At 37.6% G+C, this 71,395-nt stretch overlaps 5 protein-coding genes and 1 pseudogene across 9 annotated transcripts in view; 2 read left to right on the forward strand and 4 right to left on the reverse strand.

The window, feature by feature from the left end:
• The window catches only part of LOC113274985 (synaptotagmin-5-like), a 6,622-nt gene extending 3,685 nt beyond the window's left edge, over positions 1–2,937 (forward strand). Inside the window, exons 8-12 of the mRNA XM_026524407.1 lie at positions 115–195; positions 308–390; positions 620–845; positions 1,674–1,838; positions 2,361–2,937. Of these exons, the coding sequence (XP_026380192.1) occupies positions 115–195; positions 308–390; positions 620–845; positions 1,674–1,838; positions 2,361–2,747 (942 nt within the window). The 3' untranslated portion in view covers positions 2,748–2,937. The remainder of the gene's footprint in view (positions 1–114; positions 196–307; positions 391–619; positions 846–1,673; positions 1,839–2,360) is intronic.
• Positions 2,938–4,651: 1,714 nt separating this feature from the next.
• On the reverse strand, positions 4,652–6,672 carry LOC113273633. The gene is made up of 4 exons (XM_026523285.1): positions 6,542–6,672; positions 6,118–6,242; positions 5,730–5,845; positions 4,652–5,459 (listed from the first exon to the last, which is right to left on the reverse strand). Exons 2-4 carry the CDS (start codon positions 6,223–6,225, stop codon positions 4,958–4,960), a joined length of 726 nt encoding a protein of 241 aa, XP_026379070.1. The 5' UTR covers positions 6,226–6,242; positions 6,542–6,672; the 3' UTR covers positions 4,652–4,957.
• Positions 6,673–9,238: 2,566 nt separating this feature from the next.
• LOC113274986 (meiosis-specific protein ASY1-like) lies at positions 9,239–14,532 on the reverse strand. Of its 3 annotated transcripts, none has more exons than XM_026524409.1 (21): positions 14,431–14,532; positions 14,266–14,322; positions 13,775–13,871; positions 13,572–13,640; positions 13,372–13,464; positions 13,083–13,209; positions 12,884–12,953; positions 12,749–12,790; positions 12,162–12,290; positions 11,945–12,061; positions 11,783–11,831; positions 11,649–11,693; positions 11,419–11,543; positions 11,084–11,096; positions 10,911–10,987; positions 10,708–10,800; positions 10,407–10,557; positions 10,211–10,287; positions 9,957–10,121; positions 9,713–9,856; positions 9,239–9,520 (listed from the first exon to the last, which is right to left on the reverse strand). In XM_026524409.1, the coding sequence occupies exons 1-21, from the start codon at positions 14,431–14,433 to the stop codon at positions 9,455–9,457; spliced, it is 1,809 nt and encodes a 602-aa protein (XP_026380194.1). In that variant the 5' UTR covers positions 14,434–14,532; the 3' UTR covers positions 9,239–9,454. The 3 variants fall into 3 exon arrangements, with proteins under 3 accessions (XP_026380194.1, XP_026380193.1, XP_026380195.1); XM_026524408.1 differs by having other exon boundaries at positions 10,708–10,812; XM_026524410.1 differs by lacking the exon at positions 13,775–13,871 and having other exon boundaries at positions 10,708–10,812; positions 14,431–14,509.
• Positions 14,533–24,388: 9,856 nt separating this feature from the next.
• On the reverse strand, positions 24,389–29,916 carry LOC113272208 (annotated as a pseudogene).
• A 25,975-nt stretch (positions 29,917–55,891) lies between these two features.
• Positions 55,892–59,855, forward strand: LOC113274988 (probable leucine-rich repeat receptor-like protein kinase At1g35710). The gene is made up of 2 exons (XM_026524411.1): positions 55,892–59,078; positions 59,274–59,855. The coding sequence occupies exons 1-2, from the start codon at positions 55,919–55,921 to the stop codon at positions 59,624–59,626; spliced, it is 3,513 nt and encodes a 1,170-aa protein (XP_026380196.1). The 5' UTR covers positions 55,892–55,918; the 3' UTR covers positions 59,627–59,855.
• A 1,676-nt stretch (positions 59,856–61,531) lies between these two features.
• On the reverse strand, positions 61,532–67,226 carry LOC113274989 (protein EMBRYO SAC DEVELOPMENT ARREST 30-like). 3 transcript variants are annotated; one of them, XM_026524415.1, is made up of 11 exons: positions 67,092–67,226; positions 66,081–66,378; positions 65,881–65,965; positions 65,040–65,110; positions 64,867–64,955; positions 64,505–64,748; positions 64,170–64,282; positions 63,923–64,013; positions 63,544–63,672; positions 62,800–63,353; positions 61,532–62,520 (listed from the first exon to the last, which is right to left on the reverse strand). In XM_026524415.1, exons 2-11 carry the CDS (start codon positions 66,249–66,251, stop codon positions 62,070–62,072), a joined length of 1,998 nt encoding a protein of 665 aa, XP_026380200.1. In that variant the 5' UTR covers positions 66,252–66,378; positions 67,092–67,226; the 3' UTR covers positions 61,532–62,069. The 3 variants fall into 3 exon arrangements, with proteins under 3 accessions (XP_026380200.1, XP_026380199.1, XP_026380201.1); XM_026524414.1 differs by having other exon boundaries at positions 66,081–66,399; XM_026524416.1 differs by lacking the exon at positions 67,092–67,226 and adding an exon at positions 66,909–67,042.
• Between the last annotated feature and the right edge of the window lie 4,169 nt (positions 67,227–71,395).

A 71,395-nucleotide genomic window follows, 5' to 3' on the forward strand; every position in this document is an offset into this window, starting at 1 on the left:
AATTATATCTGTATTTTAAGGTGCTTTTGGCAGAATGAGAATTGACAATCATATTAAAAAAATACATTGCTCTTAATGTAAGGTAACTGATAGTGGTTCTAAATGTTTGATCAGCCAAAACCTAGGATTGATTATACATTGAAGGCTGTTGGAGGAAGCTTAACAGCACTTCCTGGACTTTCAGACATGATCGATGTAAGTGTTATTTCTGATTTTAGGTTTTACCATCTGTGGTTTCTGAGTATTTATTTAATGTTTATGCTTTTCATTTGACAAATATGAAGCCATTTGTATTCTCATCTTGTAGGATACTGTTAATACGATTGTCACAGACATGCTCCAGTGGCCCCATAGGATTGTCGTTCCAATTGGTGGTCCTATGGATACAAGGTAAGACTGATCTTATAAGCTTCTTTTACAAGCTGTTGCGGCTTTAGTTAAGTATTACTACATCTTATTTCTGTTGTATCTCATTTGGTCGATGTGCATGTCTTTAGATCCTTATTTCGTTAACATGCAGAGAATTGCATTTTTCAAAATAAAGGGTGTATTTATTGTTCTTTGTACAGTGATCTGTGTTTCACACAAGAATAATATGTACTTACTATTCAATATGCAGTGATTTGGAGCTTAAACCACACGGAAAGGTCTTGCTAACTGTAGTTAAAGCAAATAACCTGAAGAATATGGAAATGATTGGTAAATCTGATCCTTATGCTGTTGTTCACATTCGGCCTCTATTCAAGGTTAAGACAAAGACCATCGACAACAATCTCAATCCTGTGTGGGATCAGAGCTTTGAGCTGATTGCTGAAGATAAGGAGACACAATCAATTATCATTGAGGTTTTTGCTCTCTTCCTTTATTTTTAATCCTACTCTTTTAATTTTTCTAGTGGCCATCATGATTGCGTCCCAGATTTAGTTTAATCAAACGGTTAATGCAGAATATATGTTATCATCATATGCGACCTTCAGCTTTGCACTCCATCCCCTTGGCAAGCGGCTTACCACCCCTTTAGGGCCTCTCGTCTTGCCGATAACCATCCAACCGAGGCGCCCACCGATCACTATGCTTGCACATACTATTATTTCACCACTGTCATTGCAACTTAGCGTGCCTCAACGCTACCCAGATCACTACCACTTCACACTCCAAAACCACCATGCCTAGCACCAAGACTGACAGATATAATCACCTCATCACTGCTATGAGGCATGAGCCAAGTATCAGCACCATGGGTCCATGATCAACTAGGTGTTACTCATTCAATTTTGTCTGTCTGTAAATTAGCCTTAGCCTAGGTTGCAGTTTATCCTGCTGGACGGAACTTGCATACGTAGTAAATTTTACTATTTATATGCAGAACCCTTCTCCTTGTGCATTTATGGTTGGGCTTACGGCACCATGGATGGCTAGCCCAACCCCAGTCCAGAGTGAGGATGGCTGTCTTTCTGGTTAAAGTAGTCATGATATAATTTCGGCCTTCACAAGTTACCTGTCTATTATTACCTTGCAATTTTGGTTCTCAGGCTGTCTCCCTTAGAGAATCTCTCGGCTGGTTGAATTTGTAGCGCAAGAAATGACTATTTTTCCTGATTTCCTCTGTTAACTTTAACAGTTCTTCAATTGGATTATTAACAAGAGGATATTGTTGTTAACCTGGGTAACAGGTTTTTGATAAGGATGTTGGACAAGACACACGATTGGGCATAGCAAAACTACCGTTGATTGATTTGGAATCTGGGAGTTCAAAAGAGATTGAACTGAGACTGCTACCAGCACTTGATATGATGAGAATTAAAGACAAGAAGGATAGAGGAACAATAACACTCAAGGTACACTTATGTTGGATCAAAATTGTTGTTAGTTCACTACATATGTTTTCAGAAGTCATTTTCTGTATGTCAAATTTGCTCTACTACTTGGATAGCAACATTCGAAGTCTATTACTATGTGTTATATACTTTTCAAACTAACAGGCCAAGTCATGTACTGCTTTGTTGTTGTTATCAGAGTCATTTTCTGTTTGTGTCATTTCATAGACTTTTTTCTCATTGATCGAATTGCCATGGAGATTCATGTCAAAAGATGGTTTCATCTGCATTTTGGGTTTCCAAGATATAGACTGTTTTTGTGCCATTAGCAGTTATTTTATCGAAGCCACATGAAAATATCCTAATTGTTAAGGAATAAGGATGGCAATGCTTTCCCGTTATAGGAGTTGCATCATTTACCCTCTTTCATGATAATAGAAGGATGCTTTCTGTAGAAAATAAGGAAAACAAGAATAGAAAATAAATTTATATTCTATTTTGATGCACCTTCAAGAAGTTTGAGAGAAGGAATATGATTTGCAGGTCGAGTACCAGGAATTCACCCCGGAAGAGCAGATAGCAGCCATGGAGGAAGAAAAGAGGATCCTAGAAGAGAGGAAAAAACTGAAAGAAGCCGGTGTCATCGGAAGCACCATGGATGCAGTTGGTTCAGGAGTTGGGCTGGTAGGTAGCGGTATTGGAGCTGGAGTTGGTCTTGTTGGCACAGGGATTGGAGCTGGAGTTGGTCTTGTTGGCTCAGGGATTGGTGCTGGAGCGGGAGTTGTAGGGAGTGGATTTGGTGCTGTTGGGAGCAGCCTCAGCAAAGCCGGGAAGTTCATGGGCAGGACCATTACAGGGAATTCGAGTGCTTCTAAGAGGAGCGGATCTAGCACACCTACAGCTGAAAATGGAAATGCAAAACAAGCGTGATAACCGTGTATATAACTAGACCTTTTAGTGCGACTTATTTAGTTTTTTACTTTGAATGGTTACACAGAGGTGTGTGTTACAGATTTCTATTTTCGGTACATATAATTAAAACCTTGGTTTAGTCTGGAAAGCCAGAGATATTTCTGAAGGTCTGCTTCAATGTCTATTGTAAAGGTTTTCTTCGGCTCCACCTTTACCTACGAAAATTCGGAGATAGATTCTCAGTGTTTAGTGTGACCTTCTCTGCTTCAAGATGCAAGATAGAAATTTTCTTCTGCTTGTAATCTTGAAAGAGAGATCTGGACGCATCATTGCCCATCTGGAATTTCGACAGTGTCACTGTTTAAATTGGCACTATCTCTAACAAATCTAAGCAATTTTTTTTTGTTTTTTTGAACAATATGCCTGTATCTAAGTAAGACATATCCTGAAGACAAGGTATAAAAGTATTTTTGTTACTAAGAACATAATAATGAATGTCTTGAAACAGAAGGGGAAAAAACATAAAATATTCAACTAAGAACACAAGAAAGTAAACTATCATCTGACCTTAAATCAGCGAACTGCATCATCATACAGTATCTCAGATAGTTGCTCATTCCCAAAGATGTCCGCAGACATCATATTTTCTTCTGAACTGAGGTTAGCAAGGAATTCAGCAGCCTTGTTAAATATGCTTAGCTCAGATTTCACATTGAATGCGGTAATACCCCTATGGCGAACCATGTCGAGATCAATGATTATAGTTTTGGTGAGTGAACAGATCTTTTCGAGATCACACACGGCTTCCGGACGCAGAAGTCCTCTCACTAGGCGCTTTCCTATCTGATTAGACCACCTCGCTTTTCCATTCGGATGCCAAATGTGTCTCATAAAATTGCATAGATTAAAAGAAGGGACATGAATGGAAAATTGCGACAACTGATAAGCCAGAGCAATTCTTACCCCAAGTGCAACTCCATTCAACCTAGAATAGAATGTAGAGTCTGCATCAGAGAGGCATTTGGACCTAGCCACTATTGGGAGGAAGTGGGAATCACGTAAGATTGCCCCATAGCCTTTACCTGAGATACCACATATGTGAATAGATAATGCCCCCTTTTCAGATCCTATACGTGACCTAATAACATCATCAGGAAGATTCCAAACCTTTGACCTCTCGATTCAATCTATTTCTGAAATCATAGTAGGGTCATCAAAAACTCTCAGAGGATGATAACTTTCCATGTCAGGTACACGGTGCTGCTGATCATACGAAATCTCCTCTATTTTCAGCATATCAACATCGTAAGGAATTACAAAGCCGAGATCCTCCATGGTCAGGAACACTGTTACTGGTGGAAACCTGAATCTATCTAGTGTTGCTCTTATTATAGGCCTGCCTAAACCCTCTTTCAAGAAGTGGTGTTGTTTATTCTCAATTATTGTTGTAGACTCTTGCTGTTCTTGGGGATCTTTATTCTCGCTTATTGTTTTAGACTCTTGTTGATCTGGATGATCTTTACTCATGGTGCGTTGCCGATTCTTCTTCTTCTGGCTTCGTTTACCAGGGTTCCTCTGCTGTTGCACGACAGATTGCTTTTGAGGCTAGCTCTTGTTGTTCTGGATCAACTTGGCCCTGATCTCTACTTACGGTAACTAGCAGACCCTTTTCTTTCTGCTCACGTTTACCAAGTATGGACACAAGATCTACATAAAATACACCCATATAAATAAGATCTCACTCTGGGCTGCTGATTCCAACCGCCTTCCTCCACGCCGCCGTAAAGTAAAATGAAAATGGATCCTAAACTCAAATTTTTTTGGAAAGCTGAAATCTGATACATTCCATTTCATTTCAAAAAACAGTGCAGCAACTTTTCAATATTCTCACTCACATCTATGTTAACAAAAAGAACACCACATTTGAAGTTCAAATTTTCATGACATGGTCAGCTAAAACAGAGTAACATAATCAATTCACTTGAAACTTTCTGATGATAAAGTTAGTTTCCTATGGACACTTGAATTCAAACTTACATCGAGGTAACAATAGTTAAAGCACCTAAGGTTAAGTTAACGCATATCTTCATGTAAGTACTTTTATGGCGATATCATTTCAGCAAAATGGATTTTTGAGTCATCCAAAACTGCACAAAAAAACAAAAGCGATATCTTCTGTCCAAACACCTTTGTCGTCACTGGTTGACAAGTCGAACTTCCACAGTGAGTCAACCGAAACCAGGGGGGAACTCAGGATCATCATCGCTAATATAGCTTGGCTCCTTGCTATCTACTGACGACCCAAATCCAGGTGGAACACTTGGACCATTGTTAAATTGCGATGCATCATTTTCATGGTTGGGTTCTTCTTTCACTTTTACACCGTCTACAGCAAGTTGAGATACAACTGGCTGTGCCTCCTTGTTTTCAGCCTCACCGTTGTTTGATTGCGGATTGCACATATTGAACCCTGGAGGTCCTTCTGGTTCAATTTCAGACAAAATGTTTTCTCTTTCACTGGCAGAGATTGGAAGAGAATTCTGCTTCACAACTTCATTGCCACGACTTCTTGGGCCAACGGGAGAAGATGACTCATCCACTTCCTTCCCTTTAGGATTCATTAACCGGCTGTATACAGATTTAACAGTCTCCCTAATTTCATCTTCCAGTCCACCACGCGATCTAATAACACCCCAAAGAGCATCAGAAATCTGGGTCATCACAGTACTCCTGTCAATCAAAAGTAGACCAATTAGAACACAAAATCTCCCGGACTTTAGTTTGTTCGTTTGACAAAGAGGTGCCTCCAAGATCCAATATAACATTGAAATGTATACTCATTAAGTCATTCCGAGCACAAAAGCGCTGAAAACTAAAGAGATATCAGAGCATCACAAGCTTAGCCAATCTCATCAAAAACATTGAAATGTATACTCATTAAGTCATTCCGAGCACAAAAGCGCTGAAAACTAAAGAGATATCAGAGCATCACAAGCTTACCCAATCTCATCAAAAACAGCATCTGATAGTTGTCTAGGTTTTAACTTCTCAGCTCCTGGACGATTGAGTGTTGCTGATTGCTTCACAGCTGAAATAATGTTGTTACGTAACTCTTCCTGCAGCAATGAAGTCATAAATATGTATTCAACTATTTACAAACTAGACATAACCTGCTAGTTTTGAAGTGAAAACAACAAATTTAATTTAGCGAACCAAAAAACACAATAGACCCAACACAACAAAGACCTAGTAATTTGAGCTTGGGCGACACCAAAATCTACATCAATATAACCAAAGAGTTTTCCGGTTTCTTTCTTTTCGCCTACCAGACAAGATAATCAATATACAGTTCTAACAAAGATACATCATAACAAGAAACTTGACTCACATTTTCCTTGACCGTTCGGATGATCTTGACACGAATCTTATCAAAATCACCATCATCTTTGAGCTGTGAGATAACCTCGTCTGCACCAATCTTACGCTTGTTCGCCATTCACACTATTAGCCTACCTGTAAAATCAACAAACACCTCTCAGTCATCACTCCACCATCACAAAGAATTAAACACCCAAATTCGTAAAACTTCTCCAACACCTCAGCCAACCTCAATAACTATAATTTGTTAAAACCCTGGTTTTCTCAAATCATATACACTTAAACTATACCACATTCATCAGATTTCAAGAAACCTAACTAAAAACCAATACCATGCCAATTTAACCCTAATTTCAGGAAATCCAACTCTGAACAATGTATTGAAGAATCAATATATTAAACCTTAAAAGAGGTTTTGAAGAATGAAAGCTTACTTGGATGATGATGTTTAGCAACCCTTTCCTTCCATTAAGGTTCAGCCCTAGTTACTGACAGAAAGAGAAAAAGAACAGAAACGAAAAGGCCATAGACACAAAAGGCCTACGCTCTTTTAATTTGAGAGGAAAAATCAACATGGCTTAACATCCTGTTTGTTTGCAGCTGTCGGCATCTGGATCTGAGTCAACTTCTGATTCGGGCCGAGTCAGCAGTCAGACCGTTTGTTTTGCATTGAGTCAGATCTGACTCGATCTATGACTCAAACATAATTCCTGACTCGGACCCATTTGAGTCAGGTAACAAGATACCCCTGACTCACGGGACCAAACCACTGACTCACATTTTTTTGAGTCAGATGAATCAGATCTGACTCAAAACAAACATATCGAGTCAAATCCAGATGAGTCAGGTGATTTCACTCAGATCCAAACGACTCAGATGAGTCAGGAGTAAACAAACATAGTGTTTTTGTATCGATATAGAGACAAATAAATCTATATTATAAAAAGAAGTGTTGTGTGTGTAGCCTGATAAATCCGACCATCGATTTCATCATCCCACGGCGTGGATCGATTCGTTATATGTTATATATAGACGTCCGTCGGATTGTTGGGTTTCCTGATTTGACTATGCTTCCATAATACGATGTCTTGACCATTATATATCGGGAAAAAAATACCACGTTAACTACGTTTCCTAATAAAAATATGGGAGAGGGATATATTCAAATTTCCTTATCTGACTACGTTTTGAGAGATACTTACGTTTCATCTACAAGGGAAAACAAAAAAGGAAACCAATGCGAAAAATTTCGCAAATTTTTTTTTCAAAAAAAATCTAGACAGCCGTAGGACATTAGCACAATATCACAGTATCTATATATGTACTAGGTATCAAGTTAAACTAACTAAGTTATGGTAAGGTAAAGTAAGGAATTGGAGAAAGTTGTTGGGCAGGAGGCTTCACCCGGGTGCAACCTGGTGCTTCATTCTCTTCCTTTCGCAGCAAATTAAGACAAAGCAAAAAGAAAATGTTACCAAATAGACACGAACTCAAAAACACGAATAGCACCCCATGAAATCATCTCTTGCAAATTAAATACCCAATGACATAATTTAATTTGCAATTTAAAGAAAGCACGAGGAACAAGCATAAAACCTTGCCCAAAAACATAAAAAATGAACAGCCTAAAAGTTTGACTCGGTCAATCAGACCTTTGAGGATGCAAATGTACAAATTGCTGAATGGAGACAAAGTTGTACAACAAAATGGACAAACAAACTCGGTGTAGTTTACTAATATTCTATGTACAATTTTAGAATCATGTATAGAGATATTAGATTCACGCATATTATAAATTAGCCTTGAGACATATCCAAACATTGACTTTGGTCATTCTGCCTCTTGGACCGTTAGTTCGCGAATCCGTCTGTTGTATATATGACGGAGATTTTATTATTTTGGACGTTCGGGATTGATGCCACGATATAAGAATATATGACTTTGAAGTAATAATAAGGCTGTTATAAAAAGAAGTGATGTCTGTCTTGGGTAATAGACGGCCCTTGATTTCGGCAATCCGACGGCTGAGAAAGATAGTTGGTGAGATCTCTATCCATCCGTCCGTTTTAGACATATAATTTTGAGAGATATTTACGTCTGTTGGTTCGTGAGATGATCTTCTTTTAATATTTTGTTTTAGACGGCAGGGATTATGCCCCGGCCCGGTGCAAAACGAGACTCAACATTTCCTTATGTGACTCGAATCAACATTTCCTAATGCGTGTCGGTTTCCTTGAAAGTTTTCATGCACTAACTATAAATATCCTTTCTGATTTTACCAACAAAAAAAAAAAAAATTAATTTGAAGACTCTATAGATTTTACCTAATCGCGGCTAATTTTAATGCGGATATCATATTTGCCTTTAAATTTTCTAATCCACGGCCGGGGACGTAGGCCCCGACCCCTTCCGGCTACTATGACCCGCCTAATTGAACACGCTATTGTGACCCGACTAACTAACACAGATTAATATGACACGACCAACTAAATATCAGGACAGTTGTGGTATTGACCGGACTAACTAAATATACTCCCGACTATCATAGATGGACTAAAATATGGGAAGACACTGGCCGACCGACCAAACAATAAACAGAACTCTAAAAGGTTGAGCCCCATCCGTAGGCCGGGGTGATACCTAGTAGTATAAGATGTCCTCTAAGGGTATTTTAGTCATTTAGTTTTCCCCAACGGTTCATTCCCGGCGAATCCGGGATCAAATGGTGTTGCACCTCTTTAAGCGAGATAGGAGTAGGACATCAAAAAAGCTCAAGGTTGAAAGGAAGGTTTTGAAGAGAATATATGGGCGCCTGAAAGAAAAGTCAGTTTTATAGACAACAGACTTCTCTGGGATGATACGTGAAAAACAACAACCACACAGAATCAGAATTATCCGAAAATAACATCAAATTCAGAGTTTCTGACTAGTGAAATAGACAACGCTTCCAGCCAAGCTTCGTTTCGAACTCTAGATCATTAAGATACAATTGAAATGCTACGTATCTAGAGACAACCATTTTAAAAAAATACGCAGCTATTACAAGTTCAGCTACAAATGGGTGCCGCTTGTCTAGCTGATTTTGTAAGCTGAAACCAACCCTGAGGTTTCAAACAGATTTACATCTTCACTTACGAAGCGGCCAAACATTTCATTTACTTAAACAGGCAATTATATAGAGATATGTAATGTATGTATTACATTAACAATAAAGGTTCTGAAACTGTAACTGTAAGAAGTACTAGTAATACCCATCGTCTAATAAGCAGATAAACAACTTAGTTATCAGGTCATTTTTATTCACCAGAACTTTATGTGCTATTCCTCTTTTTGATTTCAATAATCTATTACTCCAATGCGCCACCACCTTGAGATTTCTGACGCTTCATGTTTTGATGGATGGGCTCTTTCACCTGCAACCACCATCACAACTGAATAAGTATGATTATAGATATGAAACAGAAAAAAAGAATCAGGCTTAATATGATTTTAATTAGTTAACACAATTGTCTAGTAAAGACCTTACAAGTTAAAACCAGGGAATTTAAGTTGGAAAGTAATATGCGAAACAACGAGGATTTATTAGATTAGGATAGAATATATACCGTGCTAGTTTTCCTGGAGCGCTTTTCCTGACTGGGACGACTACAGAAGGTATCATCACCCTCAGGACAGTTAGTGAATCCTCTCCCATCCACACCATTTCGCTTATCGCTCCCTGGTATACCACTCTCCCTTGACACTGCAGGCTGCATATCAAAACATAGGACACAAAGTTAGAAAGGGGTTTGTACTAGAAGAGCTATAATATATAATCAAAACAGGTAGCAGGCAGAGAAGGAGTTAAACCTCATTTCTGCGAATGGGTGTGTTGTTTCCAAGTTGCTCCTGAATTCTAGACGATCCATTCTGCTGAGTATCAACTGATCTTTCTCGAGTTCTAGTAAGATCCGAACCAACAGAGTGGAGACCACCGCAGGTTGATATGTTTTGAGGTTCACTTATCTCCATTGCCTGTTTAATTCAAGATAATACGTTATGAAATGTCTAATTCAACCACAGAATCAGGAACAAAGCAAAATCGTAATTTGACTTATTATTACCGATAACTTGATCTCCAAAACATTCTTGACCTCAAGTAGCTTCTTGTCAGTCAATTCAGATCGAATGACACGTTTACCTGGGGGAAAGTATATACGATTATCATAGTGAAACTTGCATTCTCAGTACTCAACTTTACAGTTACATGCTTTATTGAGAAAACTGAGTAATCCTGGTTCAAGAAGTTGATTATGTTACCTAATCTTGGTTTGCTCTTGGCTTCCACATATCCATCACAAGCCATCTTATCGAGCAGTTTACGCACAGTTGCCTGATTTGCCTCTCCTTCCAGCTTACTTTGAAGTTTAGATATTGTAACATAATCCAGTGGAAGGACATGATACAGAGACTACATTTAAAACACAATAAGATTAGACATCACAGTAGGAGGAGTAAGGGGGATGGCTTGGGTTTTAAACTATGCCTTATCTAACTTGATAGATAAACTACTAAGTTACTATGATGAGGTACCTTTGATTTACACAGAAAGCCAACTCACCTTCAAGTACAAGTAGTCTTCATCATTCCCTCGCTGAACTTTCTCATCAACTTGGTTTACTTGTACATCCATCTCTTCCTTCACAACAATTGCCTGATTGGGTTTCTGAGGTAGTTTGGTTAGTGATAACATAAGCTTTAGACAATGATGAAGACCATGACAATAAGACATTGGAAACAATGATGAACTGAAAGAGAATTAACCTTCATCTTGCTGATGGAGTAAGAATCCTTTCCTGTTCTTGACAGTATGTTTTGGTTTACAAGTTTATCCATGATTTCTGAGGAAATAAAAAGAATTAATGTTCTGAAATTGAAAGAAAACTGCTTTCTGCCAATGCTTCAACTGTACATACGGATTCTAGTTCTTTGCTCACCTTCAGTCAGAGCCTGCAAAACGAGAACAAGTTGAAACCCTTAAATTAGTCCTTTACACCAAATTACTGGAGAATCAGACAGAGATTAACATTGCCTAATCACCGGAACAATCCCACTTAGGAAAGTGTTCATTTACGGCTCTGTTATGGTACTAGGAATCAAGATCGTTAAATATGACTGAGATTTGCTACAATTGTCAAAGTTGTGGCTAAAGGTGCCACAACTTTGGCTTGCTCACTGCAAATCTGACTCCATAAAGTCACTTGGATGAACATCACATTTTCTAACTTAACAACCACATACTGCACTTGGATGAGTTGATTGTACTACTTACCACAGATATATCCGGGAAGCTAGAGAGAACATCAGTCAGTTCAACATTGTCAATGTGGCGAGAGCTAATCCAGTCTCTTACACGTGTTAACTGATGTTCATCCTCTTCTGCATCCTGTGTATCATCTGTAATAGATTTAAACCATTAAATCAAGGTGAATTTTGACTAAAGTTATGCCACTGTAACTATATTAGGCCTTGGCTGTTAGTCATTCAAAACATCTAACCTACCTTCATGATCCGTCATGCAATTGTTTTCACGTGATCGAGCTTTATCTGTCATCACAAGTATTAGGTTTTAAAGTGGCGAAAATGAAATGGAAGAGGACAGGGATGAGGAAAAGGCTGAAATGTGAGATAATTACCTAGAGGAGCTACAATGTACCGGTCGTCGTCATTTGCTGAATGGCTCATCTGACAAAACATTTCAGAGTTTTTCAAATTCTATTCTCGAGCTTCAACCATGTTTCCCAACAGAATGAAAATAGAGGCTGTAACATGACAAATAAGTTGCGCTATAAGTGTACCTCGCTATCTGAATCTGAAGGATCAGTTGTTGGCGTTGAATCAACACCCAAGCTGATTTCCTCATCATCTTCCATGTCACTGTTTTCATCTTGACATGGATCTAGGATGCTTTTGACCTGCACAGTTTCAAACTTGGTTACTCATATTGAACTTGAAAGATCAAAAAAAACTAAACCTCAGATTTCACTCATGCACAATTCGGTGTTACCAATTTACCTTGAGAGCTAATACGAAATGTTTGCTGTTAACATTTCCGATTTCCATTTTGAGAGGGTTCTTCAACCATGGATGGTTAGCTTCTTGTTCTGAGCAGCCTCTGAAGAATGGAGGCTCATAGTCAATAGGCTGCAGGTTTTCCAAAATATAACTCGAACATTAGAGCAGTATTTCCATTCAAGATTCAAAGTATTTACAAACTCTTAATTTAGTAAACAAGTATATTAACAGTACAAATACTTTTGTTCATGCATCCAAGACCCCTGGGGACAGACTCGGGATGAGAAGACAATACATATAAGAGTTGGACGAAGATAATCAAGGGGAATTCAGTTTCAGAAGGCATCTGTAAAATTTTAGTTACAGCAGAACATAGATAATCTAGCCCATGTTTAATCTACCACACTTTTGTGCAGTTGTTTGCATATATTAGGCCATAAATCGTGTAATTTTACTTCAGATGGACACTGATCACTGGTAGGGTTCTACAATGGTGCAAATACGGACTAGAAGCATTTAGACAAAACCAGGTAAAAGACAAACAAAAACAATCAATAGCAGATCTAAACAAGGCCAAAGAAACTCACAGTGACATCCTCATAGTAAAGAAGCTTCATCAAAATTGTACGCTGAAACAAATAAAAAAAATGAACTTATAGACATGCAACTTATTTGATCACCTAATAACACTTCCATATGAAGATCTTAATGAACTTGTCTACCTCTTCTGGCATACGGTCGAGTGTTCGCATTAATTGAACCAGAGTTCGGACCATTTTACAAGCAGAACTCCTGCCAAAACCAAGTAAAAAGTGTTTAAACACAGTCAGGCAGTCAAGCAAACTTATCCACTGGATTTCAAACCACAAAGAGCAAAAAACAAAACTAAAATCTAACAACCTCGAATGCTCACTATTATACCTCATTTGGTTTGGTGTAATGTCTGTATTGCCATTAGACTTGAATGTTGCTCCTTTTTTCTTATTTCCAGTATGACTTATGTTCATCATCACCTCTTCACTGTCAGAATTTGAATAGCTAAATGAAACTGCACAACACAATCCATTCATGTATGAGTACAAACTTCAATTATCAATCTCCATCCAGAATTCAAAGCTACTTTAAGAGTACACAAAGTAAAATCCAACTCCAACTTATCGGTGACAAAATCTAGCTTATCAAATGCAAGAAGAGGCGAGATTTAACATACAAGCATATTCTTCTATCATAGGTCCATCAATAGCTTCAGATATGCAGAACAGAAGTGTCTTAAGGTATTTCTTCTGTAATGCATCATAAACACCTGAAAAACCACCACCACAACAACAAAAATCCAATTTTAGGTAATCTTGCTTGCAATTAAGGTATTTGTACAAATCTCTTGTGTGTGCTCTATGTGAGACCTAATACCTTTTTCCATCCAGTCAATAAGTCTTCTGGATTCAGCATCCATAGGCATGAGCTTCTTGATCTTCATCTCTATTACAAATCACAGTAACTAAGTTCATCACATACATGTAAAAGACAAATTCAAATAGAAATAAAATACTAAAAATTATTTGCAAAGAAATTCTGAGAGTTTGAAGTAGATCCGACAAGAAGCTTTAATTTACCTAAAGCAGGAACTGATTTATCATTGAAGTAATTTTCAGGGAAAAGCCCTCTGATGTAGCTGATGTTGAATATCGCAATACGAAGCAGGTTTCTCGTCTATTTAGGTCGATTCAAATCAAAATTAATAAACAACAACAAAAATACACCCTAAAGTATCTAATAAACAAGGAATTTGAGCGGAAAACCTATACAAAATTGTATATCTTAGAATCAACAAAGCAATTCTTCATAGATTTCTATTTGATTTCACGGAAACCTACCTAGATCTGATAATATAAAATTCGAATGATAATATCTTAAACATCGTAGGAAAAAAACACCGATTCAAGATCTTTAATCTTGATCTAAAATAATACTTAGGAAAAACAAAAAGGGAACATATAATCATGTTTTCACAACGATTTCAGCTAGAAAAACTTCCTTCTGATAAATTAGTTCAAAGACCTATGAACTTAGTTCAAAGAAACAAAGATAAATCGCAAAATATTACCAGTAATAGAGAATCCTGTTCTGTAATTTCTGCTTCCTTGAGTTTCTGTGCTACAACCTAAATCAAAAAAGTAGATCGGAGATCGAATTAGCAGACCGATGAAGAAGAAGAAGAACTGAACGAAGATGAAGAAAAAACACAGAAGAAAAGTTTCTAGAGTTTCACCATTTTTGCGTAATGAGGATGAAATTCAAAATTTGAAATCTGAATTGAGTAGAGAGAGAAATGGCGGGATAAAGCTGAGAGAAAGTGTTGCTTCACTGTTATTTATAGACGAAAGCAAGGTGAAAATGAAAATTTCGTGAATCAGTCGGTATTGTAGGTTGAGAATACACGTGGCACTCACTCGAGTGAAGATTGGGAGATCAGGAGTTGGGACCTTGGAGTTTGCCAGCTCAGCTGATCAAGTAAGCTTCCATTCGTAGGTTCAAGAAGCAGGATTTGATGGAAAGGCAACGAGGCATACCGGACCCGCCTCCACAGGCGTCAATGAGTGAAAGTGCAAGTTTAATCGGTTGTTTGGATACCAGAGGTATTTTCCAAAACTAGAAGGCAGAAGCAAAATGTTTTCGCTTCATAAAATATTAACTTTTCTAGGTTTAGAAGTCATTTTGAAATAGTATACCTCGTATTTTTAGGGGTCACTCAAAAGGATTTAGGGGCCAACAATAAAACAAAAAAGGTCACCCAAAGGAAAAATGTAGCCAGTCCTTATCTCGCGTAATTCGTAATGGCGAAATTACCCTTATATATTCGGAGGATATGATAACATTGTTATCCTCCGATTGTAATCGGAAGCCAAAATATTACCCAGACTTCCGATTGTAGTCGGTGCAGTATTAGAATAATTTCTGTTTCATTTTTTCCATTTCTTTTTCATTTTTGAGTTGTTAGAGTTATAGAGAAGAATGTGAAGGAAAAAAGGGAAAACCCATTTTATCACTACAAAAATGGATGGATATGAAGAAGAAGGTGAGAATCATGGCGAAGAACAAAATGTTGAGGGTTCACGACCGTTTAGAGAAGACAATTTGGGGTATATGTTGAATGATCCAAACTTTTGTGGAGAGGAAAACCTAGACGACCCTTTCATGGAAGAAAATGGAGAATCGCCTGATATTTAAGCTAACGATGCATGTAAAACACAAGCATTGTGTTAAGAAACTCAAATGCTCGATTTGCATGCGTTTATGTGCTTTTGTAAACAAGAAAAACCGATTATTGCATGCATTGAATGCCATGAACTACCCAGATTCGGTAGATAATTTCTCGAATAAACTTACGAATATAACACACTGAGTACCAAATATGTATATTCGGTAGTTCCAAGATAGTAGTTTACTGCCGAATATGAGAAAAAAACCCAAACTGGTTTTCCAAAAAAATCTACATTCAGTAGTTAGGTAGAGTTATTTACCTCCGAATGGCCCCAAAAACGAATTCCTCAAAAAATTTCAAAACTCAGTATTCTTATCCTTTACAATCGGTAATAGTTTAACATTATTTGACTGCCGAATATAACAATGGCCTCAAAATAAAATTTCCGAAAACTTTAAAATCAGATGTTTATCGATTAAAGTTATCTCCCGGTTATTTATATTCGGCTGTTGTACTATAAATTTTAGATTCCGATTATATCATTTTTTGCACTCAGTAAACTGTGTACATTCATTTGCATAAATCGGGTGTTTTGGGTAACCGATAGGATTCCGAATATAGTATATTCGGGAGTTTTACTTATTTAATAACCTCCGATTATTGTATAATAATTTGTTGCTTTCATATGCAGGCCGTTGAAGAGTTTGTTGATGATTTCTATTTGAGGCCCGACACTTCCCTATACTATGCAAACGATTTGGTATACTCATTACTACCTTTTTTTTTTCTTCAAAATTTATATGTTAAATGGTTATGCTTATTAGATTTGTTTTGTTTTATGCACGTTTAGACATTTGGAAGTAAGAAGGAGGCAAAGGAATGGCTTATGAACAAGGCAAAAGATAACATGTGCGTGGTAGTTCAAAATAATCATGTTAGTGACACTCGATTTGAAATGATTTGTGAGCGAGGTGGGACGCGAAAGAGTCACGAGGGAAACAATAGTAAGTACATACGGAAGACGAATAGGAAATACCGAAGCAATACCAAGAAGATAGGATGCCCATTTAAGATTGTCTTCTATAAGCCCGATGGTATTAAAGGTAAAGAGTATAAAATGTATAAAGTTGATAACGGTTGTCACAACCATGATGATCCGTTGGATTTAATTGGACATGTAATGGTTTCCAAGTTAAAACCACATCAAATGCAGACGGTGAGGTCTATGCGGATCCAAAAAGCGAGTGCGATCTTAAGTAAAATAAAGGCGGACGACCCCGACAACTTGTCTTCTTTGTATACAATTAAGTCGGCCCTAGCTACGATCAAAAGGACTGAATGGGATGGTAGAACGGTCATGCAACAATCGGAGTGGTTAGCGGAGTTACACGGCTACACCTTGAGAAGGGAAGAAAAGGATGGATATGGTATAGTGGTTCGTATTTTCTTGGCACATCCCGAAATGATCCAATTGGCTCAATGCTTTCATCAAATTTTGTTGATAGATGCTACTTATAAGACAAAAAGTATAACATGCCGTTGTTGAACATTGCTTGCCATACTTCGGACAAAAACACGTTTACGATTGCATGGGGTTTAATGGATCATGAGAACAATGTGAGTTTCATTTGGATGTTGGAGACGTTGAGGTCCATTTATAACGGTGATAATTTTCCAAGGGTTATTGTAACGGATAACGATCAAGCCTTAATGCATGAAATAGCGGTAGTGTTTCCGGAAGCCCAAAACTTGCAATGTACGTGGCACATTCAATGCAATCTCAAAACCAATAGCCATCATCATTTCCAAGCTAAAAGACCAAGGAAGGGTACCAAGAGGTCAAAGGAAGAGGATGAGCGCATTAGTAAATTAACCGTGGAAGAACGTAAGGAAGATGATAGGCTATTTGAAGAAAAGTGGAAGGAGGATGGAATTATTTGGAAAATGTTCATGAAAGCATGGGACAAAATCGTTTGGTCGATGACCGAGGAAATAATCGGTAGAACTCTTAAATATCTGTCTACCGATTTGGCGGGTATTTCGAGGCACGGCTATAATTTTTTTTTGAAACTATGTAATCAGAACAACAGTATTATAACACTTCAATCCGATTAATCATATTCGGGAATTCCATATTTTATCAAACCGCCGATTAATATTAAAAATTTGAATTTACAGCACTCAAACATCACATGTTATTCTTTTTTCCCAGTCCGAGATGCAACAATCAACGCGGCTTCGAAATGTAGAAACGACTCTCCTCTCCACTTGGAATAAGCATCTTGTGCCGCAAACCTGTCGTCTCTGTGCCTAGCAAGAATACGGTTGTACTCGGTGCAGAATTTTATAACATGGTGCACCCTTGAAGAAACATGGGATGGTTCATAATTGTGGCGTGGCTTCTTGTACTTACCAACAAAAGGACCCAATGAAACGTTAATCCAAAATATACGATCGTCATGCTGTTCTTTGGGTAGATCTTTCACAATGTAATAATTTTTTATCCATTCGGTCTCTTCTTCAACTTGTTTCAATCTTTCTCTATGATGGAATTGTTCTTCACCTCGCTTCTTAGCCTTGATTTCCTCTTCCTCCTCCTTCGTTGTCACTAACGATGGTTTAATTTTTTTTGGGTTGTTTGTTCCTTTTTTGTATTTCTTCTTCCATTGCTGCAATTGATGTAGTTGTTCGCTTGCATCTTCGAAGTATGTTGTCGATTGATGATGGACTTTCCATTGAAAAGGTTTTTCATTCTGATTTTTTACTCAATAATAACTGAGAGGGGTACCCTCCTTATATAGATTAGAGTTCCACCGGCTATAATTTTTGAAAATATGGCCGTTGAGGTTTCGTATCAATGATGCACTACAATCGGTTGCTAACGATACACGTATTCCCTCCGAATAAGACATTCGGTAGCGAACTTAAATTTTTATCTACCGATTAGGTTGGTATTTCTAAACACGACTATATTATTCGGAGGATAATTTTTTTTGTAAAGTCCCGAATGTACGATGGCCCAAAAATCAGAATTTGGGAAAAACTGATACTTTTCAAATTTTGAACTTGAAATAATCGGAAGTTAACTAGTTACCAAAACTTCCGAATATGGGTTGTCTAACCTTCTATATTGGCCCTTGGAACCACCTAGAGCCATGGCATGGTTTGTTTTGAACTTGTAATATTCGGAGGATAATTTTTTTGTAAAGTCCCGAATGTACGATGGCCCAAAAATCAGAATTTGGGAAAAACTGATACTTTTCAAATTTTGAACTTGAAATAATCGGAAGTTAACTAGTTACCAAAACTTCCGAATATGGGCTGTCTAACCTTCTATATTGGCCCTTGGAACCACCTAGAGCCATGGCATGGTTTGTTTTGAACTTGTAATATTCGGAGGATAATTTTTTTTGTAAAGTCCCGAATGTACGATGGCCCAAAAATCAGAATTTGGGAAAAACTGATACTTTTCAAATTTTGAACTTGAAATAATCGGAAGTTAACTAGTTACCAAAACTTCCGAATATGGGTGTCTAACCTTCTATATTGGCCCTTGGAACCACCTAGAGCCATGGCATGGTTTGTTTTGAACTTGTAATATTCGGAGGATAATTTTTTTGTAAAGTCCGAATGTACGATGGCCCAAAAATCAGAATTTGGGAAAAACTGATACTTTTCAAATTTTGAACTTGAAATAATCGGAAGTTAACTAGTTACCAAAACTTCCGAATATGGGCTGTCTAACCTTCTATATTGGCCCTTGGAACCACCTAGAGCCATGGCATGGTTTGTTTTGAACTTGTAATATTCGGAGGATAATTTTTTTTGTAAAGTCCCGAATGTACGATGGCCCAAAAATCAGAATTTGGAAAAACTGATACTTTTCAAATTTTGAACTTGAAATAATCGGAAGTTAACTTAGTTACCAAAACTTCCGAATATGGGCTGTCTAACCTTCTATATTGGCCCTTGGAACCACCTAGAGCCATGGCATGGTTTGTTTTGAACTTGTAATATTCGGAGGATAATTTTTTTTGTAAAGTCCCGAATGTACGATGGCCCAAAAATCAGAATTTGGGAAAAACTGATACTTTTCAAATTTTGAACTTGAAATAATCGGAAGTTAACTTAGTTACCAAAACTTCGAATGTACCACACAAATCATTGTCATTTGAACTTGTCTAACTTAGTTACCCAAACTTCCGAATGTACAACACAAATCATTGTCATTTATCTGCTCTCTTTACTTTACGACCGTGACTACCTCCCAGTCCTGCACGACCACGGGTTTGAGCACCTTCAGTTGGAGCAGCTTCAGCGCTCGATGAAGCTCGAGTTCTTTTACCCGTCTTTGATACTGCCACCTTGGGCTGATGCCTCTTCGTGACTTTCTCCCCAAACTGGGCAGCATAATCTTCGTTATCCATATTATCAACTAGATCTCTAGCCTCTTTGATCTTCTCAGCTGGCATGGGATCTCCGCTCTTCAGGCATGCAGTTAACATTTTGGAAACACGCTTGAACCTATTCACCTGTTTTTTATACGTAATGACATAACATCAAACGGTAATTACCTAAGATTTATAGGAATAATATAAAATGAACAAAAATATAAGAACACGCACCATCTATCATAACCAGCTGGTTTGTCTTTGATGATACAATTATAACTTGAACCCGCCGCAGTAGTGTTGGATTTGATTTCACGGATAACCAAAGGATGTGATACCTTGTTATACCAACTCATATAGTCTGGAGAATTTTCATCACCTCGGGTGGTTCGTCTACCAGTGTCGATAATGAAGTCATTCCTCTTATCCCAGTTATCAAGAACAGTAGGTGGGCCTGTGTGAACAATCGTGAGATTATCACCACTAGAAGAGCACAACTCCAACTCCAATTTGTAGTAATCCCCCATTTTCTCCACAGGTTGATGTTGTATATACCCGTGTTGTCGCATCACCCTAGAGGGGTTATACATCACATATCCTGTGGGGTGCCACAATGGTCCAAAATAAAGGGACAAGTCCGACCGAACATTTATATGCCCACTGGCTCGATCTTCCTTGTATGGATCAAAGCATACGTCCGAGGCCTTCAATTGGTCCAAAATCTCCTCATGCGAATCAACTGCTGCTCTTTTGTCCTAGAACGGTTGTCTTCAAATGTATACTTTGTTCCTCTAGGAGTACCTTTGCACCACCCCGGGTTCTCTCCGGCCAACTTCAGGATAGGGAAGTGGTCATAGATCCATGCCTATATACATAAGAAACCAAGTTTAGTAAATAGATTGTGTATATTCGGTAGTAATTTCCAAACATTATTTCCGATTATATATAATCGGAAATAAAACTGAGTACCTATCCACCGAATAACCAACATTCGGAAAAGAGATGGATCATTTCCTACCGAATATGCGTCATTTGGAGTTCAGTAACCTATAGTTTTTCTGGCCTGTATATTCGGTTCTAATATCAAATGAATATTTCCGATTATATATAATCGGAAACAAAAAAAGTACCTAGCCACCGAATAACCAACATTCGGAAAAAGAGATGGATCATTTCCTACCGAATATGCGTCATTTGGAGTTCAGTAACCTATAGTTTTTCTGGCCTGTATATTCGGTTCTAATATCAAATGAATATTTCCGATTATAATAATCGGAAATAAAACTGAGTACCTATCCACCGAATAACCAACATTCGGAAAAGAGATGGATCATTTCCTACCGAATATGCGTCATTTGGAGTTCAGTAACCTATAGTTTTTCTGGCATGTTTATTCGGTGCTAATATCAAAAGAATATTTCCGAATACATATAATCGGAAACAAAAATAAGTACCTAGCCACCGAATAACCAACATTCGGAAAAAGAGATGGATCATTGCCTACCGAATATGCGTCATTTGGAGTTATGAATATGCATCATATGTATTGTCTACCGAATAACTATAGAGTGAGTTATAGAGTTAAAGAAAAAACCTGCAATAGAGCCACGTTCCCGGCAACTTGGCAGGTTCCTAGCCTCGAAGCCTTTGTCAACTCTTCCATCAAGAATGCTAGGCATGCCGTTCCCCAAGAATAGTCACCGACTTCATGGAGAGGATCCAAAAGTTGTACAAGGTTGGCGTCGATCCGGTTTCCAGAAGTATTGGGGAATATGACACATCCCAATACACAAAGGAGATATGCGATGGCAGCGTGGTTCACTTGCTCATCAGTTAACGTTCCATTCTTTTCCTTCTCCAAGGTGCCTCGGAACATAATCATCAAAGCTGTAATGTTGATCTGTCTTGTTCTGTAACTTGCATGCCTCCAGACTCTGCTGTTGTTGTCTCTTCATCCCAACCTAAGCACTTTTTAGTTAGAGCATAAAGTTGTGCCCAACTTAACTGCTTTGTGTAGTTAAACTTCACAGCTGTGCCTTGGTCGGGAAGGTTAAGAATATGCACAACATCATCCGGGGTAATCGCCATCTCCCCAAACGGCATATGGAAAGTATCAGTCTCAGGATACATTCTTTCCATGAACGCCGATATGGCCACACGATCATGTTCCAACAATGAATTCTCCGCGGCATTAGCTAACCCCGAGTTGGCAAAAATTGACTTGAACCTTTCACATTCACCGGATAAAGTCCACGCAAGCATTTTTGTTGGTGCAACGGTAGGTTTGAGTAGACGGTCCGCATCTTGATGATCCTATTAAAGTACATACAAAAATCCTTAATAAAAATATTACGATATAACACATAGACAATACATTAATAAAAAATAATAATTTTATTACATCGGTTTCGTATATTTCTCTGGCCCATGAGTCTTTGTATCCAAATAGCAATTTTCCTCCATCTGCCGGTAGCCCAAGGATTGTGCCTGCTGGAATACCCTTCTTCTTCAAGTGTTGAGGGACAAGATGTGATGTTTTCTTAGCAATATCCTTCTTTACACCATCTTTTCCTTTTTTGGTTTTTTGGGTACCACTTGGTTGTCCTTCTTCTTCTACTCTTGGCACTGGATCAACTGGTTCAATTTCATGGTGGGGTGTAACTTGTGGAGCAGTTGGTTCTGCACTTTGTTGAGCGGCTTGTTCAACACTTGGTTGCACCCCTTGTTCACTGCCTTGTTGTTCTACACTTTGTTCAGCACTTGGTTGCACTCCTTGTTGACTGCTTTGTTCTTGTAAGCTTTATTGAGCACTTGAATTATCTTTGGCACTCCTTTCCCTTCTAGCACTAGCTGTCACTTTCTTCCTCCTTTCTCGACTTTGTCTAAGCAACAAAGAAAGGAACAATATTTACAAACTATACAATCAGAAGACAAAGTATGGAAATATAACCCGAATGTACACATTCGGAAGTAAGAAGACACATACTGTTCCCGAATACAAAACAATCGAAATCTAACTAAACATATTGAAAACCGAATATGCATCAATTGGAGTTCAGAAGCTCTAAATTTTTCATCCTACACAATCGGAAGACAAAGTACACAACTATAACCCGAATAAACAAATTCGGAAGTAAGAAGACACATATTTTTCCCGAATGAAAAACAATTGGAATATAACTAAACATGTTTAGAACCGAATATTCATCAACTGGAGTTCAGAAACTCTAAAATTTTATCATACACAATCGGAGGTATAAAACATTATATTGTACTCCGAATAAATACTGGCCCCAAAATGAGATTTTTCCTATATCAGAAATTTTGAGATTTTTTCAATATATATATTCAGTAGTGAGTGTACTTCCGAATACTGTGTGTCTACTTAAATATATTCGGGAGCAAAAAAATTCATTAAACTACCGATTATTACCAGTTTGTATCCAGGAAGATATGGCCAACAATATTCGGCAGATAACCAACAAATATTTTTCTCGAATACTGTCGATGTTCTTGAGAAATGAAGAACACGACTACATTCGGAAGTAAATAAGCATGAATATCTCCCGAATCTGGATAAATAACCGAAAACCCTAGAGATTTTTTTTCTCGATTCGTCGGATTAAAGCGAAATAAACCCCAAAAATGATAGATTCTTACCTAATTGGGGCCATTTGAAGTTGACGAAGTGTTTGACTATCGGAATCGCCACCACCGACTACATTGCCGGGTACTTCTTCTTCGCGTTCTTCGCGTTCTTCTTTATTTGCAGCAAGAATTTCTTTATTTCTTGCTAAAATCCCAATCTTTGGATCGATACCCCGAGCAACATTTTTGGTTCTAGGTCTGTGGGTTTCATTTCCCTTATCCATTGTTTTATAAACGAATCGACGATGTTTTGATTTTAGATTCGCGGCGATGTGTCGGTTGAACAAGGGAAAGTTTTTTTTTTCTTCCACAATCGGAAGATATGAAACTGGAAGAAGAAGAGTTGAAATGAGTAGAATTTTTTTTGATTTGGTTTTTATACAGTTTTACCAGAAGAGCATTTATGTAACTTCAATATCATATAGGGTACCCCTTAACTAGAGTCTTTGGCTGAGTATAAATTGATGGCCCCTAAATCGTTTTGAGTGGCCCCTAAAAACGCGAGGATAGTATACCCAAACTTGTGACATTCTGTTTCTAGACCAGAAGTCAAAAGGCCTTATGGAGTGACAAGTAATCCCAACTTCTGAAGGTGATGATGTGGCTAGGATAGAGATTTAGTTTTTTCCAACAGTTCATTTCTGGCGAATTCGGGATTAAATGGTGTTGCACATCTTTATGCGAGGTAAGTCGAGAGTTCGATTCCCGTAGGAGCGTTTGTGGAGTTTTTTTTTCCTTTGTTTTCAATAATTCTTTTAATTTTTTTAAGAAGAAAAAAAAGGGTGTATTTTGACAACCAAATATTGAAGCGTAGCTTTCACCACAACAACAGTACACCTGAGATAATACGATTCAATTTAATGGACTCATGATACCGCCCACGGCAAGACAAATAAACACCCAAAAGAAAGGCTTTAACACGATTTTCTTATAAAGTCCAGCAATGCTTCATAGTTTCCGCAAGAGGACCCGTTATAGCTAATACTTTATTGTGCCATTTCTGAGACTTTGGTGGTTGATTCCATTAGCTCCTCCCTCTTTTCACCATCCATCATATCTCTAATGAACTTCTTCACAGTTGATCTGTTACAATTATCTTTCATGTCCATTCCAATTTTCCATACTTCACTCACATACCTGCTATTTGCTGGTTGTTCTGTCGAATGAGACCAACAAATCACGGGTATACTCCAGCAACCATGCTCTCTAAAGTCGAATTCCATCCGATGTGTGTAAGAAATGCACCAACAGCCGAATGGTTCAATACTTCCTCTTGTGGCGCCCACTCCACCATGTAACCTCTCGTTTTTGTAGCTTCACTCAACGCTAGTGGTATCTGACTTTGTGCATTGTCTTTGTCAGTAAGCGAATCCGACCTTCTAACCCACAAGAATTTGTGGCTGTTGTTAGGGCTGCACAAAACCGAACCTAAACCGTGAAACGAAACCGACCATTAAACTGAACCGAACCGAAACCATAACACAATGATTTTATCGTGGTTGTCAGTTCCAGAAAACCGATAGAAGTGGTTTCAGTTCCGGTTGTCTCCCAAAACCGGACCGAAATAACCAAATAACCGTTCAGTAGTAGCCATTCATTCTACAAGTTTAATCCTGGTCGTTTACTCTAGGTTTATTAGCTTTGTTTAGTTTTCTTTCTACCAGAAGATAAGTCTTTCTTTCTTCTCATTGCGGCTGCTCCTTCCTCTTCTACATAGAGATTCACCACCATCTCTCTATCACCACCATCTTCTTATCGTTTTCTTCTTCTTCAAGGTTGATCAAATACAAACATCATTATAAACGGAACCCGTAAGATTGAGTAGAAGATACTGTTGATTATAAAGGTATTGCAAATACCCTTTTATTTTTCTTTCTTTCTTTCTTTCTCCCATGAAGGATTTTATTTTCATGATATTGGATTTGGAAAATTTCTTGTTTGGTCCTAGGCCCATATAGTTATTTATAGAAGGGTCCAACCGGAATTTTTTTTTATCCGGAGGTCCAAAATTAATTAAAACATGGAAATGTCCATAATGCCCATTACTACCAAACATGTGTGTCTACACTTCTTACAAATTTGAGTACATATCTGGTACACTGCTTAAAAATTCGAGTACATATTTGCTACACTGCTTACAAATTTGAGTACATATCTGTCTGAGTACATATCTGTCGTACTGCTTACAAATCAGATTATATCTCTGAATGCTTACAAATTCGAGTACATATTTGCTGCACTGCTTCCAGGTAGAGTACAAGTCTGTAAGAATCAATGATAAATAAATTAGAAAACGTATTACATCACATACATTGTAGGATCATACAATATAGCAACCCAACCTTCTATGTTCCTCCAAATCCATTTGCAGCACACCTTCTTTCAAACACACGTCACAACCAATTTGTAACTTCATCAAGACCACCACCGATTTCACAAGCTTGCAAATGTGAACCAACAACAACTCATGTTCCTATCATTCAAAATATGTCATTTCTTGCAATAAGTTCTGAACTGCAGCTCCAGATCATCTTCATATCCAATTCCAGTACTGAATCAAACGTAACAAAGAGCATCTATTTCAGTATTTCATATACGTACTGAATCAAACATAACAAGGAGCACTTCCTATGAGTATGCGATATATGTACTGAAGATTCATGAACTACAAATCAACAGTATGACAACAACAGGTGACAGATCTATGAAAAATAAGAGAATCGAAAGACATATTACAGTATTTCACATAAGTACTGAAGGGTAAGACTAAAAAAGGAGCAAAAACACAGCAAATAGCACTTCCTATCAGTATACATACATACTCATGGATCGAACCAAAAAAATTGGAAAAACTTCAAATAAAAAAAAATTAGAAGAGTTTTGTATCAGTACGCCATATATGTACTGTCAATTCATACACGAAAAACAACTGTAACAAACCTAAAAAATGTTATAATGTTGAACCAATGATAAATCACAAATAACCGCTACAGTTTTAGTTACCTGTAACCCTGGGAAAACAGCATTGTTAATCGCAGATTCCATATCAACCCAAAGAACATGATCTTTCTTGAAGAAAATCATGCCACCTCTGGGACCTCGTAATGACTGCAAATTGAAACAGAAGACATAGTAAACAACATGACCCTTGAACCTAAACCAATAAAAACAAATGCTGCTTGTGTTGGTGTCAGTAGTTGCAGTCTTGCAGACTTCATGAATGGGACTAGGTGTACCTTGTGAGTGGTGGTTGTTACAACATCACAGTATTCAAATGGGTCGGCAAGTACAGATGCAGCAACGAGACCACTTATGTGAGCCATATCCATCATGAGAAAAGCCCCAACAGAATCTGCAATCTTCAAGAAACATAGCAGGAAAGGGAATTAGGTGTGCGTAATGGGTTAACTAGTCTGATTCTCTGATCACTAAGAATCACAACTGTTGACAATCAACTAGCTCAGTTTCCTATCAGTATTATACATACATACTCATGGATCGAACCAAAAAAATTGGAAAAACTTCAAATAAAACAAAATTAGAAGAGTTTTGTATCAGTACGCCATATATGTATTGTCAATTCATACACGAAAAACAACTGTAAAAAACCTAAAAACCATAAAAGCGTCAATCAAATCGATTTGATTATCATAATACAATAAAAAAACAAATCAAAAGAAGAAAAACCGAACAAAATAATCAAACAAGATGATTAGAAAGCATACCTGGAAATAGAAAACAAATATTCTCCTCGTAAATCATAATGATGCACCATCTTGTTCTTCTTCTTTTTAAAACTAGAATAGGTTTCTGTCAGTACGGGATATACGTACTGCTGGTTCATACACAACAACAAACTGAAATAAATCTAAAACCAACAAAAATGGAACTGGTATAATCAGATCTAATAACGAAATGAACAAACAATCTGATTACTCATCTAGATCTAGTAAAATAATCAACAAATTAGACACGGAGATAAAAGACGAAATCAAATACAACCACGATTAGATCGTGAAAACCCTAATATAAACATTGCAACAAAGAAATTTTCATCTGATTTTGTAGAAGCGAGAGATATTGAAGAAGACCATAAATCGAGAGAGTCTTATTTCAGTATCGAAGATATTTACTTATGAATCAAACAACAACAAGTGATAAAACTAAGAACAAAACAGAATCAAAAGCAATTTGTATCAGTATTCAACATATGTACTGTTGGATAATACCCCTGAAACAACAAACAAGCATGATTTTGATAAAATCAAGAAGCGAAAACAACAAGATTATCAAATCGGAATTTCAAATATGTTAAAAACATCATAATCTAGCCAAACAATTAAATAATTACGATCAAGATTCATAAAAAACAAACCAAAACAAAAATAAATGCAAAAAACAAACAAAAACCGAAAGAAGAAGGTGAAAACGTAATCAAAACGATCTGATCTTCACAGATTCAGTTGAAAAAAAACAACAACAGCAGAAGAGATATTACATAACATACCTGTAAATCTTCAAAGAGATCTTCATAAAAACTCTAGCTCGTAATCCAAAAGCAGGAGCAAAATTTGAGAAGATGAAGAAAGAGAGGAGGATAGCGGAAAAAAATGGTGATTTTTTTAAGAAACATATATGTATTATCAGGGAATGGGTAGTTTGGGTATTTTTAAAAGTGTATTATGACATCCCGCACGTGTACCGGATCAGGGGATAAAAATTTTGGTCCAATTTTCTCTTTTTCTTTTTATTATGGACCTCTGGTTACTAGGCTTTAGTGGGTGGACCTGCTACTAACTAAGACTACCATAATAGTACCTATTGGTAATTCCTGGATTGGATTTTGGGTATCAGAAATACTATTAGATATGTATACAGTTTGGTGTATTCCTTTTTCTCTCTCTTTTTTTTTTTTTTTTTTTTTTTTTTTTTTTTTTTTCTGATTAATTTTGTGTTTGGATCTTGACTTTTTAGAAATTAATTTGAATAATTTTTGATTGCATGTTGTTATACAGTTGTTGTTTGTGTCTTGTTGATTTTGTTTATGTATGATCATCTCTTTGCCTCGATTTTTAGGGATTTTTTCCTTTTTTATTTTGACATTTATTTTTACTGTTTCAATTGGATTTTGATGTGATACAGTGTGGTAATTGGTTTTCCCGTGCTTTATAGTGTTGATTTGTGGTGATTTTTACATGTACGTTAGGTTAATTAGGGTATTAAGATTCATGTGTATTGTTTGATATTTTTCAGTAGGTAAGTATGATTACTGATTTATGCTAAGAAATACCTGATTTTTTTTACATTGATGCATGTTTGATGTTTGCTTCAATTTGACCTCAACCTCTACTACATGGGTTCTTAAAGTGTTTTCAGAACTGAAATTTATTAGGTCTGTTTGAACCCTGTATGACATGGTTTTCAGCAAATATTGAAGCAAATCAAATCATATTCAAGTGAACCAATTTAATTTTGCATATGTGCAGGTAATTTGTTCTCTGCTCACCATAGAAAGGCTGCCAAAGCTTACGTAGACCACGGATTTCTCCGGCTGTTTGTCGAGCCAAATTATACAACTTCTGTCTTCTTGACACAAACTAGCATTTGAAGAAACCAATACCGAAGAAGAAGATTTAGTACTACTACTTCTTAAGGTACTGAAAAAGGTATTCAGAGGTCCAATTGTATATAAATTTGGCCAGTAAGAAGATCTCAAGTGCGAGATAATTGGAGCTTCAATTTCCTCGAATGTGTTAAGAATGTGAGCTGTGGCTGTCTCAGTAATGAGGAAATTTAACTTGGGTTCGTTTACATCTTTAGCTCTACAGAAACTTGGTAGATCTCTACACCGGAGAAAGCCTTCCATCCCCTGGACATTCTTTATCAATTGGTCCATATCTTCATCTGCAACAACAATGTCGTGTAATCAGTTTCATTTAATATAACTAAACATCACCACACAACATCTAATCAAGTAAAACAAGGAGTACACAGTTAAATTTCACATTTGAATGGTATTTCACCATTATCTATAAGCTTCGGCAGACATAAGTAACACAAGGCATCGCAAGCACTGAAGGTGTGAAAAGAAATGGAAAGAATCCGCAACTCAAGTGCAACATCAATGGCAAAACCCAATATACCATCTTCTATGATGTAAGAAACTAGACCTCGTGCGTCAAATTTAAACCGGTGATTTGAAGTAAGCAAGTCCCGGAAACCCGGTTTCATAACTTTTTTTACTTTATCAAGCAAATCAAGGAAGTCTCGGAGACTAGAGAAACCACTGGAGTGAGGTTGATCAGAAAAACCATCTTGGAAATCCGCCGAAACAAGACTAAACATCAGCGAAACTAAGGTACCGTGAGTGGTTTCGCTGAGTGTTTACGAAGGTCACAGTGATTCGGGATAGGCAGAGAACTTCCGCTAATTTGAGTATGGAGTTAACATGTCCTTGTATTGAAAATGGGAAGAGTACATGAGGTGTTGTTTCGGCCATGATTCTTATTTTTTCTTTTTCTTTTTTTTTTTCTTTCAGAAAAAATATCCAGTGTCCTCCAACCCTTATGAAAGGAGATGACTTTAAGACAAAAGTTAGTGGCCACTGCCACTTTAGTCCCCCACCATTTCTTTGTTTTTATCCTATATCTAATATTAAAAAAAAGGATTCATTTCTTGGTTTTACAAAAAAGAATTAGCATTTTGAAAAGAATTATTAGAATGTCCAAATTCATAATGTATTATATGAGAAAAAATATTTATACGAAAAGAAAAGAAATCATAGGAAAGAAATATGTGAAAGATATTCATCAACAAATACAAAAGTGTATGTAAAAGGATATTCATAAACAAAAACAAAAATTGGTATAACGAAACTTGTATATTTCACACGTGAGACACATTTTGACAATTAAATTAGTAGTACAACGAATAGTAAATGTATTATATTTCAATGAAATTTTATATGCAAAAAATCTATTCAGCAAGAGAATAAATCATGCTATAAATTTCGCATGTGGAAACTAACTTTTTAAAAGAATATATAACATTTTTCTTTAACAATTTAAAAGTGATGCAATCCGTATGTTTTGAGGTTTTGCAAATCTCAAATTTGAAAATCGCTTTAGATTTTTTGGAAATGCTAATTAAAACAATTTTAATGTGTAATGAAGAATTAAAATTTGTAATATGGGTAAACACCTATTACCTAAAATTCTTTTTGTTGCGAATCAAAAAAAATATGCTTGATAATAAATAGGTAATTGAACGATATCCGAAACATCGACTCAAGCGAAAATAGTAACATATATTTACAATCTCTTTCAAGAAGGTGTGTTAGAGTGAATGTTCGTTTGAACCCATATACATGGGTATGTCGAGTATGTTGTCAAGTTTGGATGCCAACTATTTTTTGGTTTAGCCTATTAAAGTTAGCTTCATTAATTTTGGAATAGAATAGGCAATAAAGTCTTAGGATTTTCCAAGTTACTAATAAAAAATTGAAGATCACATGAAGACTTCAATTTGAAGAAACTTCATCGAGGTAAGAAACCAAGAATGGTCTTTCCTTTCCGACTCTTTTTTATTATATATATATATATATATATATATAATATAGTTACCGTAAAAAGAGTTGAGGACTTTAGTGAATGATCATATTCAAAGAAAATCATGTTACAGATTAGTTTTTGTTAAGTCTAGTGATGAACCAACTTCCCAAGCTCTTTTTTTGTCGAGAACTCAAAACTAAGCTTTATGTAGTTGCAGGAAATCCTACACTACACCCCTCACAAGATTTCATTAACATTCAACTCATTTTAGATTAACAATCTTAATTTTATTGATGAATCTTTGAACAATCTTACAAGAAAAGATAAAGGAATCAAGAATAACCACTGCTCTAGATTTTCTCTCTCCTATTTACTTGCTTCTCCATCAGAAAAGATCTCTCCCTTCCTTACAGCTGATCGGCTCTTTATATAAAGTTTTACATAGTGGATGACAGCTAATTTAACCTTTATTTTCGGATATGGATTGCGACATTCTCGCAACCTTACAAATGTTAATCTCTCAAACTCTCTAATTTTCGCAGGACCATCACATTTTTCTCATGATTTAGCTGACGTCGTTTATTATTTCATTTCTGAAGTTATTCTGTGATGAGTGCTAAAAAGTGCATATTTCTATATATTATTCTTGGCATTTAACTCATCTTTTGTGCGTTAATTCTACATTTTATCCCATATTCTGTATTTTCATTGTTTTCAAGAATAAATATTTTTATTAATTAATTTTGCATTTTTAGGTAATAAATAAAGTTCGGATGAGTCGCGGAGCGAAAAGAGCAGAAAAGTAGTGAAAAGCCGGGAGAAATTACGCAAGGAAGCCGCGAAGAATGGTGCGCACAACCTCATTTTCTACACACAAAAGCGCCTCCGACCTCAGCCATCAGATCATTTCTCAGAAGCATCCGACGGTCGCTCCTTGCTGAGCATCAAAATCTGATGTCTCTGCCAAGCACCACAGCGCTGAAATTCCAAGCCTTCAGATTAGATGGTAGCTGAATCCAACGGTTGCTCCCTTGCTGTTCATCAAAGTTTGATATCCCCGCCTTACACTACAACACCTAACCCCATCTAGAGCCGTTAACTTCGTTGTATCCCTTCATCCGACGGTCGCTCCTCGCTTGCCTCCGCATCACCGTCCGATCCACCTACCATCGTCACATCCTACGGACCAGATCGCGAAACATCATCCCTCGCTGAAACCGCTCAACACTACAGTACCAAACACCCTACACCTCTACCAAACGCCCCCCTCTTCCCAAATCAGTCGACCACCCTCCCCTTCTCCCAAAATCAGTTGCAGAACCACCATCTCCTGCAACCCTCTGCAACTCCACCAGACCTCGAGCTCCACCACAACCACAAACACCCGACAACACCACCATCTCCATCAACCGACAACAAAACCCATCATCCTATTTCACCCATTTCATTAACCCTACCCACTGTTAGGGTTCTGACATGAGAGAACTAGGTTGATGGGAACTGAATTCGTAGCAGAGGAGCAGAAGAGAGCATGGGTCATCGACAAGAAGGACAAGGAACAACAAACAAGGAAATTTGGTGAGTAATTTTGAAAATTGAAAAAACCCTAATTTCAATTTAGGGTTTCTTAAATTTGGGGATTTTTTGTAAACTATAAAAGGGAAGTGTTAGGGATGTAAAAACTGTTCTTGGACTAGCCAAGTTTCCACCCAATTTGGGTTAGCCTAATTTCAATTGTTCTTGCACTGTTAACCATTTGCATATGTTTTTATTGTGCTGTGTATGATGTTGTTGTGTGTATCTGTTTGATGTTTGTTAGTTTAATGTTCTAAATTCACCACTAGGGTGAAGATGAAACCTTAATGCCACTGTGTAGGAGACTACAATTCTGGCCTCTCATCACATTGCTCTCACATTGTATGTCATGCATATAGTGTAGTTAGGATCCCCCTGTGACTGAAAGTGCAGCAACCCATGTGAATTGCTTATGGTCCAAACCTCAGACTAGTTATGCTTTAATCAGATAACTAGTACCTTGGGAGGACATTTTGGTTGCAATTGGAATATCCAACTTAGTCTAGGTTAAGAGGTGGAATCAATGCCCTAGTTTGCCATCCATCTTCAACTGTTAGTATTGTTTTCTTTCATTTGTTTGGTTTTCCTGCATTTTCTGTTTTGCACTTTCATTGTTTGTTTCCCCTGCTGCTATTTCTCTTCCTGTTAATTGCTCCCTTTTCTTTTCTCTTGGCCTTGTGCTGCTGTTACTTGTTATTCTTGCTGCCTCATCCTTGTGCTGCTGCTGCAGTACTGCTTTTTCTCTTGGCCTTGCAGACTGCTGCTGCTACTTGCACTGCTTGTGCAGCTGCTGTGCAGACCTGCAGTACTGTCTGCTGCTTCTCCTGCTGCTTGTGCTGCTACTTCTTTTCTTGTAGTGCACTTGCCTTGCTGTGCACTTTCATCTGCTGCACTGTTGCTGCCTTATTTGATATTTCTCCTGCCAAGGCTGCTGCCAAAGCTGCAGTTCCTGCATCAAACCACTACTACTGCTGCTGCCTGCCAAGCCAAGTCCACAGTTCAGCCCAAGTCCAAAGTTCAACTGAACCCAAATTCAATCTAGTGAAGCCCAAAGGCCTAGCTAAACCAAGCCAACTGAACCCAAAGGCCCAGATTCTTGACTGAAACAAAAGCCCAAGGTTTAGTTCACTAAGGCCCATTTCACTAAGGCTCAAAGCCCAGTTTAGGTTAAGGTTAAGACCCAATCCAATTCCACTGTGGGCTTAATCAAAAGCTTAAGTTTAAGTCCTAAGCCCATTTGCACTTCAAAGAACATACTGAGCCCAAGCTCAGTTCCTTTTATTGAGAACAAACCCAATAGTACATTAAGCCCAACACTTCCAAAGGGTTTCTAAGCCCAAAGCAAATCTAGGAACCCATTTAGCTAAAACACTTCCGAAACACACCCGATCTCTGTGGATCGACCCGTACTTGCACGAGCTACAACTGACGACCGTGCACTTGCGGTATTACTGTAGGCCCGTTTCCATCGCATCATTTCTATACACATCTCCGGGCCCATCAAGTTTTTGGCGCCGCTGCCGGGGATTGGTGCTGTGTTTTTCTTGTGTTTTTCTTTAGCTATTTTGTATTTCATTTCATAGCATTTGCATCTGCATCTGCTTCACTTCATTTGCTGTTGGACATGCTGTTCTGAACCTGTTTTTCCTCTGCTGGGACGCCACTAAGGAAAAGAACCAAAACCCAACTGGGTTTTTGCAACAATATCAGAGCAGCTGGGCTGTGCTAAAAAGGTAAGCCTAAACCCATTCAATTGAGAGAACCCAACCTGTGGGCTTCCAATTTTTTATTTGTGGGCTTGTAATAATTAACCCAATTTTTTGGGCTTTTTATTTTTCTATTTTGGGTTTGTAATAATTTATGTGGGCTTGTTGTTTAATTTGTGGGCTTGTATTTATTTTGTGTGGGCTTGTTTAAATTTTTCCATTGGACTTGTATTTTGGACTCTGGGTTTAAACCCAGCTGATAACCGATTGTGGGCCGCAGCCTTCCTTCCATTTCATAGAGGCTTGCACAGTGGGCTTGCTCCCATTCAAAAACCAAATTTTATTTTACTTTAAAAAAAAAAAAAAAAAAAAAAAAAAAAAAAAAAAATTCTTTTGCTCCCAATTTTAAAACCAAATTTTTTTTTTTCTAAATTATCCCATTAAAACCAAACTTGCCAAAAAAAAAAATGTCTCCCACCAAAACCAAATTTTTCCCAAAAATCCAAACCCTTTAAAAACCAAATTCTGAGCTTTGTAACATAGTACTTAGCTTTTGAGCCAATCATGTCTGGATATTGGTCTGCTCCTGGGGATGGAAATAAAACTCCTTAGAGAACTTGCTTATGGGCACTCACGTTATGAACCTTCCACGGACCATGATGTCAATAGTCATAGGAATTATTATGGACATTTTCAAAGTCCCGAGCCGCAATACATGAACCCTAATGACTATTCATACATGCATCATTCGCCACAACGTGAAAATGAACATTTTGCTAGTGCCTCACTCACCAATCATCACTTATGGATCAATAGAAGCTCGAATCACAGCTTTAGAAATGCAATCACATGAGGAATCTGTCACATCTAATTTTCTTAGGCAACCTGAAATCTATGCATGTCCGCATGTGGTAGTTTAGACCACCCTGTTGAGCATTGTCATATTTTGCATAATTTTAGGCAATCTAGAGAAAATCCAAGGTATGAAATGCCCATAAATTGTGAGAATGGTAGTCATTGGGACCATAATCAATCCTTTGAGGGTTGCGATCAATATTTTATAAACCCTAATGACCATGCACACATGTACCATCACCACAATTTGAACATGAAGAATTTTGTACTCCCATGAATTTAGACTCCACCACAGAAGCTTTCAGACTTAGTGAGCAAAACTTCGATAGATCTACATCACGAATTCAGGCATATTTAGATCAGATTTTGCTTCACCTACAAAAGGAGGAAATTCATGAGGAAATGTATGTTGTCCCTAATGAAGTGTCTAGTCCCATTCATATAAATAATGTTGAATATGAACCTAATTTAGAGGAACATGAATCGACTAACGACACCACCACTTTTAATGAGGACCAATATGCATGCTACCATGATGATGATTATGATGATTATGATGATGTGTTAGAAGAACATGAAAATATTGTGGAACCTGTTGGTTCAATAACATATGGCTTCTCGCCCTCGACCTTCATGAATGTTGTTTTTTCTAATACTCATTGTAATTCATATGATTTTGATATTGACATGGGATTCGTACAATTATTCTGTGAAGATGACATGACATAGGAATAGTTGAATCTTCTGTAGACACTAATATGCATGAAAATATATTTGATGTGTCTGATTCTCTACCTAGGTCACATTGTGATATTTCTCCTGATTTGCCGATGCATGAGAATGAATCTGTTGATGATGTTGATGATTCTAAGTGTCTTGCCAATGTTGATGATTGTGAGCATGATGTGACATGTGTAGATGTTAGAGATTTTGATTTGATTGATAATGATGCTATTCTTCTCCTAAGTCACAATCTGTTGGCCTTCCACCCAACCTAGATTTGGTTTGTACCAATATTGTAAAACCAATTTTCTGAAAATTCCTAACCTAGGTTTGGAACTGTGTGCTTCCCAAGTCCTCTTGGACTATTTTGCTTCAAATATAATACATTTGAGGAACCACAGTTGGAAATTGCATGTTTGCCCGTCCCTAGCACAGTTCATTTCGAGCTAGACCTTTTGCATGATGAACCCCCGAAACTGCGCGATTTTGTTTTCAAAATTATATCTTCTGTAAAATCCAGGTTTGGGGGTAGCTCATTTTGTTTCACAGTTTCACTTGCGTTTCTTTCCTGTTATTATTGTGTGAAGCTGTTGAAATGTCTACACTTCGTCTTTTGGGTTGATCCTCAACTCTTTAGATTGTTAGTGTATGGTGAATTTTTTGTATATAATCCAGTAGATAAAATTTTAAAAACTTTTGTTCCTTTTGTATATATTTTGCTAATCCAATATGATCTCGGCTGAAATATGTTGGATTTTTGCCTTGAATAACGGAGTTTTAATTCTGCTTTCGCCGAAATCGGGTATTCTCTCTCCTTTTACTCTACTCAGCATGTCCCTTTCCATATGTTGCATTTTAATTCTTTCCATATTTTGAAACATTGAGGACAATGTTTAGTTTAGGTTTGGGGGTATAGAGTAGATACCACGATAATATGCTATAATTGAAAACAAAACTCCTTCTTAAAATTGAAAAATTTCAAAAAAAATTAAAAAATCAAAAAATTAAAAAAAAAAAAAAATTAAAAAAAATGAAAAATCATAAAAATGGAGCTCATTTACCTTGAAATGTTGACTCTTGTGCAAATATGTATTTTATTAGGAGTCTTAGTCTAGATATTTAGGCACCCTGATTCTAGCACAATTCACATAGTGATAAGAAATTTGCACGCGCACGATCTACCAATACATGTATGGCCTCGATCTTCAAGGTGTTGGATAGGAAGTTACGATTGCCAATCACTTTAGAATACTGAACGAAACTTGACTAGCTTGTTCTTTGGTTGGTTGGGATAGAAGGTGGAGGTTACATTAAGAAAGACAACCATCGAATTTAACTGGGTGCATCAAAAAGGGCTACCTCTTGCAAAGTGTCATGTAATTTTTGTTTTTCTTGTTATGTATCAAAAGTGTTTCCTTGTTAAAAAAAAAAAAAAAAAAAAAAAAAAAAAAAAAAAAAAAAAAAAAAAAAAAAACGATGTTATATTCAAAAAAAAAAAAAAAAAAAAAAAAATCAGAAAAATAAAAAAAAAAAAAAAAAAAAAAAAAAAAAAAAAAAAAAATCAAGTATTTATCAATTCCATCATCTCTTGTTCCAAAAATAAAAAGAGAATAGTCAATGTAAATAAGAGTCATGTAAATAGTCTTTTTGTTTTTTTTTGTAATAAGCAAGGAGGGTGTATGCCATTGATGTACAACGCGAGTAATTGTGAAATACCTCCAACTCATTCACAATTCTCGTAAAGTCCGGACAGCTAGCTAGATTTCGACCTCAGTTCTTAGCCTGAGAAACTATCTCTTGGTGATTAGTAGTCATAACTTCAGATCTTTCTTTACACATGTGTAGATACACTTTACACTCTTATCACATGTCCTTATTTGTTATCAGTGCTAGGATTGTGCCTTCGATAGCTAGATTGACATCTCCATTTTGCTGTGAGCTTAAACTGTTTTGCACATGTCACATTTGACGGAATATGAGCTTATATTTTGTCATTAGGTTTTGTAGGCACACCTCTGGTAAACCTTCACGAGACTTCAACTCGTCCACTAGGGACACTTAGTGGTTTAAAAGGCTTAGTGCATACGCTAAATGCATTCGAGAGACCAGCGACAGTGGTATAGGTAGGATTTCCTTAGTTTTGTTTTACTTGAGGACAAGTAAAATTCAGGTTTGGGGGTATTTGATGAGTGCTAAAAAGTGCATATTTCTATATATTATTCTTGGCATTTAACTCATCTTTTGTGCGTTAATTCTACATTTTATCCCATATTCTGTATTTTCATTGTTTTCAAGAATAAATATTTTTATTAATTAATTTTGCATTTTTAGGTAATAAATAAAGTTCGGATGAGTCGCGGAGCGAAAAGAGCAGAAAAGTAGTGAAAAGCCGGGAGAAATTACGCAAGGAAGCCGCGAAGAATGGTGCGCACAACCTCATTTTCTACACACAAAAGCGCCTCCGACCTCAGCCATCAGATCATTTCTCAGAAGCATCCGACGGTCGCTCCTTGCTGAGCATCAAAATCTGATGTCTCTGCCAAGCACCACAGCGCTGAAATTCCAAGCCTTCAGATTAGATGGTAGCTGAATCCAACGGTTGCTCCCTTGCTGTTCATCAAAGTTTGATATCCCCGCCTTACACTACAACACCTAACCCCATCTAGAGCCGTTAACTTCGTTGTATCCCTTCATCCGACGGTCGCTCCTCGCTTGCCTCCGCATCACCGTCCGATCCACCTACCATCGTCACATCCTACGGACCAGATCGCGAAACATCATCCCTCGCTGCAACCGCTCAACACTACAGTACCAAACACCCTACACCTCTACCAAACGCCCCCCTCTTCCCAAATCAGTCGACCACCCTCCCCTTCTCCCAAAATCAGTTGCAGAACCACCATCTCCTGCAACCCTCTGCAACTCCACCCAGACCTCGAGCTCCACCACAACCACAAACACCCGACAACACCACCATCTCCATCAACCGACAACAAAACCCATCATCCTATTTCACCCATTTCATTAACCCTACCCACTGTTAGGGTTCTGACATGAGAGAACTAGGTTGATGGGAACTGAATTCGTAGCAGAGGAGCAGAAGAGAGCATGGGTCATCGACAAGAAGGACAAGGAACAACAAACAAGGAAATTTGGTGAGTAATTTTGAAAATTGAAAAAACCCTAATTTCAATTTAGGGTTTCTTAAATTTGGGGATTTTTTGTAAACTATAAAAGGGAAGTGTTAGGGATGTAAAAACTGTTCTTGGACTAGCCAAGTTTCCACCCAATTTGGGTTAGCCTAATTTCAATTGTTCTTGCACTGTTAACCATTTGCATATGTTTTTATTGTGCTGTGTATGATGTTGTTGTGTGTATCTGTTTGATGTTTGTTAGTTTAATGTTCTAAATTCACCACTAGGGTGAAGATGAAACCTTAATGCCACTGTGTAGGAGACTACAATTCTGGCCTCTCATCACATTGCTCTCACATTGTATGTCATGCATATAGTGTAGTTAGGATCCCCCTGTGACTGAAAGTGCAGCAACCCATGTGAATTGCTTATGGTCCAAACCTCAGACTAGTTATGCTTTAATCAGATAACTAGTACCTTGGGAGGACATTTTGGTTGCAATTGGAATATCCAACTTAGTCTAGGTTAAGAGGTGGAATCAATGCCCTAGTTTGCCATCCATCTTCAACTGTTAGTATTGTTTTCTTTCATTTGTTTGGTTTTCCTGCATTTTCTGTTTTGCACTTTCATTGTTTGTTTCCCCGCTGCTATTTCTCTTCCTGTTAATTGCTCCCTTTTCTTTTTCTCTTGGCCTTGTGCTGCTGTTACTTGTTATTCTTGCTGCCTCATCCTTGTGCTGCTGCTGCAGCAGTACTGCTTTTTTCTCTTGGCCTTGCAGACTGCTGCTGCTACTTGCACTGCTTGTGCAGCTGCTGTGCAGACCTGCAGTACTGTCTGCTGCTTCTCCTCTGCTGCTTGTGCTGCTACTTCTTTTCTTGTAGTGCACTTGCCTTGCTGTGCACTTTCATCTGCTGCACTGTTGCTGCCTTATTTGATATTTCTCCTGCCAAGGCTGCTGCCAAAGCTGCAGTTCCTGCATCAAACCACTACTACTGCTGCTGCCTGCCAAGCCAAGTCCACAGTTCAGCCCAGTCCAAAGTTCAACTGAACCCAAATTCAATCTAGTGAAGCCCAAAGGCCTAGCTAAACCAAGCCAACTGAACCCAAAGGCCCAGATTCTTGACTGAAACAAAGCCCAAGGTTTAGTTCACTAAGGCCCATTTCACTAAGGCTCAAAGCCCAGTTTAGGTTAAGGTTAAGACCCAATCCAATTCCACTGTGGGCTTAATCAAAAGCTTAAGTTTAAGTCCTAAGCCCATTTGCACTTCAAAGAACATACTGAGCCCAAGCTCAGTTCCTTTTATTGAGAACAAACCCAATAGTACATTAAGCCCAACACTTCCAAAGGGTTTCTAAGCCCAAAGCAAATCTAGGAACCCATTTAGCTAAAACACTTCCGAAACACACCCGATCTCTGTGGATCGACCCGTACTTGCACGAGCTACAACTGACGACCGTGCACTTGCGGTATTACTGTAGGCCCGTTTCCATCGCATCATTTCTATACACATCTCCGGGCCCATCATTCTGCGAAACTGCTGTGTTGTGTTGTTAATAATTTCGCTGAGGTATTATTGCTGCGAGATTCTGATCCTACACTTGAGACAAAGCACAAGTGTTTTAATGTAAATATCAAGACTTTGAAATTCATTTGATTTTGTAAAATTTTGTTTCTGCCTTCTTGGTAGTTTACTACTAAGAATTTTCACTCACTTGAGTTCACGAACTCAAAAGTTTGAGTTTTTGATTCTGTTGACTGTAGAATTCAAAAACTAAAGTTAATAAGTCAATTATGTTCGCAAACCTAAATAAGTAAGTTCACTAACCCATGTATGAATTTCTTTTGAGACTTTTTTAACATTTAAGTTTGCGAACCTAGTGAAGATAATCTCTTAAGGATTAATGCGATTTGAGTTTGTAAACCTAAAAGGGTGAGTTCGCGAACCTAGTACAAGAAAAATACTCCTGCAACTTTTTGAGCATTTGAGTTCGCAAACCTAACCTATTGAGTTCACGAACCTAAAGACTTGAATGTTTCCTATAAGTTCATTTGTGTTTGAGTTTTCGAACCTATAAAGATTATGAATTATATTTTCTCTCTTATGAGTTTACGAAGTCACCACCTGAGTTCATGGACTTAAAAGATAACAGGTTAACCTAGGCTTTGGACTCATTTAATCTTCTTTAACTTTCAAGGAAAACTTTTCACGCGCTTAAGAATTGCTTTTTCTTAACTAATTTTTTTGTATGGAAAGTATTAAGTTCTTTATAAGAATTTATCTAGCTTGAGATTCAAGATTTTAGATCTTCTTTTAGACAACTGCCTCTTTGTACATTTTGTATATTCTTAGTAGTTTGAAGTTATCTTTGGTAGTAATTTTTTTAATAGATTGTACCTGTGCTAACAATAATGTACAACTTCAAACTATGGAAATAACCTCATTGCAAGTCTAACTCTTACCAAAGAAATGAATTTTTGTATCTAAGGAAACTACCGGAGTCGGTTCTCCAGCAAACCCTCCGTACGGAGTCTGATCCCTCCCCCCTAATTTTTGCTAGGAAACTTATCAAGGGAGTTGTGGACCCATTTTTTTAGTCGTAATATATATATATATATATATATATATATATATATATATAATTTTAATATTATGAGGTTAATTCCAATAGTACACAGATTGAAAACAAGGAAATTATATGAATCCTAGGTATTTAAACTGAGTTACCAGACGCATGAGGGATTTGCATGAATCCCGGGTTTTTTAAACCTACTGGATTATAAATTCCTTAGAGTTTTGAATTATACAACCAAACTCACCATAATCATTTTTTATGGTTACCATAACCGTAAGATTTTAATTAGAATTTATTTTTTTTCTTTACTAAATCACATATTATACAAACCCTAATCATAATAATTATTTCGTGAGTGATCCAAGAAGATCTAGGCTAAACCTTTAGATGAATAAAAAACAAAATCTACGACAAACCCATTTAACAAGGTGTGGGCAAGTTCAGGGAACATATAATCTTCAAGTACTGAAGTTGTTGGACAAGGTTAATTAACGCACCACAAAGATACCAACTTGATGATTAAAATATATGGGGTTCAAGTAGAGCACAGAAGTGTAGAGGGATCTATGTTTTACCATCTCATCCACAAGTTTGGCAGGTTGCAAAGTCATGAACCTATAAAAACCAAATGATTATATTGCGAAGGTGACTGCCTATCGTGATATAATCAAAAATATTGGAAGGTTCATTAATAATATTTCAATTCAAACGATCGATTAGTCCACATGATCTTGGGATGTATAAAAAAGATTGTCAAAAGCAATCACGGTTGCATTTAGCTAATTACACAAAAAAGGAGTTATTATTTAGTTAGGGTTGCATTTAACCCAATTGAAGGTTGTATTTACATAACAAATGACATTATAATGCTTTAGAGGAAAAAAAATAAAAACAAAAAGAAAGGTGATTCTTGGCGGCTTATTCTTAACGAACAAAGGTGTTGCTTATCAGTTGGCTCTTCCGAATTTCATCCAGGTATGTACATTACCTTCTACTTATACTTCCACCACCACCAACGACTACCCCAACCCACCCACACCCCCCCCACACCCCAATGCACTTTTCGGCAGTTACTTATTTTGATGTAGTAAAGAAGTAAGTTCCCACCCAAATTTCAATGATGGGAAGAGATTCCATTATGTGGCAATGCAACTGTGTTAAACATGCACATGATTACTTATTGATTGTCCCCCTTAGTGGGATGAATCAGTGTATGGGGCCAAGACAGTTTACGGATGTAGTTTGTTACCGCCTCGGCATTCCCTTGTTTGTCGAAGAGGGTCTATGTTCAAGCTGCAATATGGATATTTTTGGTGATCACGCACGTCATTGTGCCAAAGATGTTGGGCTCAAGATCCGACATGACTTTGTACGCGATGTAATTGCTGATATTTGTTACAAGGATGGTGTGCCTGTGTGTAAAGAAGTTACTTTGGGATTCTTTTCAGATAATAATAGAGATTTGCGTCCTGCAAATATTCTCGCTTATAACTGAGAAAATGGTCAAGATGTTTGCATGGATGTCACAGGCATCTCACCCTTCACAGGGGAAGGTACACGTACTTTCATCCCCGACCAAGATATTTCGAACGTCGTTTCTCCCAAACGTAATAAATATTTGGACAAATGCATTTCACATAGTTATGGTCTGGGTGTGCTAGTTTTCTCTACATTGGGGGAACTTGGTGCAGTTACATTGTGCCTTTTTAAAAGATTGAAGAATTTCCTAGTTAATAATGATGCCAGTAGTGGTGTAGATAGTTTTATTTTTTTATAGATTAGGTGTTACTATTCAAAAGGGTGTTGGTGCCCAGCTTGTAGCTAGGTTACCAACCAACTCATTGTACGAATCTTAAACTTTTACGGAGTATAATATAACAAAAAATACTGTCGAAAATAGAAAGAAAAAAAAGTTGTAAGAAAAATTAAAAATTTTGGGCCCTAATAATGTGATGCTCTAGAAAATAGCCTAGCTGGCCTGGTTTATATGACGGCTCTGAGTGCGTAATCTTATAAAGAAAATCTGACAACAACAAAAGAAGAATAAAGCAAGAGATTGAGGCCTTATTTAGCTAAAATCCTAGGAATGAATAGAAATGTGAATATCATAAATACACCAGTTTTACAACTAAGGTTGAAATTGTGAAAACAAAAAAAACACTAGCTACCTCCGTTTCTGGAAAAAAAGCCGAACTGAAAAATTAATAGTAACTCTTTTCTAGAAACAAAGGGAGTATGAAAATATAAAGAAGAGTAAACCATTGGTCCTATGGAAAATATGAAAGCTTGTTCTAAGTTTAGTACTGTATTAGAAACTCAAATCCCCACCAATCATCCGTCGTGTCCGAAGAAGGTGAAGAACGTCTTCCCTTTCGTGTCCGCTGACTTGCTTATTGCATTATTCTTCATCTTAATGTGCGTTTCTGTTTTTCTGATCAGCAAAAATAGATAATTATATTGATAAAAGAATAAAGAATAATACAACAAAGAAAACAAATACCACGATCAAAAGAACGATCCGCAGTGTAGTCCATTACAAACAATCAACTCTTCAATCTCTTACTAGTTCCTCCCATCTAAGAACAAGGTCTTCAAAGTGCACTCCATCTAACACTCCTGATGGCTGAGCCCAGTATAGGATATCGGCTTTGATTTCCAAAATGAGATTGGATACAAGGATTTCCTTATCATTAAAAGTTCTTTGGTTCCTCTCCTTCCAAATTCCCCAACAGATAGCGAATGGAAGCAAATTCCATATGAAATTTCCTTTTCTTGTGAAGATCCTAGTTTTTGTTTCAAGAAATACCAAGCTAATGTCTTTTCTAGGACTGAACATGGTTTCGGTTTTCCGCCGGAACCGGACCGAACCAAACCGATTAGGAAGAAACCGAACCGAACCAAACCATTTACTAATGGATTGGTTATGGTAAAAAAATTTGAAACCGTCATTACTGGTTCGGTTTTGGTTTGACCTGAAAACAGAACCAAAAACCAATAGAAAACCGATAAGTATAGGCCGTTGATTAAAATCAAATAGATTTAATCTACCCCGTCCATCTCACTTTTTGTAAACCTAAGTTCTACCCTTACCTCAGACGAGTTCATTTTCTCTCTTCTTCTTTTCATCGTCTCCAGTAGGCATTCGCCAGAATCTTCAACTGATTTATGAATTTGGAGCATGCAGAACTTGGAGTTTATGTATTTTGAATCTGTAATGTTTATGTTTTGAACTATGCTTATAAACTTGATTTATGAACTACACTTGTGTGTTAATTACATTCTGCAGGTAGGTTAAAAAAATTCAACTGTTATTTTTTTAAAAGATTTGAACTGTCAGTTTCAGAAAACTGACATACAGTCGGTTTTCCATTAACCCAATGGAAAAAACCGAAACCGGTTAAAACCATTTAGAAACCGAACCAATGGTTAATGGATTGGTTTGGTTTAGATTTTTAGAAACTAATAGTATTGGTTTCAGTTTTGGTTTGGTTGGAAACCGAGCCAAAACCGACCATGGACAGCCCTAGACTCTCTTCCCTGAACCCAGTCCACTCCGAAATCTTTGTAAAAGTATCTCCACACTTTGGTAGCCTCAGTACAATGCAAGAATAGATGGTTAATAGATTCTTCCTCCATTTTGCACATGTTGCATCTATTTACCAAGCATTGACCTCTCTTTTTGAGTACATCCTGGGTAAGAATGGAATTGTGGTGTACCAACCAAGTGAAAAAAGTTACTTTAGATGGTACCTTACTATTCCATACAACCCTAGGTGGAAACACCATATTTTCTTTATGAGACAATACTTTGTAACAAGATCGAACATTGAAAGTCCCATCTTTCGTGTATTTCCAGACCCTTGTATCTTCATTGCTATTGATGACTACTATTTCCAGAAGTGCCGTAAGTCTCACCGTGATGTAGGACATCTGCCTGTTTTCGATGTATTTACTGTTCCAGTTGATCCAATTGATTTGTATCAACAATGACAGTTGATCCCTTTATGCTGTATCAACTCTCATAGTTGATCCCTTTACGTTGTGTCAACTGTCACGGTTGATTCATAGCATCTACTTTAGTTTACTTGTTTATCAAGTCTAGAACTTCTGCTTTTAGAGTTTCTTTATTTATTCTTTTAGAGTTTTACTATTTTTAGGTTCTAATAATGCCTATATAAACAGGCTTATTACGTTCTTGTAAAACACATTATTATTATCAAGATTATTCAAAACAACTCTTTTTCAGAGCTTTCTATCATTCTAATCTCTAAACCCTATTGTTCTTCTGTTTTCTCATCCTTTTATTCCATTCTCATCACCTGCAATCTCTGTATTGCCTTCTTCTCTTACACGTACTACATTAGTTGGTATCAGATACATCGTTTTTTAGTTTTTATCTAGAAACAGATCCTTACACAGCTTCCGCAAAATTTTAACAACCCTACAGATTTCATCAACCTTATTTCTTTTCTTCTGTAGTTTTCAATGGCAGATAAAACTTTTACCTTAGCTGATATTGAAAAAGTAGTTGAAAGACTCCTTGACGCTAAACTTGAAACTCAACAAACGTCAAAACCCTTGAAACCAAATTTAAAGCTTCCTTTAGTTCTTTAGAAACCAAGATTGATTCAGCTACAAATTCACTGAAAACAAGACTTGACATGCATGGAGAATGTTAAGACAAATTATGGAAACATGCTGGTGTTTAAGGGTGAAAACGGTTTCTGCTGATTTCGGTAATTTCGTGTGAGTGGGTGAGAAACTGAGTCTAAACCCTAAACAATGTACTGCAAGGGAGTACTTTAGATTCGAGAGATCAATCTGTACAAATCCGGCCTAAACCAAGAAATGGTTGTTCCAGATTTGCTTCGGTCACAAAGTGAAGGAGAAGGGTTGGTTTCAGGGAGGGAAGCGAAGAAAGTGTTGAGACCAGAATAGTTGATTCTGGAAGAGTAGTTGCTTGACTTATATCAGAAAGTGAAAGCTAGCAAGTGATTTCTGAGTGTTGTATGCTCCTGACCAAAAACTGTCATTCAGTGGAAATAGGTAAGACCTATTATACAAGTCGAAGTGAAACATACTCTGGTCTCGTAAGAAATAGAAACAGATGAGTAAATGGGAGGAGGTGGTAACTGGTAACGCCTGGAATTGATGTTCCATAATGAAGGAAAGAGTTTCACCATTACTCCCTGTATTTACTAACCGCCTTATTCTTATGACACTTTCATGTAACGGGCGTAGTGTACACCGCACGCTGTAAACCGCCAAACCAAAACCCTTTATGAGCATCCCCCAGTTTGTGACTTTTGTTAGATGTCTCGAGTGTTTTCATGGGAAAACGTGTAGCATGGTGTTACGTGTGGCACGGTGGCGTTCCAGTGGCCATGGTAGAGTCGGTATGGCTTAGCCATAGAATAGGCGCGGCCAAAATTAGGGTTTGGGTGCAAACCGTGATGTTTTGGCTTTGGGCCGCAAGTTAGGTGGTGAACTTGAACGGTCGAGATCTGCATCTCAGAGGGAAGGACAGCCGTTGATTATTGCAAACATCCGTTTTAGCAGCCAGCGTTGAGCATGGATTTGCCATAGAGCAGGCGCGGCCAAAATTAGGGTTTAGGTGCAAACCATGATGTTTTGGCTTTGGGCCGCAAGTTGCCATGCGTTAGGTGGCGAACTTGGATGGTCGAGATCTGCATCTCAAAGAGAAGGGTAGCCGTTGATTATTGCAACCCTTCGCTTGTAGCATCCAGCGTTGAGCATGGCTTGGTCATAGAGTAGGTGCGGCCAAATTTAGGGTTTAGGTGCAAACCGTGATGTTTGGCTTTGGGCCGCAAGTTGCCATGCGTCAGGTGGCGAACTTGTGTGGTCGAGATCCGAATCTCAAAGAGAAGGGTAGTCGTTGATTATTGCAACCCCTCGTTTGGTAGCTGGCGGCATGAAAGTATGGCCGACAAGTTAGGATTTAGGCGCGGCCAAAATCTAGGGTCTTGGCGTAGTTTGGGTGCGACCACAATTAAGGCTTGGCGTTGGGAAACAAGTTGCCATACGTTAGCTGGTGACCTTGGACGAATAAGATCTGCATCTTAGATGGAAGGGTGGCCGTTGATCGTTGAAACCCTTCGTTTTGGCAACCAGTGACGTGAAGGAAAGGCTGGCATGGTATAGGCGCGACCAAAACTAGGGTTTAGTGCAAACCGTGGTGTTTGGATTTGGGCGGAAAGTTGCCATGCGTTAGGTGGCGAACTTGAACGGTCGAGATCTTCATCTCAGAGGGAAGGATAGCCGTTGATTATTTCAACACTCCGTTTTAGCAGCCAGCGTTGAGCATGGCTTTGCCATAGAATAGGCGCGGCCAAAATTAAGGTTTAGGTGCAAACCGTGATGTTTTGGCTTTGGGCCGCAAGTTTCCATGCGTTAGGGGGCGAACTTGGATGGTCTAGATCTGCATCTCAAAGAGAAGGGTAGCCGTTGATTATTGCAACCCTTCGTTTGTAGCATCCGTCGTTGAGCATGGCTTGGTCATAGAGTAGGCGCGGCCAAAATTAGGGTTTAAGTGCAAACCGTAATGTTTGGCTTTGGGCCGCAAGTTGCGATGCGTCAGATGGCGAACTTGTGTGGTCGAGATGATGCATCTCAAAGAGAAGGGTAGCCGCTGATTATTGAAACCTTCGTTTTGGCGTGGAGAAGTGGCTGACATGATTTGCCATTGGCACGGTGGAGCGGCTAGCATGGTTGGCATGCCTTGGCGAAGAGACGTGGCTGGCATGGTTTGCCATTGGCATAGTGGCACGACTGACATGGTTGGCATGCCTTGGCGCAGAGATGTGGCTGGCATGGTTTGCCATTGGCACGTTGGGGCGGCTGGCATGGTTGGCATGCCTTGGTGCAGAGACGTGGCTGGCATGGTTTGCCATTGGCACGGTGGTGCGGCTGGCATGGTTTGACATTGGCACGTTGGTACGGATGGCGTGGTTGGCATGCCTTGGCGCAGAGACGTGGCTAGCATGGTTTTCCATTGGCACGGTGGTGCGTCTGGCATGGTTGGCATGCCTTGGCGCAGAGACGTGGATGGCATGGTTTGCCATCAGCACGGTGGTGCGGCTGGCATGCCTTGGCGCAGAGACGTGGCTGGCATGGTTTGCCATTGGCACGGTGGTGAAGCTGGCATGGTTGGCATGCCTTGGCGTAGAGACGTGGCTGGCATGGTTTTCCACTGGCACGGTGAGAGAATTAAGGTTAGGCATATACAAAGGTGATGTCAGTTAATACTTAAGGGTTCTGCCGTGGAACATGACACATATAAAAAAAAAAGGTACCCTGGTAATTCTTATGCAAGCACACTGATTGATTCAATAAATGCGTTATTGGTCATAGTGATGTCATGTCAGATATACGGTTTTACGATTTTAACCCTAAGCTAAAAACCACCATCAACAGCTGGTTTTGGTGACTTGGAGATGCCTAAGTTAGTCGATGATAAGGACGTCAATAAGGAAGCAGGAGAAAAGAAGACATGAGAAAAAGAAGATGAGGATGCAAAAACTGGTTCTTTTTTCAGAACACTTCTATTCCTGACGATGTTTCTCATATCCTTCAACACAAAGAGCCGGTAGAGGGTTTTCTTAACACTCCAAAAAAACAAGTTAATGTGACTATCAACCTTGATGAAGATGACAAAGTCGAGGACAAAGAAGAACAAAAGTGGATTGATGAAAAGAGATTAAACTCTACTATGAATTCTCATGGAAATCTACCAGAATACAAATTGAAGGCTGATATACCTAGTTTTCATGGTGGTTTACAGATTGAAGGATTACTGGACTGGTTTTATGAAGTCGAATCTTTTTTCAAATTCATGGAAGTCCCTGACTCTTCTAAGGTAAAACTGGTCGCCTATAAATTGAAAGGCGGAGCTGCAGCTTGGTGGGAAACATTATGTGAAGATCGAGATAAGTATGACAAACCCCCTATACGCACTTGGATTCGCATGAGAACTTTATTAAGAGAAAAGTTTTTACCAAAAGATTATAAGCAACAATTGTTTATCAAGCTGCAAAACTGTCGACAAGGAGCTAGACTGGTTGAAGAATATGTAGTTGAGTTATATGGTTTGGTTTCTCATAACCAATTGAAAGAAACTGAATAACAATTAGTTGCACATTTTATAGATGGTTTGAACAATTTAATTCAACAAGGGATGACACAATCAGCGTTTACAATGGTTGAAGCTATACAACAAGCTCTTAAAGTTGAAAGGCGCGTGCTCAGTACTTATCGCCAAGTAAATCCAAGACAAGATCGTTATCAACATTTTTACAAATCTGCCAGACCATATAACTATTCTTATAGTTATCAGAGTGAAAATCAACAGTCGTTGTTGATCCATAATCACAGGGATCAACTGTCTTTGTTCATCCACATGACAGAAGTGCAAGCCAGCCATACCAGGAACAACCAGTGAGTTTTTCTTTTGCTCAGCCAACTTTTACCACAAATACGTCACCTATATTACCATCTCCTATTGAGCCTCAATCCGTTCAGCAACATCAACCTAAACCAGCAAGCATCAGATTTTCCAACAGGATGCAAAATCAGTTTCCACCCCCAAATAAACCAACTAATATTTATTCGAAATATCGTGGAGATAAATGCAATAAATGCAATCAACCTGGTCATTCTTCAGCTGACTGTAGACGCTTTAATGGTTTCATTGGAGATAATCCAGTACATACTGAATCAAAGGATGTTGAAGTTTTTGATGAGGATGAAGGTAAAGAAGATGAAAATATTGATTTACATGAGACTTATCGTGAACACTTTGTTGGAATGATTTGACCACTCATGCTTACTGAACCATGTTATTCTCAAAGACATAATATTTTAAAAACCAAGTGCTTTATTGGTGGCAAAGTCTGTGATATGATAATTGACAGCGGCAGTGTCGACAATTACATTGCATCTGCTACTCCTTATTCTGTAGGTTGGGTGAATAGTTCCTCTACACAGAGAATTACTCATCAGTGTGTTACTAAGTTCTCTTTTGTTGGATATGAAGAATCTGTGCTATGTGATGTTATCGATATGACTGCAACACATCTCCTACTTGGAAGACCATGGAAGTATGACGTTAGAGAAGTTCATAACTGTTTTGAGAATACTTATACTTTTACAAAGATGGTAAAAAAGTAACTCTGTTTCCTTCCAAGTCTTCTTCAATAATTAAAGAACGTAGTGATTGCAAGACTACTGCTTTGGTGGCTATTATCTCTCGGTCTTTACGTTCATCTCGCACTTTGAGTTCTCATGAAGACGCCAAACCTATGGTAACAATTCCTACTCAGGTACAACCTTTATTATCAAAATTTCATGCATTATTTCCTGAAGAATTACCTGTGAGTTTACCACCTTTTAGAGATGTTCAGCATTGCATTGATCTTATACCTGGAGCTTCTTTACCTAATCAAGCTCATTATAGGTTAAGTCCAACTGAACATGAAATATTACAGGGGCAAGTTAATGACTTATTGACTAAGGGGTTAATTAGACATAGTAATAGCCATTGTGCTTGTCCTGCTTTTCTGGTGCCTAAAAAGGATAATTGATGGAGAATATGTATAGATTGCAGAGCCCTGAACCGTATCATTATTCCTAATAGGTTTCCTATTCCACGTATTGAGGATATGATTGATCTTTTAGCAGGGTCTATCATTTTCACTAAACTTGATCTTCGCAGTGGTTATCATCAGATTAGAATCAGAGTTGGAGATGAATGGAAAATTTCCTTCAAAACGAGAGAAGGATTATATGAATGGCTTGTTAGGCCTTTTGGTTTGTCTAATGCTCCTAGAACCTTTATGAGACTCATGAATTAGGTCTTACAACCCTTTCTGAGTAAGTTTCTCATTGTGTACTTTGATGACATATTAATTTTCAGCAGAAGTACAAAAGAGCATATCAATCATCTTTCTCAGGTGTTCAAAGTTTTATATGACAATTCTTTGTTTGTGAACTTGAAGAAGTGCACATTTATGTCATCTAAAGTTACTTTCTTGGGATATGTTATCTCTTCCAAGGGTATTCATGTGGATCCTTCTAAAGTTCAAGCTATTATGGATTGGTCTGTTCCTAATTCATCAAAGAGGTGAGAAGTTTTCATGGATTAACTTATTTTTATAGGCGTTTTGTAAGAAATTTCAGCACCATTGTTGCACCTCTTACTGATTGTTTGAAGAAAGAAAAGTTCATATGGACTGAAGAGGCTGATAAAAGTTTTAATGTTATTAAAGAAAAACTATGTTCAGCTCCTATACTTGCACTGCCTGACTTTTCCAAAACCTTTTCAAGTTGACTGTGATGCTTCTCTTGTTGGAATTGGAGCAGTTTTGTCTCAGAAAGGACATCCAGTTGCTTAACATAGTGAAAAGAATTCCGATACTCAGAAAAAATGGTCTACATATGAATTGGAATTGCTTGCACTTGTACAAGCACTCAAAAAGTGGCATACTTATTTGGTTCATCAAGAATTTGTGATTAATACTGATAATCATGCCTTGAAATATCTCTAGACTTCATCTAAAGTTAGCCGTATACATGATAGGTGGTTATCCACAATTAATAAGTATACTTTTCTGTCAAACATAAAAGTGGAAAGTTTAATCAAGTTACAGATGCTCTGAGTCGACGGCGACATCTTTTGGCAACCATTCGAAACGAGAGTTTTGCTTTTAATTATATCAAAGAGATTTATGCTGAGGATGATGACTTTAAGTCACTTTGGGAACAATGCAGTTCTTTGGTACATGGAGTTGATGACTTTCTCATTCAAGATGGATTCTTATTTAAAGGTAATCGTCTTTGCATTCCTAATGGCTCTTTACGTCTTCATTTAATACGTGAACTGCATGGAAGTGGACTTGGTGGCCATTTTGGCAGAGATAAAACTATTGCACTTGTAGAGGAACGCTATTATTAGCCTTCACTTAAAAGTGATGTACAAAAATACGTTATGAAATGCATGGTTTGCCAACAAGATAAGGGTACTGTTCAGAACACCGGTCTTTATACGCCTTTACCTATACCAGAAGCTCCATGGGTGGACATTAGCATGGATTTTATTCTAGGTTTACCTAGAACAGCTAGAGGTAATGATTCAGTAATGGTTGTTGTGGATAGATACTCCAAGATGACTCATTTTATAGCCTGAAAAAAGTCTACATATGCTTCAAATGTTGCATCTTTATTTTTCAGAGAGATAGTTCGACTGCATGGCATTCCTAAGTCTATTACTTCTAATAGAGATACAAAATTTCTGAGTTATTTCTGGAAGACATTATGGATGCGTTTGGGAACTAGTTTGCAGTTCAGCACTACTTCACATCCTCAAACAGATGGATAGACTGAAGTTGTCAATCGTTCTTTGGGAAATTTGATTCGAGCCAAAAGCATTGATAACAACAAACAATGGGATATTTTTCTGCCTCATATGGAGTTTTCATTCAACACTTCAGTAAACAGATCTACAGGTAAAACTCCATTTGAAATTGTTTATTCAAAGGTACCTAATCATGTATTAGACTTGGTTGTGCTTCCTAAGTTACATAAATCCAATGTCAAAGCTGATAATCTGTTGGAACAAGCTTCTCAACTACATCATGAAGTCAAAACAAAGCTTGAGGAGTCTAATGCTAAATACAAGGATGCTGCAGATAAGCATAAAAGATTCAAAAAATTTCAAGATGGAGAGCTAGTAATGATTCATCTACGCAAGGAAAGATTTCCAGTTGGTACCTATAACAAGACTAAGATGAAGAAGTACGGCCCTTTCAAAATCATGAAGAAAATCAGTGACGATGCATATGTCATTGATCTACCCAAGGAATGGACCATTTCTAATGTGTTCAATGTTCAAGAGATTTTCACCTTTCATGGTGATAATGACCGTTTATTTGTTTCAAGCAGCTCAGGGACGAGTTTTTCTCAAGATTGGGGGACTAATGTAGGACATCTGCCTGTTTTCAATGTATCAACTGTTTCAGTTGATCCAATTGATTTGTATCAACAATGACAGTTGATCCCTTTATGTTGTATCAACTCTCATAGTCGATTCCTTTACGCTGTGTCAACTGTCACAGTTGATTCATAGCATCTACTTTAGTTTACTTGTTTATCAAGTCTAGAACTTCTGCTTTTAGAGTTTCTTTATTTATTCTTTTAGAGTTTTACTATTTTTAGGTTCTAATCATGCCTATATAAACAGGCTTATTACATTATTGTAAAACACATTGTTATTATCAAGATTATTCGAAACAACTCTTTTCAGAGCTTTCTATCATTCTAATCTCTAAACCCTATTGTTCTTCTGTTTTCTCATCCTTTTCTTCCCTTCTCATCACCTGCAATCTCCGTATTGCCTTCTTCTCTTACACGTACTACATTACACCGCTTCCTGAATCTCCCCATCAGTAAGTCTTCTTATTAAATCTTTATTCCAATTGATGTTGTCGTCAGTTATAGAGTAGAACTTATCAATGTTATGGTCTTTTTTTTCTTGATACTCTGAACAAATTGGGAAATTCTATTTGAAGTGTGTAATTTCCGATCCATTGATATGTCCAGAAAAGAGTCCTATCTCCCTTGCCAATGCAATATCTGATACCCTCCTTGAATTTTTGCAATCTCATGTTGACACCCTTCCAAACCGAACTACCATATGATGATCTAATACTCTTTATATCCCACTTATTCTTCGTACGCCCATACTTCTCTGCCGTAAGGACTCTCCACTGTGATTCTTCTTCATTTGTAAACCTCCAGCACCATTTGTACAATAACGCGTCATTCATAACCAAGGTTGCTAATAGGGGGGCCGGTTTGTTTGGGGTGTACCAAATACAAATAAGACAAAACAACATTTACCTATTAGCAAATTGGTGCCCCTATTAGCAGTCTTGATTCATAACGGGCAACTGTCTAATGCCAAGCGCACCATATTCTTTTTCCATACACACCTTTTCAAATGAGACTAATGCATAATTCTTAATTAGCGTTTCTAGTAGAAGATCTCTTAAAGCAGCTTCAATCTCACTCCATTGATGATAATTAAAAGAAGGCCAAATATTGCTCGATTTAGTGGTAGTACTATCGTGCTTTAGTAACGATTTAACCTTCTCAGCATCTACCAGAAGAGCACGTAAGATCAAGCTCAAACGCATGTAAGATGATACACTAGTGTTCGTCATTAACCAATCATCATAAAGATTGAACGTGTACAATTTAGATTCATTAGCATTCAGAATCAACTCATCAAATTTCCCAATCTTTATGCAAGCATGAAGGTATGGTAACTGATGTTGGTGTTGCAAATCAGATTCTCGGAGGTAATGAAATCATATAGAGAATCACAAGTAATCTGGTATCTAATATCGGCTTCAAACCTCGGTGTTTCTTTGATAAAACTATTTACAATCCCTTGCAGTTTCCTGTAAATACCTTTTCTGACTCTTTTACTTTCATTTATTTTCCGAACAAATTCAACAATAACCTCTTTTAGACAAATACTCCGTATGTTTTTTTCTTTTTCTTTACGGATAATCCCCCCTATGTTATAAAATGGGCTTTTGATCCCCCCTTACAACCCTCTCCCCGAAGAAAGCCTTTGATGCCTTCGAGACGGCAGTCACAATGTATGAACTAATTTCATCCAAGGAAGAGGTTGCTGCAGCGTACATAACTTTTGGTTGCAAACAAAACCTGGTGGAAAGAAAATTTGGTAGTTTTTGTACATGTATATCACTCTTAGTCATCCGGATCCATTTCTTCAATGTTACACTCGTCTGTCTCAAGTTTTTCTAGACATGTGCGCTAAAGTCTTTTGAGTAAAATTCTTTAGACAGCAATGTATTGACTTTTGACTAGAAGATTATAGAAGCAGAAAGTTATATGGTAGTATTAATTTGTTGTTTAATGACACTTAGACTGTTCGTATCAATTAATCTCATGTGCTAGGAATTTTTTTGGAACTGCAGGATACCCACACATTTGCCCATAATTAACTCGCGGCTTCATGTTATAAAATTTCTCTTGGCTATAAATAGCCGTGTAATAGTCTTTGGTACGAATTTCAAATTAATAACAAACTTTTCCCTCCTCTCATTAACACGACATAATATCTTGTTGAGATTATTATTTTCACATGGTTGGGTTATTTAATATCAGAACAGGTATTAAATATGATATCAGAACAGGTTATTTAAGACCCGTCGAGACTACACGTGAGGGGGCGTGTTAAAGATTAAGACTTTTACTTCAACCAAAAATATCATCACAGACCACGAGGGATACGATATCGTTTCCGTTTTCATTTTCATGTAGTTGTTTCAGTTAACTGCAAGTGAGAGACGACCATGATGGCTATTGAATCATTTACAATTATAATCCTCTTGTTATTTTCTTGCGTTCTTCTCAAAATTTCAGCTCAAACCGAAGCAGAAGCTCTAATAAAATGGAAAAACAGTTTAAATTCTCATTCTCTTACCACATGGTCTCTTAGGAATGGAAGCGCCAATCCTTGCAAGTGGTCTGGTATTAAATGCAGCAGTTCAAACAGTGTTGTAGAGATAAACCTCGATACGTCAGGTGTCGATGGAACGCTCGATCAATTCAATTTGTCACTGTTTAGCGATCTGGCCTCTCTCAATCTCAATTTCAATAATCTGGTTGGCGATATCCCAACTCTAATCGGGTCTCTTCCAAAGCTTACTTATCTTGATCTGGGAAGTAACAACTTCACAGGAACAATGCCATCAGAAATTGGGAACCTCGTAGAGCTTCGTTTTCTTCGACTAGCCGATAATACTCTTACTGGAGCAATCCCGTATAAGGTTTGCAATCTTCAGAAGGTATGGCATCTTGATATTTCAGATAATCTTGATATAGGAGGTCCGTTTCCAATTCAGTGCATGAAGACTTTGAAGAATATTCAGTTTCTTGATCTGAGTGGTAATCTGTTCGAAGGACCAATTCCAGCAGAAATCGGAAGCCTTACCAAACTTCAAGACCTGAAGCTGAGTAGAAATCAGCTAAATGGTTCAATACCATCCGAGATTGGTCTGTTAGCCAACCTCAGAATTCTTGAATTGTATGAAAATCCTTTGGAAGGGCCAATTCCATCTTCTATAGGAAACCTTAAGATGCTGCAAACACTAGACCTTGCATATGTGAACTTGAATTCCAGCATTCCGGATGAGCTTGGCTTATGCACCAATCTTACGTACTTGGGACTGGCATCTACCAATCTACAAGGTAGTTTGCCGCCTTCGATGGCTTCTCTAATCCAACTCACTGAATTAGGAGTTTCAAGTAATCAATTATCTGGTGAGATTCAACCATATTTACTGTCCAATTGGACTCAACTAATTTCCCTTCAACTTCAGAACAACTCCTTCACAGGAACTATTCCTAATGAAGTCGGTTTGTTAAGAAACCTCAATCTACTATACATGTACAAGAACAAATTATCAGGTCCCATACCTTCAGAGATTGGAAACTTGTCAAATCTGATCGAGCTCGACTTATCTGAGAATTTTATTGATGGCTCAATTCCATCAAGCATAATAAACTTAACTATGCTTGAACGCGTGAACTTCAAACACAACCGACTCAGTGGAATGCTTCCTCAGCAAATAGGTAACATGGAAAGCTTGATACATTTTGACGTCAGCACAAACACATTGCAAGGAGAGTTGCCTTCATCAATAACTCAGCTGCAGAACTTGAAACTCTTTTATCTCACAACGAACAAATTTACTGGCAGTATCCCGGAAGAGTTTGGTCCCAGGTCTTTAATAAATGCAAGCTTCTCTTACAACAATTTCACCGGAAAGCTTCCTCCCAACATTTGCATGGGAGGGAACCTTGTAATATTGACAGCCAACAAAAATAATCTAGACGGGCCAATTCCTGAAAGCTTTAGAAACTGCGCAAAATTATTCAGAGTTCGGCTCGAAGACAACCATCTTGAAGGAGACATCACGGATGCATTTGGTGTTTACCCAGTTCTGAATTTTTTTGACACGAGTAGAAATCAGTTGTCGGGTAAACTGTCACCAAACTGGGGAGCATGCACCCAGCTTTCGTTCTTCAGAATCTCGGAGAACATGATTTCAGGTGAAATTCCACCAGCTATCGCAAGCTTAAAATCTCTGGAAGACATTAGCCTTTCTTCAAATAAATTGTCAGGTCATATTCCAGTGGATATGTTTAATTCAGATTCCGTTATATTCAATCTAAATTTGAGCAGAAATCAATTCTCAGGTAAGATACCCATAGAGGTTGGGAAATTAGCACGTCTGCGAAATTTGGATTTGTCCGTAAACAACCTCCGTGGGCATATACCCGGGGAAATTGGGGAATGCAAAGACATGGTAACCTTGAAACTAAACGACAACAAGTTAAATGGAAAAATTCCATACCAGGTTGGAAATCTGGAGGCTTTGCAGTCTGAATTTGATCTCAGCCAAAACGAACTCGATGGAGAGATATCACCACAGCTTGGGAATTTAAGAAATTTGGAGAGCTTGAATCTTTCTAACAACAAGCTATCTGGTTCAATACCCTCTTCTCTACAGGGTATGCTAAGTCTTGCATCTATTGATCTTTCGAATAACGAACTCGAGGGCCCAGTTCCAGATGTGAAGGCAATCGAAAAAGATCCTGTCAGAGCCTTAGGAGGTAATCAAGGTCTGTGCAGCAATGAACTGATGGGATTGAGCCCTTGTAGAGGTACACCATCATCCGATAACCGCAGAAAAATCAATAAATGGAAATATATAATTTCGGTAGTTGTTCCAGTTGCGGTATCACTGGTTCTTCTACTGATTCTGTTTGGAATTTTCTGCTGCTGCCGTAACCGCAAAGTTGGCTCAGACGAAGAAAAACTAGATTCAGGTGGTGGAAGATTATTCTCAGTATGGAACTACAATGGAAACGTGGTGTTCAAGGATATTGTAAAGGCAACAGAGAATTTCGATGAGAAGTACTGCATAGGCAAAGGTGGACAAGGAAGTGTATACAAAGCAACACTTCAAAATGACAGAATTCTTGCTGTAAAGCGCCTCCATGATGCATCGTCATCATCCAGTGAATATGCATCCTCAGAGGCTACGCGCTACAAGAGTTTTGAATCTGAAGTAAATGCACTGACAAACATACGGCATCGAAATATTGTGAAAATGTACGGTTTCTCTTCGACAAAGGGATGCATGTTTTTGGTATATGAATATGTGGAGAGGGGTAGTTTGGCAAATGTGTTGTATAATGAGAATCAGGCAATGATGTTGGACTGGTCAATGAGGTTAAAGATCATCAGAGGTGTGGCGCAGGCCTTGTCTTACTTGCACCATGACTGCACCCCGCCTATTGTGCACAGAGACATAACCGGAAATAACATTTTACTGAACCCGGAATATGAAGCTAAGGTCTCAGACTTTGGGACCGCAAGGTTGCTAAAACCAGATGAGTCTAACTGGACAGTACCAGTCGGCTCCTATGGGTACATAGCTCCAGGTACATTTATTCTTCTCCATTTATCTAACTTAGTACTTACTTGATTCCGACAAATTCCACATATTCGTCAATTAAACCTTTGTGTGCCTAGATCTGCATGCCAAAAGAGTATTCTAGTCATTACATATATATATATATATATATATAAGGTGACAGTTTATCTCATTGAATCAATTCCCCGGCTACTGTTTTCAGAGTTTGCATCTACAATGAAGGTGACAGAGAAATGCGACGTATACAGTTTTGGAGTTGTTGCACTGGAAGTCTTATTCGGGAAACACCCTGGGGAATTCCTTTTGCAGTTGCAATCTGAAGGACATGATCTATTTCTAGTGGATGCATTAGACAAGCACCTAACTCTCCCGACTGGAATAACTGCAGATGAATTGGTGTTAATAGTTACCCTTGCTTTGGCATGTACGCGTATATCTCCAAATTCTAGACCAACCATGGATTTTGTAAATCGTGAGCTGACAACAAATACAGTTCTTCCTATAGATGAGAACTTTCACTTGCTCACATTGCAGAAACTAATGAAGGTTTTGTAAGAGTTTAAAAAAAACGATCACCATATGAACCTTTTTGGTTGAGTGTGTGTTTGTTTGTGGTCCTTTTGAGTCTTTAGATTTCCTTATTCTGGTAGGGTTTTCGTGTGTGTACACTAGTGCTTTAAAGTTTATCAATAAATTTAAGTTATCGACACATACTTTGGGCGTATGCCAATGTAATGTAATTGTACTATGGAGTAATCTACGAGGTAATAATGAGTGTTTCAGACATGGCTAGTGTAATAAATAGATTTTTTCTTAAATCTTTATGAATTTGGAATGCTAAAAAATTATAAGAGGGACATTATTGATTGACTCACAATCTGCATTGCGACTTAGAGCAAGGGGTGTGACAGCCTATATATTCCTTACGATATCCAGAATGTCCAGAATGGATTTATTTTCCTTGTTTTAATTGGTTTCATGAAATCTTAGGCTTTACCGTTACTGGAGCAGAATAGGCCTCCCTTGTTTTAAGCGTCTCCTGCAAAATCCCTCAATTCTTAGTGACAACAATGCTCATGCTGTGCGCAACAAAGGAGCAATCTCCCTGACGCAGAAACTGTGGCGAATATCATAAATACACCAATATTACACTAAGCCACTAAGGTTGTTGAAATTATGAAAACAAAAAAATTGTTTCAAAATATGAAAAAGAGCAAACTTGCTCCTATCAAAAATATGAAAGCTTTCTAAGTTTGTTACTGCACTAGGAAGTCAAATCCCCACCAATCATCCCTAGAGTCGGAAGAAGGGGAAGAATGTCGTCGATTCTCTTTGGTGGCCGATGATTTGCTCATTGCATTAGTCTTCATATTGATGTACTCGTCGAGTAGAAGATCTCTTAAAGCAGCTTCTATCTCATTCCATTGATTATAAGTAAAAGAAGGCCAAATATTGCTTGATTTAGTGCTAATACTTGTCGTGTCCTTATCGAGCTTTAGTAACGCTTTAACCTTCTCAGCATCTACCAGAAGCGCACGTAAAATCAAGCTCAAACGCATGTAAGATGATACACTAGTATTCGTCATTAACCAATCGTCATAGAGATTAAACATATACAATTTAGATTCAGTAGCATTCATAATCAACTCATCAAATTTCCTAATCTTTATGCAAGCGTGAAGGTATGGTAACTGATGTTGTTGTTGCAAATCAGAGTCCTCAGTACCCTTGAAAACTAATTCGCAAAGATCACCGGAGAAGTGCACGGCTAAAGAGTCAAAAACATTACTGCTCAGCACTATGATTTGGTTTTGTTGTACATCCAGGTAAAGAGATTCTACAAAAGCTTGTACTTTTGCAATTTTCCACTGAGCTTGCCAAGTAAAATTTTCCTCTTGCCCCAACCATTCACTCCAATGAATGACATTCAAATATAGTGTTCCAGTTATAGGATTGAACTTAAAAATTGCACCATTAATGTTTTGTGTGGTAATCTTGGTTTCGCGAACATTGTAGACGAACCTGTCATCACGAAACCATGTAGTTTTTTTACTGTCTCTGTTGAAAAAACTTATGTCTCTACTGATTGGCGATGAAGTTTCTACTGATTCATAAGAAGCAAACCTCTGCAGTGGTATCGCCATAACGGCAAGTTTCAAAATCGTAGAGGCACACCCTCTTTAAAGTAATACAAAAGAAAACCTTTAAGGAACACAAAGTCTCTGACAAGAGAAGACAGTAGTTCTATATATAACCTGGAACGAATAAGTAGTGTTGTGTTAGGAATTCGAAATGCAATAGGATTTCAATCCGAGTGGTTTTAGGAAATTTTCAGAGGTTTTTTCATTCCTCTTTCTAAATTCTGATTTTTGGGACAGATCAAAGCATTACTCTGAAAACAAATTTTCAATAGGTGTGAACAAGTATATTGAAGAATTGTAGTGGCACATGAACTCAGGATTCTCGGAAGCAACAAGATGAAATCCAATTCCTAAAACAAATGAAATCATATAAAGAATCACAAATAATCTGGTATCTAATATCGGCTTTAAACCTCGATGTTTCTTTGATAAAACTATTTACAATCCCTTGCAGTGTTCTGTAAATACCTTTTCTGACTCTTTACTTTCATTTATTTCTGAATAAATTCAACAAAATCCTCTTTAGACAAATACTCCGTATGTTTTTTCTTTTTCTTTACTCATAATCCCCCCTATGTTATAAATGGGCTTTTGATCCCCCCTTACAACCCTCTCCCCGAAGAAAGCCTTTGATGCCTTTGCCTCAGGAGTCAGGAAACTGACCTGCTTGTATATCTCCAAGAGAAAGAAATGTATCTCACCCTCAAATCAAAACTTCGAGACGGCAGTCACAATTCAGCAACTAATTTCATCCAATGAACAGGTTGCTGCAGCCTAAATAACTTTTGATTGCCATCTCAGGAAAACAAAACCTGGTGGAAAGAAAATTTGGTAATTTCTGTACATGTATATCACTCTTAGTCATCTGGATCCATTTCCTCATCTTGAGTTGAAGGTGGGCTTGAATCTGTTCCAGTTTCATCGGATTCTTGCTGCCCATCCAAATCTGTATCATCTTCCTGCGACTCACTTTCACCTGCATTAGCACTTTCTTTTGAAATAGTTGTTTTCGAGACTGTTGCAAGACTATGCTTCATCCATTTAGGACACTCATCTTCACCTCCATATAGTAACCGCTCACCTTTGTCCTTTACTGGAATTGGAATCTCAGCGGATTCTGAGGTTCTACACGAACACTCTGGAAGTGGGTGAGAAAGGAAGGAGGTTGGTTTAGACAGGCGGGATTGCTTTACAAGGCCTTCCTCCGTCAAGCTCCTGTTAAGATGTTCTTGCACTGCAATGGTCCAATTGCGCCTTGGATGGTACAAATGATCACTGATGTTACTTAATAGGTCAATAAGAACTTTTCTGCCCAACAGAACATAAAAAGAAAATCAGAAAAGATTTATAGATCAAAGAATGACAGAATAACCAAAAAAAAAAAAATGAAACTGCTCTATGTCTAATTTCTCAACCTTACTATAGTTTAAGCTGCAGATGCAGAAAATGTAATTTTACTTTCTCTTATTTTCTCTTGTTATCTTTCACTTTGTCTTTGAGATTGAACTAGAAATTAAAAGAGATGAACTATAATTGATTCAGTTGCCAATAGCAAAATATAAACTAAAGATTAGCAGGTAAATTTACCTGTCAGGTCGATAAGTTCTAACTGATGCCATCTCATACAGCCGGTGCCCCATCACTAAACTTGAAAATTCTGGCGAGCCAGTACCGTCATTATTAAAACCAGGAAAGAATGCATCTGCTTCTAGTGAGACAATGTAATCAAGGGCATCCCAAAGTAGCCTGTGGGCCTGCGACCTCAGATCTGAAAGTGAAGGGTCTGGTTCTGTGTCTCTCTCAGTAATCCACCCATACCAACCTTCTTTTTCATGCTTATAAATAGGTCTATCTGGTGGTGGAGGAAGAGGTCGAGGCCGAGGACCAGCCTTTTTCCACTCTTCTTCAAGTTGTTTCTTACTTTTCCTTGGAGGGGGCTGGAATTCATCTGAAGGAAGAGAAGTTTCAGGGCCGATCAGGCTGGACAGCTCTTCCTTACTACACAAGGAAGTACGGTCAGCTATGTTGGAATACATGGCACGCAAAGGGATTAAAACCCGTTGTCCTCCAAATATTTCAGAACCCGACACGTATATTATTGTTCTAGGAGAATAGCTCATTGCACGAAGGAGAAGTCCCACCTGTAAAAGTTAAAAAAAGTTTGAGTGGTTTGTAGCAGCTTTCGGAGAGTGAATCTTTTAATCAGACTGACATAGAAATACGTTTCAGCAGATTTTATGGTATTAGATGTAAAAGAAAAAAAAAATGAATCAGGAACTCATACAAGGATGCAAATGTCTTATAAATTTTCCAGGTATTTGCTTCGTTTACCTCTTCAGGCATGAGGGGGCATGAACCATTTGCTCTTTTCATATGTGAATCCACAATTAGATCATCTTTTAAAATCCCTTGATTAATCATCTGTGCTCTTCGGTACTGTATAAGTTCAGTATGAATATCCTAGACAAAATACGAAGGTAAAAGCTGGAGTTAGGAAAGGTGAAAAGAAGACAAACGACAGATGATGTTTTCAAATTCATACAAAACAAGCAGCGCCAAAAACAAGGTATGTCCTAGATGATCAAAAAACAAGGTATGACAAAAGCAATCTCTTCTCAACAAACAAGTACAGAAGGAAAACTAGAAGATAGAGGAATGATAACAGTGAGCAACAAAGATGCCATAATCTATGAAGAAATACAAGACTAACCTGAAAAAGTTCTGCACAGCCATGATATGCTAAGGCATCTCGTGTTAGACCAGGATGTAAAGAAAGGTAAGGTTGGCCCCAAGCTCTTAACCTATTCATGAGAGGAGAACTGTTACGGACACAACCCACACTACCACCAGGCAAAAAGGATTGCAAATACACATAACATAGGTGGTATAAATTGGGATAGAGAGCATGCTACCATATATTACCGCCAGTAAGAGTTTCTAAAGAACATGACACATACCTTTCCACCATCCGGTGCCCAAGAGCCTGTATTTCTGGCCGGAAATGAAGTGCATGGAAAGCTACTCTGCATCGTAGTCGCTGATACTCGGCCATGCTAGGTGGGAGGATGGACTGAAGAGAATAAACACACTATTAGGGAGAACTTCCACTTGAATTGTTCTTCAACTCAAAATATGTGATAGCTGAAGCTAAAACAACATCTCAAAAAGTGCCTGGGTATTATGTCTAGCTAATGAGTGTTGAAATGTGCAGAAAAAGAAGAAGAATGAAAGACATTGCACAAAAGGTAACATAATTTGAATGTAAACTATGATATTCTGCATTTGAGCGTACTTGTAAGCCTCCACCATCAGTAAGCACCAGCCCTACAACTTTGTTTTTCCTTAATTTGGGTAAGACATCTTTGATATAGAAATTTGGAGTGGCAGAACTTTTTGGTTTGAATATAGGAAACTTGTTGCTTTTTCTTGCGTCCTTCAGATTATTTGGCAGGCTCTTCACAACAATTACATCTTTTGCAAGAGCTGCAATGAATTGATCCTCATCGTAGAGATAAGAAAAGCTCTTGAATTTGGAACTGCATGAAAGAGGAGTTGAAAGCAACTGGTTATAAGCTTGAAAGTTTTACTCATATTTATTCTAGTAACTCAAACAAAAAGCATGAAGAATCAACAAAAGAAACTATGAAAAGCAACCTGATGCCTTTAGAACGAGTACTTTCTTGAATCTCTGGAAGCACAAGAGTAGCATTAAGAAGCCTGGATATGCTGACAAGATCACAAATCTAGCAAATTAACAAACATGTTACAAACTCTCGATAGCAATTACGAGATATTGAACTTGTGAATATGTATGAATAGAAACCTACCGAGGATCTTATCTTCTCGAAGCCACCAAAAATCTTAGCATATATAAAACCATTATTATGCTCATTTGCCTCTGCAACAAGTAAAACAAGATATCTGTTATGTTGCAACTTCACGACTTAGTAACTTAAAATGCTAAAACATTATATATTATCAAAAGATAAAACAAGTTTGGGGAAAAACGTAACTGAAACTATGTTTCTGAGTAAAATTAGCATATTCTGATACCATACAAGTTAATATTTCTGTAAACATACACAGATCAGCTATTGAAGACCTAAACTTCTTAATTAGCCAATATTACAAAGATAGAGTAAGATTCTTTATCTGATTTTACTCTGGCAGTGAACGAAATAAGGTGGCTAATGCACTTTTCTCCAAACACTAGGGGAACTTGATCGAACTAGTAGATGGGTTAAGCAAACGATTCCACAATGTTTCTCTTTGTTATTACTGGTTTCTTGAAGGATTAAAAAAACATGTCTTTATCTACATACATATGTTAAGCTTCTTCTTAAAGAAGTAAGCAAATCCTGAAGATTCTACACGTAGAATCATTACAAACATGAATAGACTGATAATGATTTTCCAAGAACTGTGTATCATTGTTGAACGTGACTAACAAAGGAGCCAACAGTTGTAGCATCATGATAGTATTCAAGACACGTGTTAGAATATGAAGACATGACTGTATTGCTATGCACAAAATGTAGGCACAAAAGACACAGATAATAATGAATACGCCATATCCTTTAAAAATTTGATGATGAAGAGATTTTGTGTTACATACTGCAAGATAAGCAGATAGTAAATCCTAAGGTGAGTTGTTCAACATAATCTTACCAGGATATTTGATTCTTGGGTTGGCATATGGCTGCAAAGACTCCAGAGGTTTGACGTTCCCCCATAACCTTCTGAATCGTGGGCTCTTTAAAATTACGAATTGGAAAAGATAAAAGCAGTACATCAATTGACTAGAAAAATAATAAGTGAAGACAGTTGCTACCTAGAGAACTGCAAAGAATAGCGAGATTAAACTCTACCTCTCTGTTAATTATGAGAGTAACAGCTTCAGTATTACCCTGCCATGCATTGGACCGTCTTAAAACAGCGGTTGAAGTTGAATTATTAGCAAGAAGAAGATGCACCAGCAAAGAAAGCAAAGATAAGATAAGTCCACCAAGTGCTGCCCATTTAATTTTGGATCTTATCATCTTGGCTTATCACCAAGGCGACTACACCTAGCTCCAATCTACACCTTACAGATTAGCACAGCTGCCGATTTATCAACACTTTTTATACCACGACATCCAACTCGAATAGGACATCCTAAGAACAAATCTGTAAATCACAAAACAGTACCTAATAAAAAAAAACACAAATCAGATTCAACACTCAAAACAGATCATCCTGTCAAACATTACTTTCCCTAACCTCAAAATCTGGACATTATTCAATGCTAACCAAATCTGGAAAGTATTGCCTCTAATGCAACTTCCATAAACATGCACATTATTCAAACTAACACATTCATCACCAATAACATCGATTACGAATCAAATGTTCTAATTCTCAACACATTCATTTAGTAAGAACCTAAGAATCAAAATGTTCTAATCTAATTGCTTACAACATGGGTTTAAGTAGTGTTCATAGTGAAAAACACAGAGCAAGACAGACAGACAGAGTTCTCTCATTCAGATTTAGTATTCAATAACTCAAAAAAATATGGAATCAATCACATTTATATCAGTTCAAACTAAGTTATACGCATTTATTCACAACTACACTTCATTATCAACCAATCAAATCAATCATCATTATCAACAAAACAAGAATTTCGACCTCATGATCAGAAACACCAAATTTACCTACGATTAACAAAATTTGAATAGAAAAATCAACTGTGATAGATCAAAATCGACTGTAATGGATCTAATTGGAGATCTTGAATAGTAATAACAAAAGAAAACAGAAACAACAGAAAGAAGAGGGGATCTAGGGTTTATAGAATTAAACAAAGATTAAGAGACAAAAGCATTGAAGATTCGAACCTTGGGTGAATCAAGGTTTTCGAGACTCGGATTCAATTAAAAAATTATGTAATTTCAAAAGAGAGAAGAAGAAGAAGAAAGCAACGGAAGAAGTTTGAAGAAGTGTAATGTTTTTCTAGTTAATACTGTTTTTGTAAGGTCACTACTAAAAACAAAATCTGGGCCTATTTTTTTATTCTTTACCATAAAGATATAATTCTTTATTTATATTTTCTGTGGGAAAATTAAATTTTATTATAGTTTTTGGTGTATTATGGGGGAGTTTGAGAGTGATATTCAAGTTGTCTCTGACTGACTACCTCTGGTTATGAATTCAATTTATGCAGTGAAAAACAACAGAGAGTTTTCTTAAAATGTTATTCTTTTCTGTGTCTTAAAACCGATTTTACTTCCAAAATGTCCCTTTTGTAGGGTAGGGGTGTACTTGTTTTCGAGAAAGACTGATTTACCCATTGGGACTTTTGCTTTGGAAAAAACTTGTGTCGGTACTGAGATATGCAAATTTTTGCTTACGGGGATATGTACCCGACCGAGAGGAATCGAGAGTTCTCTCTCTGTTGTGATATGGGTTGCAAAGGCCATACGTTAGTAGAGTCCAACTCTCGGAATGGGTTGTTTTTTTTTTGTTTTTTTTTGAAAACGGAAGAGAATAGATTGATTGATAAGAAATTACATGGCTAGCATCCTCCGCTAGTTGTAAAGTAATGTTAATAGGAGGAGCAGATAACCATACTTTGTTTAACCTATCAACTCTAGCTATTTTTGACAGAACATCTGCCGCCTTACTCATCTATTTAGGCCAAGAGTTAAAAAGCTTAAGAAGTTCTTTGATATCTCTAATTAAATTATAAAGCCTCCGATCAATGTTGAATGAATCTTTGTTAACTGCATCAACAACCGGCATGGAGTCTAGTTCAAAGTATTCATCCATCATTTTCAAATCCTTAGCGCATTTTACTGCCTCCCATAAACTGCTACGCTCTACATGCTCTGGTCCAAATGATTCAGATAGATGGATGCACCGAGATCCTTTGTGGGTACCTGTAAAATCGCGAATGATTAGTCCAATGCCACCTGTATTATTAGTATTAAGATGTGAACCATATGCATTGATAGTAAAAGATCCTCTTGGAGGTGGCTGCCAATGTAAATTGGATCTACTCTGCCTAAGAGTGTTAATAGGTTTCCTGTGAGACATCTCTAGAAATTCAGATATATATTTCCTACACTTGTGAATTAGGGAATCTAGAGTTGTATGTACTCTCTTGAAGACTTTTTCACATCTTTCTGTCCAGATGCACCATGCCACGATAGTTATTTTACATTTAATTTCTTCTTGAAAAAAGCCACTAAGCAGCTTGTCGAAACGGCTACAAATCCATTCCACCAGATTGGTATTAGGTTGAATATGAATGTCCAGCACCGCAAACCAGACTGATTGAACAAAAGAACACTCCAATATGCAATGAGAGGAAGTTTCAATTCCTTAAGCACAGAAAGGGCAGCTGTAATCTCCATTCTGAATTATAAGAGCTAGCTTGTCTCTAGATGGAAGAATGTCCTTCACACACTTCCAAAGAAATTGATTAATTCCTGGAAGCAGTGGCATCTTCCATAGTCTCTTGAAGATACTTTTCATCCTTGTAGTAACTGGAGGATTTGTGTTTTGCTCTTAAAACATCTTCTTGTACGCTGACTTGACAGAGAATGAGCCATTTTTCTCTAGAGTCCAAACCATTTTGTCCTCATAATTTGGATGTATCCAAATTTTGAGAATAAGGTTTGCAGTTTCAACTTCAAAGAGAGAGTATACTAGAACATGGTTCCATCTGGAAAAATCTGAAGAGAATAGTTGGTTTACACACTTGTATTGGAGATGGTTAACGACTCTAACCTTTGGAACTGGAGGCTCATTCAAACCAAGTACCCATTTATGTTCCCATATCAGGATCTTTTTGCCATTACCAACACACCAACAACTGTATCTGTTAATGAAGTTCAACTCAGAATTGATGCTTGTCCAGGACCAAGTTATGTTTGCTTTCTTCTTACTATTAAATATTTGACCATCTGGGTAGTATTTAGCTTGAAGAGATTTAGCACAAATAGAGGTGTTGTATGTGCATAATCTCTAGGCAGATTTTGCTAAAAGAGCTCTGTTAAAAAAATGTAGGTCTCTAAATCCCAAACCACCCTCCTCTTTAGGTACATTTACATTTTTTCCATGTAATGAGTTGTTTACCTTTGTTAGAATTATTTTTCCTCCAATTTTGTTGTTGTGATGAGTTCATCTTTCTAATAGTGGAATCTGGGAGCTTGAAGCTTGTCATATGATAAACTGGGATTGCATTTGTAACATTCCTGACCATCACAGATCTACCAGCTTCAGACATATTAATACACCTCCATCTTGTGAGTCTTGAGTGCATTTTATCAACAAGGACAGAGAAATGTATTTTCCTGTTTCTTCCAACAAAGAAAGGCAAACCTAAGTATTTTTCCTCATTTAAATTTGGTTGTCTGACTTGGAGAATACCACATATAATCTAACATAAACTTGGACTCATATTTTTACTGAAGTAAACTGCAGATTTGCTGAAGTTTATAAGTTGGCCTGAAACAACCACTCTAATCTGTCAAAAGCCTTTGACATATCCATTTTTAGTCCTAGGTGACCAGATCTTCCCTCCTTTTTTTTCATAGCTTAAACTAGTTCTTGGACCATACATATATTTTAAGAGATCATCCTCCAGGTACATATGCTGATTGCATTTGAGAGATAATATGAGCCATGTGTTTCTTTAGTCTTAAAGCTATAATCTTTGAGATTAACTTATAAACTATGCTGCATAGAGCAAAAATCTTCTGTCTTTTGAGATGAAGTAGATTTAGGAATCATAGTGACTCTAGTATTATTAAGTTTCTTTAGAAGAAAACCAGAATGAAAGAAAGCTTTAACCATTTTGCACACATCTTCACCTACCACCTTCCATTGTGATTGATAAAAACCTAGAGGAAAACCATCTGGTCCTGGTGAAGTCCATGTGTACATTGTCATTAGTGCACAATGAATCTCTCTATCACTTGGGATAGCTATTAAATCATCATTATATTGTTGATTAATGACAATGGGAATGTGTTGAAGAAACTGAAAAGTGCCACCTGGATTTGAAGTAGAACTGATGTTTTTAAAATGAGAGACAAGCAACTGCTCCATAGATTGCCTATCTTGACACCAATTTCCCTAAGGATATTTAAAGAATCAACTCTGTTTCTAATTCTTCTTTGATTTGCCCTGATATGAAAATATTTTGCATTCTTGTCCATGTAATTGTAAAATTTGTCTCTAGCTTTCTGCATGTTTGAACTAGCTTGAGGTTCATTGAGAGCGTTAATTTCTTTCTCCAGAAGTAAGACTTGGGAAGTATGATTTCCTTGAGTATCAACATCTTGAAGTCTAGATAAATCTTGTTGAAGATCAGAAATTTTGTTTTGAATATACCCAAAAGTTTATTTACTCCACTTTGACAACAAGTGTCTAGTGTTGGCTTGTTTATCAGTAAAGACATAAACATGTGAACCTGAAATGTTAGAACTCCATGCATTTATGATTTCATTTTCACATGATTCATTGTGAAGCCAGTGCTCAAAGAACTTCCAGTTTTTATTAGTGTTACTAGCTGAAGAGTAAAGAGATAATATAATAGGGACATGATCAAATCCTAATTGAGTAAGATGTTTAATGGTAGCCTCAGGATAAGTGATGATAAACTCACTATTAACTAGAGCTCTGTCCAGTCTAGACTTTATCTTACCAGTGCCATGACAATTACTAGTCCAAGTATATGGATTTCCAATAAAACCCATGTCTTGCAAGTCAGGTTGTCTAATGAGTTCTAGAACTTCAAAGGGAGTAAGGTTTGATCTGGTATTTCTATCTAATGCATGCATGGTTATGTTTAAGTCCCCTATAAGAACCTAAGGAATAGAAACTGAAGAGCTGAGATTTTTAATATATTCCCATTGGGCTGGTTGTTCATCTATATAAGGAGAACCATACACACAAGAAAAGAACCAATCACCTAAGGCAAAGTCATTATTCACTATCAGATGAATCGCTTTCTCAGAAGAATTCATTATATCTAGCTTGAATCCATCCTTCTATAAAAGAATAATGCCACCGGCCTGACCAATTGAAGGCACAAAACATTTATTTGGACGACCAAGAAAATTTGTAAGATGAACAATTCTATCGTCGTTTATTTTGGTCTCACATAGGAAGACTATATCTGGCGGATGCAAGC

Source organism: Papaver somniferum, chromosome 4 (genome assembly GCF_003573695.1).
Source record: "Papaver somniferum cultivar HN1 chromosome 4, ASM357369v1, whole genome shotgun sequence".
NCBI lineage: Eukaryota > Viridiplantae > Streptophyta > Magnoliopsida > Ranunculales > Papaveraceae > Papaver > Papaver somniferum.

What these genes read in the sequence shown, in the direction of transcription:
- LOC113274988 (XM_026524411.1), top strand. Translation starts at nt 55,919, where the DNA reads ATGATGGCTATTGAATCATTTACAATTATAATCCTCTTGTTATTTTCT. An exon ending in CTATGGGTACATAGCTCCAG is followed by an intron (nt 59,079 to 59,273) that starts GTACATTTATTC and finishes TACTGTTTTCAG; the next exon opens with AGTTTGCATCTACAATGAAG.
- LOC113274989 (XM_026524415.1), bottom strand. Translation starts at nt 66,251, where the DNA reads ATGATAAGATCCAAAATTAAATGGGCAGCACTTGGTGGACTTATCTTA. An exon ending in ACTCGTTCTAAAGGCATCAG is followed by an intron (nt 64,749 to 64,866) that starts GTTGCTTTTCAT and finishes TCTTTCATGCAG; the next exon opens with TTCCAAATTCAAGAGCTTTT. An exon ending in GCTGTGCAGAACTTTTTCAG is followed by an intron (nt 63,673 to 63,922) that starts GTTAGTCTTGTA and finishes TATTTTGTCTAG; the next exon opens with GATATTCATACTGAACTTAT.
- LOC113274986 (XM_026524408.1), bottom strand. An exon ending in TATGATAGAAGAATATGCTT is followed by an intron (nt 13,210 to 13,371) that starts GTATGTTAAATC and finishes TGTGTTGTGCAG; the next exon opens with TTTCATTTAGCTATTCAAAT. An exon ending in TTGCATGACGGATCATGAAG is followed by an intron (nt 11,544 to 11,648) that starts GTAGGTTAGATG and finishes AATCTATTACAG; the next exon opens with ATGATACACAGGATGCAGAA.
- LOC113273633 (XM_026523285.1), bottom strand. Translation starts at nt 6,225, where the DNA reads ATGGCGAACAAGCGTAAGATTGGTGCAGACGAGGTTATCTCACAGCTC. An exon ending in TCCGAACGGTCAAGGAAAAT is followed by an intron (nt 5,846 to 6,117) that starts GTGAGTCAAGTT and finishes TCATTGCTGCAG; the next exon opens with GAAGAGTTACGTAACAACAT. An exon ending in GCTGTTTTTGATGAGATTGG is followed by an intron (nt 5,460 to 5,729) that starts GTAAGCTTGTGA and finishes TTTGATTGACAG; the next exon opens with GAGTACTGTGATGACCCAGA.